At 43.3% G+C, this 71,410-nt stretch overlaps 3 protein-coding genes across 9 annotated transcripts; 2 read left to right on the top strand and 1 right to left on the bottom strand.

The window, feature by feature from the left end:
• The first annotated feature begins 5,085 nt into the window (after nt 1–5,085).
• Nucleotides 5,086–12,463, top strand: LOC111859938 (uncharacterized). Of its 3 annotated transcripts, XM_072711817.1 has the most exons (7): nt 5,086–6,817; nt 6,974–7,294; nt 7,398–7,517; nt 9,751–9,825; nt 9,978–10,085; nt 11,457–11,515; nt 12,199–12,463. In XM_072711817.1, exons 1-7 carry the CDS (start codon nt 6,781–6,783, stop codon nt 12,355–12,357), a joined length of 879 nt encoding a protein of 292 aa, XP_072567918.1. In that variant the 5' UTR covers nt 5,086–6,780; the 3' UTR covers nt 12,358–12,463. The 3 variants fall into 3 exon arrangements, 2 of the variants coding, with proteins under 2 accessions (XP_072567918.1, XP_072567917.1); XM_072711816.1 differs by having other exon boundaries at nt 5,086–7,294; XR_011991650.1 differs by lacking the exons at nt 5,086–6,817; nt 6,974–7,294 and having other exon boundaries at nt 7,303–7,517; nt 9,751–10,085; nt 11,457–11,576; nt 11,719–12,463.
• Nucleotides 12,464–27,248: 14,785 nt separating this feature from the next.
• LOC140590814 (uncharacterized) lies at nt 27,249–40,355 on the top strand. Of its 2 annotated transcripts, XM_072711814.1 has the most exons (7): nt 27,249–27,355; nt 27,529–27,834; nt 31,997–32,323; nt 37,377–37,541; nt 38,810–38,908; nt 39,398–39,450; nt 39,556–40,355. In XM_072711814.1, exons 1-7 carry the CDS (start codon nt 27,319–27,321, stop codon nt 39,802–39,804), a joined length of 1,236 nt encoding a protein of 411 aa, XP_072567915.1. In that variant the 5' UTR covers nt 27,249–27,318; the 3' UTR covers nt 39,805–40,355. The 2 variants fall into 2 exon arrangements, with proteins under 2 accessions (XP_072567915.1, XP_072567916.1); XM_072711815.1 differs by lacking the exons at nt 27,249–27,355; nt 27,529–27,834 and adding an exon at nt 31,096–31,873.
• Nucleotides 40,356–50,159: 9,804 nt separating this feature from the next.
• On the bottom strand, nt 50,160–56,848 carry LOC111847429 (uncharacterized). 4 transcript variants are annotated; one of them, XM_072711811.1, is made up of 7 exons: nt 56,621–56,848; nt 56,372–56,497; nt 56,171–56,293; nt 54,030–54,200; nt 52,659–52,757; nt 52,117–52,169; nt 50,160–52,011 (listed from the first exon to the last, which is right to left on the bottom strand). In XM_072711811.1, the coding sequence occupies exons 1-7, from the start codon at nt 56,655–56,657 to the stop codon at nt 51,763–51,765; spliced, it is 858 nt and encodes a 285-aa protein (XP_072567912.1). In that variant the 5' UTR covers nt 56,658–56,848; the 3' UTR covers nt 50,160–51,762. The 4 variants fall into 4 exon arrangements, with proteins under 4 accessions (XP_072567912.1, XP_072567913.1, XP_072567910.1 ...); XM_072711812.1 differs by having other exon boundaries at nt 56,387–56,497; XM_072711809.1 differs by having other exon boundaries at nt 56,171–56,497.
• Between the last annotated feature and the right edge of the window lie 14,562 nt (nt 56,849–71,410).

The raw sequence follows: 71,410 nt of genomic DNA, 5'->3' as shown, positions 1-71,410 counted from the left end.
CTGCAAAAACTCATTTCAGGGAGGTGCCCCCAACCCCCACATGAAGGGAGGTGTAACTTCAACAAACTTAATTTCACAGAACAGAATTTCTCTATTGCCTATATATATATAAATATTTGTTCATTAATTTTCTCTAGTCAGCACACTAAATTATGAAGTCCAATATTATGTATTATTTTGACAATAATATAAGTAGATTATTCTTTCACTATTTATGCAAATTCCTTAATTATATTCCATTGCTACTTTACAAAAGTCTTCAAGGAGTTTGGTCTTTTCATGACAGCCTTGGCAACTAACCAGGGGCTTGTACTACAAAGCTGGGTTACTGGCTTATCGGAGTAAATTATCAGATTTAAGGTAGTCTGGGCAAAATGAAAATGAACGAATATGAAGTCCATTTAAACTGTGGTACCTTGAATCCGACAAGTTACCCCGATAAGCCAGTAACCCCGCTTCGTAGTACAGGCCACAAGTGTCTAACTAGTGTAGACCAAGGTTATTATCGTCAACGAAAACGAACGAAATAACGAAAACTAGAATTGAAAAAACATTTTCGTTAACTGAAATAAATAAAAACGACAATTAAAAGAAAAAACGATAACTAACTATAACTGTATTGTGTGTTGACAAAACTAAAACGTACTGAAATTATAGATGAAATGTCCTTCGTTTTCGTCTTTGTCAATTTATTTATAAGTTGATTTATTTCGCTCTAGCAGTTTTACGTGAGCTGGCGGCACCGTACGGCACCTCTCTGTCCGTCACTTCTTGTTTACAGTCGGCTTTTGCTCACCGCGTTACCTGGAAAAATGGCGACGACAAAAGTTGGGAGAAGGCGGCAGAGTCCTATCTGGAATTTCTTTGACTATGACAGCGAGACAGATAAGAGCAGGTGCATTGTAGAAACAGGTGACAAAATATGTGGGATACTTCTCAAGGGAAAAACCCCCACAAATCTGAAAGTCCACTTGAGAAGCTTGCATAAGACGGCTAATCGCGAGTACCTTGACCAAGTAGCCTCTCTGATTAGCTTCCCCGAAAGAGAAGCAACATCCCGGCCAGGTAGCACCGGGAAGGAGGAGACAACCATAATGGACTGCTTTCACCGACGACCAAACAGCTGCTGGTTAGTAAATACGCAGGAACCCCACAAGACTTAATTTCCTTTTTGTTTACAATATTGGACGTATGGTTAACATACAAAAGCAAAGCACATCGGCATCAAGCCCCCGGGGAAGACCCAGGACACGCTGGAGAGACTATATGTCTCGGTTGGGCTGGGAACGCCTCGGGATTTCCCCAGTGGAGCTGGAGGAAGTGGCCGGAGAGAGGGAAGTCTGGGTTTCCATGCTGAGACAATTCTGTTGTACAATGGTTTTTGAGTTTGTTAATGTTTTTCTCAGATTGAGCTCCCTGAGACTCCTGGCTATCAAGAAATGTGACGTGTGCCTCCTGAATGGGTTTATATTCTTATGTTCATGTGTGTCTTTAGTCTATTGGCTATTTTGATTTGTACCAGGCACACTACCTGTATCCAACATCAGAAGCAGTATCACACACATTTTGCACATAAGCTGCTATCTTGTAGAGTGTTGGTTGTTGTGGATGGTTGGTTGTTCAAAAGTAACTGAATAAACTTTTTGAAATGGTTTCCTTTGTTGAGTTTTATTACACAATACTTACTGATCTTTTTGAATCCTGCACCTGACAAATAACCCAAAGTATGAAAAAATGAAAACTAATACTAAAACTAATAAAAACTAAACTAAAACTAAGCATTTAGAAAATTTTTTAACTAACTAAAACTAGCAAACCTGCTCTAAAAACTAATTAAAACTAACTAAATTAGAGGGGAAAAAGGTCAAAACTAAATAAAACTAAACTATAATGAAAAATCCAAAACTATTATAACCTTGGTGTAGACCTGAATAATACAGCACATGAAATGACACTTGTTAAAGTCACCTCAACATGCCTTTTACAGTCGTTTAAACCATAATGAGCGATGCTGAAATCACTGTTGTAAAGAGTATAGTGCACATCATGTCATTTTTTTCATCCTTACTAAACAAGGATACACTTTTGTGTAGTCTGAGGTGAAATGCGTTTTATATGTTCGTTTTTTGGGGCACTCTCCCTCTGTCATGATGCTCCACAGAACCAATAACTTTGGTCCTCGAGAAGTTAAATAAAAGCCCGCCTGCACTGAAATCTGGTTTATTTTGCCAAGTAAAAGCAATCAGGATGCTGTCTGTCTAGCACAGGCTACATGAACAGGCACACACGCAGTGATCCACACAAACGCATGTTTGTCTTTGTCTCGCTCATTCCGTCGTGCACGCGCTTCTCTCAAGTGCGCGATGCACATGCTACTGTCTCGCATGCATGCTCTTGTATGCTTGCTCTAGTTTCCTGGATATTTTATTCAATTTGCGGGCATCTGGGAGCCGATGTCAATATGCAGGAGACTCCCGGAACTTCCGGGAGACTTGGGATGTCTGTAAAACTAGGTGTTCAGTGAGAGCCGAAGCAGCACTGTACATATATTTTATGCACTTGTGTGCTAATCCTTTTTGTCACCTGCTGACCTTCATGGTTTTTCTGCGGCTTTTTCGCAAAACTAAATCTAGTTCATATTGACCCCACAATATATCGAAACCATCATGGGGAAAGTCACAATGAAGACGTATCAACTACATGGAACCTATACGATAATCATAAATAACCATAAATATCCTTTTTCTGTTTTGTACCATGCCATTTTATTGATGTCAGTTTCATGGTAGATGAAGGTGCTGGAGTAGCACTGTGGTCTGTCCTTCTTGTTAATCACCAATCATACCACACAGGAGCTCTGCCTGCAGACATTAATCACCAATCATACCACACGGGAGCATTAATGTCTGCAGGCAGAGTTCCCTTGTGGTATGATTGGTCATTAATGTCTGCAGGCAGAGTTCCCTTGTGGTATGATTGGTCATTAATGTCTGCAGGCAGAGTTCCCGTGTGGTATGATTGGTCATTAATGTCTGCAGGCAGAGTTCCCTTGTGGTATGATTGGTCATTAATGTCTGCAGGCAGAGTTCCCGTGTGGTATGACAGTAACAGGAGGACAATGATTAATTCTAGGCAACGTAGTCGTACGTAAGTGCATCCTAATACACCCTCGCTATCTTCTTGCTGACCATCACCTTCCTCTGCACACCCTCGCTATCTTCTTGCTGACCAGCACCTTCCTCTGCACACCCTCCCTATCTTCTTGCTGACCATCACCTTCCTCTGCACACCCTCGCTATCTTCTTGCTGACCAGCACCTTCCTCTGCACACCCGCCCTATCTTCTTGCTGACCATCACCTTCCTCTGCACACCCTCGCTATCTGCTTGCTGACCATCACCTTCCTCTGCACACCCTCCCTATCTTCTTGCTGACCATCACCTTCCTCTGCACACCCTCGCTATCTTCTTGCTGACCATCACCTTCCTCTGCACACCCTCCCTATCTTCTTGCTGACCATCACCTTCCTCTGCACACCCTCGCTATCTTCTTGCTGACCAGCACCTTCCTCTGCACACCCTCCCTATCTTCTTGCTGACCATCACCTTCCTCTGCACACCCTCGCTATCTTCTTGCTGACCAGCACCTTCCTCTGCACACCCTCCCTATCTTCTTGCTGACCATCACCTTCCTCTGCACACCCTCGCTATCTGCTTGCTGACCATCACCTTCCTCTGCACACCCTCGCTATCTTCTTGCTGACCATCACCTTCCTCTGCAAACCCTCACTATCTTCTTGCTGACCAGCACCTTCCTCTGCACACCCTCCCTATCTTCTTGCTGACCATCACCTTCCTCTGCACACCCTCCCTATCTTCTTGCTGACCATCACCTTCCTCTGCACACCCTCGCTATCTTCTTGCTGACCATCACCTTCCTTTGCACACCCTCCCTATCTTCTTGCTGACCATCACCTTCCTCTGCACACCCTCCCTATCTTCTTGCTGACCATCACCTTCCTCTGCACACCCTCGCTATCTTCTTGCTCACTCGGTAGTAAAACAAAATTATGTAGCCAAACAAAATTCAAAACATTAAAAAGTGTAAAGCCTTCTACTATTATGGCTAGTACAGAAACCACAGCAGCACCTTGTGGCAGGCATGCACTCTCCAGGGTGCAAAGACAAACAGACCACACTTGTGGTGTAGAACTATGAGAAAGGAAATTATATTTGATTCGATGATGATGTTAGCCATAGTACAGAGAGAGCAATGGAGAGATAGTGGAAGAAACTTGCAAAGTGGTAAAGCAAAATACAACAAAAAACAAGTATATTGTCATCAGTCATTATTCGCCATTACAATTACTGTGTTAGAGAACTGGATCTCTGGCCACTGCATCAAGCAAATACAAATTGCAGTCAAAAGGCTAAACCCAGTGACCAATCTCTCTAACCCCAAATCAATAATTAATATTGTAAACAGTGGATAATGGTAACGTAACGCTAAAATTAACTTTAACTTGAAATATCTTGACAAAAGCAACAACTTTGCATTGGGTAAGAGTCAAATAGCCTACAAATGTACCAATTATTTTAGTATGAAATAATGTTAGGGTTTATTTCACAGGAAAATTCAATATTTGCAATTTACTGTACAGTTTTTGAGAGGTTAGTGTGGGAAGAGATTGGCTAGCTGGCTAACTTTGCAGTCATCCTACACTAAAAAGGATTTTGCGGTTCACAAGAGCATCAAATCTAAAAACCTCCTGATGAATGTTTGCATGAAAAACATAAAATAAACTGAAGTTCGTCTGACAAGCTGGGCTTTCTGTGCGATGTGACAACAGGTGTAGTATTTTTGCTATTTTTACAAAAATCCTGTGTTATTGTCATGGCATATTACAGCCAGAGAACTGCTAGGTTCAGAATCAGAATCAGAATCAGAAAAACTTTATTTATCCCGGAGGAAATTCCTCAGCAATGAGGATCCGGTGATGGTCAGCACGGATCACCCTCAGGGAAACGCACCACATGGCCATAATGCCGTAACTGACGCTCCCTCACAATGCAGGTAATGTGCCTCGTTCGGGACTCCTCTAGCAACCGCTCGTCTAGCACCAGAACTCTAAAGACTTGAACCTTCATCCTCTTGCAAAGATATTGGGAGTGCCACATACCCCAGAAACCTCATGACCCCCCATGCTCTCCCAATCCGTCTGCTGACTTCATAGGAAGAGTCACCAGAGACCTGAATGTCACTGCTGAAGCCAGTGAACCACTCAGTGTGGTTGACATTCTCACTGCAGATAGACACACTGCTGATGGCCAAGAGGTCATTAAAGGCCTGGAACTTGGTTTTGATCCATGACACTTGCAAGCCCAGACACTCACACTCCTCACTCAGTCTCTCGAGAGCCCCAAACAGAGCCTCCGTTGACTCCGCGAAGATCACAGCATTGTCAGCAAAGTCAAAAGTAGTGAATCTTTCTTCACCAACAAATGCCCCACAGTCCCTAGACCCCACAACCCTGCCCAACACTCAGTCCATACAAGCATTGAACAGAGTAGGAGGAAGAACACACCCCTGACGAACCCCAGAATCAACTGAGAGGAGCGCAAAGGTACTGCCTCCACTCTGCACAGCACTCTGCCTCCACTCTGCACAGCACTCTGCCTCCACTCTGCACAGCACTCTGCCTCCACTCTGCACAGCACTCTGCCTCCACTCTGAACAGCACTCTGCCTCCACTCTGCACAGCACTCTGCCTCCACTCTGCACAGCACAGTAAAAGTAAACAGGCCAGATCCCGCAAAGTCTCAGCATGTCCCACAGGGCATCTTGATCAACTGAATTGAACACTTTACAGGAATCAACAAAGGCTGTAAAGAAACTCTGCTGATATTCACACTTGCGTTCAATGAGAACCCTCAGTGCCAAGATGCGGTCGATGGTAGACCTCTTAGACATAAACCAGACTGCTCCAGTTGCTGGGAGAAGAGCAAGTAGTCATGGATCCTATTGAGGATGACCCTAACCTGCTGGTTAACATTCTAAGGCATCATTTTACAATTTTAAAGTTCTAAAATTATTTTGTTTCCGATCAGCTCAATTTTAAACTTGTCAAATTATTTAGTACCACTTCACAATAAGGCTTCCTTCATCAATAAAAAGAAAACTGTGTTATAACTTGTTTAAAATTGTCTAGTAATAATTCTCAAATAATAAAATGAAAAAATAATAAAATTAAAATAATGAATTGTTACAACCTAATTAATAACCAGATTATAAACCATTCATAAACCCTTCATATGGGGAGCCTTATTATGAAGTGGCAGCAGTTATTTTGTTTCTCACCAGCACTGCAGCTAAGCGTCCCAGTGGGAATTCTCCCGACTCTCCCGATTTTCCACTGCAGGCCTGCTTGTGGTGAATATTCCACCATCACCTGTGGAGGATTATTTCGCCATCATGATGAAGCAGGTTTTCACTCATTGATTTCCTCCAGGGGGCAGTATGATCCTTGAGATCAGGCATAATAAGAGAGACAGGAAGAGATAGAGAGAGAGAGAGAGAGAGAGAGAGAGAGAGAGGTGGGGAATACAAGCCAGTGCATGCAGAGGAGGTGAAAGAGGAGGGAGGGAGAGCAATACTAAGGATGTGACTGGGAGGTCCAGCAGGAAGACAGAGAGATCTTGTGGGAGACATTGAGAGAAGTTTGGAAACAGCAGGGAAACATCAAGGAGGCTCCTCTGACTGATTAGGTGACCTTCAGGCAAGCATGAGAAACCTTATAGTCGCCGTCTGCCTCCTTTCAGGTGAGTTCAGTCTGACTCCAGTATACTGAGCAGAGTATACAGAGTATATATTCACTAGATAATACTTCCTGTGTCAGTGTGGTTATAAGGCTTATATGTACATAGCATGTGAGGCAACTGATTCTCTCTCTTGTTTTTTGCATTTATGTGTCACAGCTGTATGCTGGATGGTGTCAGGTGTGATCAGAATGTCTGGATATGAAGGACATCAGGTCAGAATCAGATGTTCTCACAGTAATGCAGGAAGCAACAGGAAGTATTTCTGTAGGGGGCATTGTTCTTCTAAAGACATTCTCGTTAAGACTAATGGAGGTCAGACATACCAGCAACGGGAGAGGTTCTCCCTGCATGATCATAGATCCGGAACCTTCACTGTAACCATCACTGGACTGAGGAAGACCGACACTGGGACATACTGGTGTGGAGTAGAGCGAGCAGGCGCTGACACCTACACAGAGGTGCACCTCACAGTGATAGGTCTGCTTTATCATCCTCAGTGATCTCATTTGCTCTGTTATGAACTTGTCCAGCGATCCAGCATTTCTCCCCTAAATCTCAGATTGTCTCTTTCTCAATACAGCCTCCTCTAGAGCCTCCAGGGCCCCCCAGCTGCCGTCGCGTGTCCCTGCCACCTCTGCCAACCCCCAGGAGGAAGCAGACCCCCCCAGGACTTCCGGGCCTCTTCCCCAGCACTCCTCAGGTATGGCTGATCTCTTTCCACACTGACTGGACACCCCCGGGTGTTTCTGCGTTCCCATTCTCACTTCCAGTTTATTTGTACAATAAATAAGTAAATATAATCGAGAGGATTCTGCTGCAAGACAGTTATTACTTTAAATGCTTAAACTGCAACATTTTGTTGTGCTTTTCAGAAACAACTTATAACCGTCATTTTCAGTTTATCTGCCTTTACATTACATTACCAATTTAGTGGACATGCCATCAAAACAAGAGGCAAAAATACAAATAAGAGCGATAACACTGCACATTGCTCAAAGTTTGACAAATTAGCAATGTGGTTGGCAGTCTGTTTGCATAGCTATCAGTAAAGGAATTTACAATGAAATACATTTTAAATTAATATAAACCATATAATTTCAAATATTCTATTTATATGAACCCTCTGGAGTCTAGGGGTAGGGAACACACTTTCACTGACTGGGCCATGATCACACATTTCATTCAATATCATAAACTTAATTCATGGCAAATATTCTTATATATTTGTTTTGGCATTAACCTCATCTTTATCTAAGTGTACTTTGTAAATATGTCAGATTTATGTTAAGTTTATAATTTGACATCAAAGTATAGACATTGCAAAATGCAGTTTGGAACACTTGCAGAAACATTATAAAAGTACATAGTAAGCAATGCTGGCAGTTTGTTTTGATCCCAGATATCTGATCACCAAAGTCTTGGCTACATGAAGATGACTAAATGGTGTAGTTGCAACATTCATTTGGATAAATAAATAAGAAAAAGCTAACTCATGTCACTATTTCTGGCTCCTTTCATTGAATATATAGCAACTTTCATGTGTATGAATGAGCCATTGACACCTGGCCACGTCCCCACCCCCTTTTATGGCGCTGAAGGGGATGTATCTGGATCGCGTTTCACCGTTGCGCTGTTCCTCAAATTACCATGCGAATGCGATTTGAATACGCGCTAATGCAGCTATTTAGAACGTGAATAGCGATCTTCGGGTGAGAGCGGTACTACACGCCCCCGATGCAGATAAAACAAAAGTGACAAAGGTGATGGTTTACTTTTTTGCCGATTTAACCTAATTTTAAAAACTTTAATACTTCCGACAATGGACGTTTTGAAAAGAAGACCGATTACGGATTTAGGCAGCGTTTTTTTCATGTTTCTACAATAAGATTTCAGCGAGTTATGAACTGAAACACATGAGAAAGATACTCGGCATCGCCGACGATGCCGTCGACTCCAGAGGGTTAACATACTGTATATGGTATTCTGGTACATATGCTGTCATTCAGCATATGTATGAAAACAGTTACTAAACCAACATATATCTAAAAGACATTTCCATACACTTCATCTATGAACATTTTACGTTAATTAATCGACATGTTTACTTTATGTAGGAATTTTAAAGTTAACCATTTTATGAAACAGACATAAACCACTGGAGTGTTTAATGTGACCAAAGAAAGAAATTATTTTTGATCATATTTTTTCTGTTTAGATTAGTGTTAGGGTTAGCCTAAAGCAGGGGTCTCCAACTCCGGTCCTGGAGAGCTACTTCCCAGTAGGTTTTCTGTCCCACTTGGCTTCTGATGAGCCACACCTGCTTCCGGTATTTATCTGAGAACAGGTGTGGCTCATCAGAAGCCGGGTAGGATAGAAAACATACTGAATGGTAGCTCTCCAGGACCGGAGTTGGAGACCCCTGGCCTAAAGGCTAGATCTATGATTAGGGTTAGGGTTAGGTTTAGGTTTGGCATTAATACTAGAACTAGGGGTAGGGTTAGCACAAAGGCTAGCTCTAGGGATTTCACTAATGCCCAAGCTACGGTTCAGGTGAGCATGTACTGTAGATTAGACCTAGAAATAGATTTAGCAAAAAGACTTGAGTTTGGGTTAGCTTTAGGATTAGCAGACATCCCACTTTAGGCATACTGTTAGGGTTAAGGTTATGTTTAGGGATAGTGTTAGGATTAAGGTTAATATTATTGCTAGGATTGAGTTTAGTGTTAGGGTTAGAGTTAATATTAATGCTATATCTAAGGATAGAGTTAGGATTAAGGTTAATATTAATGCTAGGATTAAGGTTAGTATTAGCATTAGGGCTCTCTTAGAGCTAGCATGTGAGCTAGAGCTACCTACTGTTAAAATTCCACATATTATTGTATAAAGCGGGATCCTCTTTAAAATAAATTAAGACCTGTCTTTAATTTTCCCAGGTGTTCCCAGGCAGTTCCAAGGTCATAGTACTGCAGAAACACTGATGCCCCTCCAGAATGGTGTTAAATTTACACGTACTGTACTCTACCTCCTGATTTAAATTGAAGCATATTGTACCTCCTAATTTAAATTTAAATGTACTGTACCTTCTCTAAATGTGGTAGATGATGATGATTATGATGATGATGATGAAGTGATTTTGTTCAAATCCTGACTTCCTTTCAAGATTATGTGACCTTCATCACTGCAGCAGTGAGTGGCACCGTACTGCTGTTCGCACTATCTGTGCTGATAATCTACAAACAGAGGAAGGCCGTCTCAAAAAATTCACCAGGTATTTTTATCGATAAATGTGAACCAGCAGACAGCCATAGACGTACATGTAATCAATGAGACTCACACAATCAATGGTGATTTTGCACGCAGGCGAATGCACACACAATACTGAATAACAGTTACACTTTCACAAGGCGACCGGCACATTTTGCCTCCTTCAGTGTAGTGCTCACTTTTATAAAACAAAAAAAAAGGTTCTGCAGTATTGAGGGACCCTGTAGCAGAATGCTTTACTGCCCACTGTCACTTTATTTTTATGTGGGACGACAAGGAAACCTGCGTTCTGTGACCTGAGTGGATGATGCGGCTTGTAAACTTGAAGTAGTTCTGCTAGGTAGGCAGGCGTTAGACCCACTATATCTAACTTGGAGAATTTCGAAGTTGGTCCTGAACCTAACAGGAAGTCAGTGCAAGGAACTAAGAGCAGGGGTTATGTGTTCAAACTTCCTGCTCCTGGTGACAATTCAAGCTGCTGCATTTTGAATTCACTGCAAAGTGTTTAATGTGCAGTGTGGGCTCTCAGATAACAGAGCGTTACAGAAGTCTAACCTACTGTATAAAAAAGCATGTATCAGTTTCTCAGTGTCTTGAATAGTAAGGGAACATCATACAGTAGTTTGGCAATGTTACGTATAGCTGTAGGAAGCACATCCCCGACACTGCATCTACATGTGATTCGAATGAGAGACTCATATCTAAGATGATGCCTGGGTTACGGCTGAGCTGCTAAGGGAGAAGCCCCGCAGGGCGGAGTGTGGAGATTATAGCAAGTCTAGTCACAGACTTGCCTCCAAACAACAGAACCTTGGTTTTCTCCACCTTCTCTCCAGTACATGCCTGGAATCTCCATTCTTTTTTGCCAAATCTACCACCATCTGCTTTTCCACATTCTTCTCCGTGACACTGTATGTACCCTGACTGTATGTATCTCTGGACAATCCCCCCATATCTTCTCCTCCATCACCCAACATCTAAAGCTCTGACTCTCACCTCCACACTCCCTTCCTCATCTCCTGCTGCCTCTGGATACGGCTTCCCTCTCCTTCTTCTTCTCCCAACAGTAGTAAAGTTTCCACTGGTACTCTGCTGGCCAACCGTACTGGTGGTGCTCATTGTTAACTCAAGGCCATGACCGATCCAGTATAGAAATCAGGTTTATAATCCGCACATTTGATTTAGCACAGGTTTTATGTCAGATGCCCTTCCTGATGCCACCCTGCCCAGTTTATCCGGGCTTGGGACTGGCACTAAGAGTACACTGACTTGTACAACGCCGGTAACTGGGTTCTCAGTACTAAATGAAATTATTATATGAAATTTGACATGAAATATTATGAAAGTTGCAACTAATTTCTGGCATTCTCCACAGAAGCTACCTTCACAAGCACTGTCAACACAGAATATGGAGACTCAAGAAACAACAGAAGGGTGAGTAGCCCCCCTATGGGCAGGAAGGTCAGCGCACTGTGCCGTAAGGGACTCTGGGAAGGTGACATGCTGCGAATGCGGCTTACAAACTGTGACACTGCGGGTGCTGTGCCGTAAGGGACGCCGGGAAAGCTGACATGCTGCGAATGCGGCTTACAAACTGTGACACTGCGGGTGCTGTGCCGTAAGGGACGCCGGGAAAGCTGACATGCTGCGAATGCGGCTTACAAACTGTGACACTGCGGGTGCAGGCTACAATCTGCCGGGTTACACAGATCTGCTTGGAGAACTGACTCACTGATGGACTCACTGATTTATGAAAGCTAATTTTCCTTGAACTCGAAATGTTTTAATGTCAAGCAGCTTGACCTCAAACCGCCAGAATTATTTTTGGCTATTCTCCTCCATTTTCTTCTTCCTTCCTTCATTCCCTTTTCCTCTTTCATGAACAGTTTTTAAAAATGAAGTGATTAGGGTCCAAAATCAAAGTGAGTTGCTGTTATCTAATTGTGTGTGAGGTCCTGTGACCCTGCATAGGACGTGCAGGTATACAATTTTCGCAGCTTGTCAAGTACCTTGGGGTGAATTGAGAGCTGTTTGCTTGTATGATGACTGCCCTTGTGTGCATGACAATGAAAAAAACTTAATCACTTATTGTGTCTTTTTGTTTTGACATTGTTTAGGCCGAGCGAAACAACGGGATGTCTGTGAACGAGCCTGATGCAGATACTTTTCTCACTTCTGACTTAAGTTCCCCAGAGAACAATCACATCTATTCAAACATTCAGTGCAATCATCTTCAAACTGATCCCATCTACCTAAACTTCAACCTGATCACCTGACCTCACTGACATTTTACACACTAAAATGTATGCAGCAGTTATCAACCTGTTACTGATTTTTGCAAATTAACCAAGAAATGTTGAGTAAATATTTTTTAAGACTCAAGAGACTCGAGAGTTCTTTATTGTCAACACATCCAAGTACACATTGTATTGAAATGCCGTTTCCCAAGGTGCTCTCTGTGGTGCAAATAAAATAAATAAATCTACAATATCCACATCCACATTACATTATATACAATATAAGTATAACTATTTCGCTTTCTTAGTATAAGGAATGTACCCTGACACTCTTTTCGTGGTTTGATACAGGTATCCCCCTATCTGTAAGTAGAATGGTGTAAGGAGAACTAGCAATTACTAGCATTTATTTGGGGATTTTTTTTTAACGTTCCCGAACCAAAACAATAACCTACCAAATCATACCAAATAACGTAAGACATAAAATTACACCAAAACCCGGAATGATATGATAAACACACAGCCTACATAAAGTCGAAATAATGTGTGTACAGTGTAGTTTAGCGCTAAAAGTAGTCCTTGAGTCTGGGAGAACTAAAACATAGTCCAGAGGACTCTAGGACACTAAGACCAATTCACAACCAGTAACAAAATGGCTGCTGTCAATCCACATCGCAATGTCTTGATAAAATTACATGAACGCTGAATTGTTTAAAGAGTACAGCCTCAGTCGAGAGGGAATAATCATTGTTGAGGAGCTTGTGAGGGATGCAATCCCATCTCCAAAAAACGGAAACAACCCAGTCATATAAACAGTGGAAACCGCTTATAGTGATCATTATAACTGATTTTATTTTTTTATTTTTCTTTATGTGTCAGGCAGATTATCATCTAACTGACATTTGTATATTTATTACATGAATATAAGGTAATAAGATGGACAGCGTCTCTACTGAATTTTACTGACTCATTCAAAATGCAGTTGTTTCAAATGCATGGGTGGCGCGGTGGTGCAGTGGTTAGCACTGTTGCCTCACAGCAAGAAGGTCCTGGGTTTGGTCCCAGGGTGCCTTTCTGTGTGGAGTTTGCATGTTCTCCCCGTGCATGTGTGGGTTTCCTCCCCCAGTCCAAAGACATGCCGATTAGGCTGACTGGCTACTCTAAATTGCCCATAGAAGTGAGTGTGTGTGGCTGTTTGTCTGTGTTGGTCCTGTGGTGGACTTGTGACCTGCCCAGGGTTGCCACTCACCCGATGATGCTGGAATTGGCTCCAGCTTCCCTGCGACCCAGATGGATTAAGCAGTATAGATGGTGGATGGATGTTTCAAATGCTTTTTTAATTACTGAACTTCATATAATTCAAATATGCGATAACACAGCGCTGTACATAAAATGTACCTTAATGCTGTGTCTCGTTGACTCGGTTTTGGCAGTTTATCATAAGCTATGAGTCTATATTTATTATTGACAGAAAATCCATCCATCCATCCATCAATCCATCCATCCATTTTCTGAAACCACTTGTCCATCTCGGGGTCGGGGGAGTTCCAGAGCATATCCCAGAGGCTAAGGGCACAAAGTGGGGAACAACCCAGGATGGGGCACACAAAATCATTCCATTTTGTAGTTTTTCAAGTAGGGACACCACATACAGGACTGTCACAGAAAATTAGAATATTGTGATAAAGTTCTTTATTGTCTGTAATGCAATTAAAAAAACAAAAATGTCATACATTCTGGATTCATTACACATCAACTGAAATATTGCAAGCCTTTTATTGTTTTAATAGTGCTGATTATGCCATACAGCTTAGGAAAACTCAAAAATCCCATCTCAGAAAATTAGAATATTTCCTCAGTCCAAGTAAAAAAATAAGATTTGTAACAGCAAAACAAAATCAAACATTTGAAAATGTCAATTAATGCACTCAGTACTTGGTTGGGAATCCTTTTGCACGGATTACTGCATCAATTCGGCGTGGCATGGAGGCAATCAACCTGTGGCATTGCTGATGTGTTATGGATGCCCAGGATGCTTCAATAGCGGCCTTTAGCTCAACTGCATTATTGGGTCTGGTGTGTTTCAGCTTCCTCTTCACAATACCCCACAAATTCTCTATAGGGTTCAGGTCAGGGGAGTTGGCAGGCCAATCGAGGACAGTGATGCCATGGTCAATACACCAGTTACTGGTGGTTTTGGCACTGTGGGCAGGTGCCAGATCATGCTGGAAAATGAAATCATTATCTCCATAGAGCTGTTCAACAGATGGAAGCATGTAGTGCTCCAAAATCTCTTGGTACACAGCTGCATTGACTCTGGACTTGATGAAACACAACGGACCAACACCAGCAGCTGACACAGCTCCCCAAACCATTGCTGACTGTGGGAACTTCACACTGGATTTCAAGCAACTTGGATTTTGCTCCTCTCCAGCCTTCCTCCAGACTCTAGCGCCTTGACTTCCAAATGAAATACAAAACTTGCTTTCATCTGAAAACAGGACTCTGGACCACTCTGCAACTGTCCAGTGCTTCTTTTCCATAGCCCAGGTCAGACGCTTCTTCCGTTGTCTTGAGTTCAGGAGTGGCTTGACCATGGGAATACGGCTATTGTAGCCCATTTCCCGGACACGTCTGTGAACAGTGGCTTTTGATACCTGAACTCCGGCTTCAGTCCACTGTCTTTGAAGCTCACCCAAATTCTGGAAGCGGCTCTTCTTCACAATGCTGTTAAGTCTGCGGTCCTCTCTCTTGGTTGTGCAGCGTTTCCTGCCACATTTCTTCCTTCCAACAGACTTTTTGTGAATGTGCTTTGAAACTGCACTCTGTGAACAGCCTGCTCTTTTGGAGATTTCTTTTTGTGTCTTACCCTCCTGATGGAGAGTGTCAATGATGGTCCTCTGGACAGCAGTCAGGTCAGCAGTCTTCCCCATACTTGTGATTTAGTTTACTGAACCAAGCTGACTGTTTTTAAAGGCTCAGGGAAACCCTTGCAGGTGTTTCGAGTTAATTAGACGATTCAAGTGATTAGTTAAATAGCCTGCTAGTATAGTTTTTCATGATATTCTAATTTTTTGACATAGGATTTTTGAGTTTTCCTAAGCTGTATGGCATAATCAGCACTATTAAAACAATAAAAGGCTTGCAATATTTCAGTTGATGTGTAATGAATCCAGAATGTATGACATTTTTGTTTTTTTAATTGCATTACAGACAATAAAGAACTTTATCACAATATTCTAATTTTCTGTGACAGTCCTGTAAATGGTGTAAGTTTTCCAGTTATGATACACATTTACATGAAATTATTTATCAGACATTTCTGTCCAAAGGAACTAGTGCATGACAAGCATACAGCTTTCAAGGAGTCAGCTAAACATTACTGTGGCCTGAACTTCCACAAAACGCCAAGGAGCACATGCAATTTCTCATTGGAGTGAGAGCTATACAATATGATACAAAATATTTCATGAAAAAGATTCATTTAAATCACAGAGGAAAGACAAGTGAAAAATCTAAAACAAGAAAAGCAGGTTGTTAAGGTCTCTGCAGAATCAGAGGCAGCGACTACAGCAGCTATACAGGAAGCTGTTCTGAATGCGTATGTTAGAATAGAGGTCAGAGTTTGTGTCAATCTGAATACATCCCACTAGCGTGAATGCCCCCCCCCCCTCCCACCCCCTGCCCCACTACCACAACAGCCCCCCATATGGGCACCACAGCAACGGTATTACTAGAGCAAAGTTAAACATGCACTTCGTTCAGGTTTCAGTTTCCTCTTTTGAATTTCTAACTTTCCGCAGATAGACAAAAAGATTTTTGTTTGAACAGAATTATAATAATGTCAGTACATTTAATTTATATAGCGCCTTTCTCAAACCGAAGGTCACTTTAAAAAATCAGTAAAAGCTCAGTAATACAATACTACAAGTCAGCAGACTACATAACATTTCTAGATAAAGCCATTTAAATCACAGAGGAAAGACAAGTGCAGAAATGTAAAGCAAGAATAAGATTGTTAAGGTGTCTGAGGGAAAGACGGTGGCTTTACTTTGGAAGGAAGTAAGAAAAGTGTCACATTGCCGCAGAGTGGCAGGTGATGTAAATACAGGAGCATTAACAAGCCTTTTTATAGTAGAAATGGGTTATAGGCCCACAGTTATAACTATTGATGACTGATGAATAATAGGAAGTAAGAGCATCATTTAGAGAAGACCTTCATTTTAGTATACAATACCAGTCAAAAGTCTGGACACACCTCCCTATTGAAAGGTTACTTGTAGTATTCTCTACATTTTAGAATATTTCTAAAGATATCAAAAGTATGAAATAGTATTTAATGACGTATGCAATTATGCATGGACTCAGATGGTTGTGAAATGTGCAAATATGAAGGGGTTACTTCACTCTACGCTGAAGGAAGAAAGTGCAATCTACATAAGGCTACCGCTGATTTAACAATGATAAGATTGATTGGCAACAGATTTTTAAGAAACATTTCAGTTCATTCTGTGAAAGTTGGTAGGGCTAGGGTTAGTGCTTGGTTCTGGCCACGGGGAGAACCCTGGTTAAAATAATTTAAAATAATTTTTAATCTCTAAAACCCAGTTGCAGCTATACACTACACCAGCAGATGGTGCTGTTCAGTTACAGCTGAGGTACAGCTCTGTCATTCAGTAGTCTACCAGATAATTGTTTATTTGGCAGACAAGATGAGGGGCATTGAAGCTAATATACTCAGGGGGGTGGGGTATTTAAAGCTGCATACAGGCTGCAGATATAGGTTAGGGACTCAGATACAGGCCAGGGACTCAGATACAGGCCAGGGACTCAGATACAAGATAGGGACTCAGATACAGACTAGAGACTCAGATATAGGTTAGGGACTCAGATACAGACTAGGGACTCAGATATAGGCCAGGGACTCAGATACAAGATAGGGACTCAGATACAGACTAGAGACTCAGATATAGGCCAGGGACTCAGATACAGGCTAGGGACTCAGATATGCCTCAGGATGCCACAGTACACAGAGGGATCATCTCAGACATTCCTTTGGAAATAAGGAGAAAGATGAAAAGGGGATGCCACAGAGGAGCAAAAGGTCGAGCAAAAAGATCAGCGAGGAATGGGAAACAGTCCGGTAAGCTGGAGAGGAGGAGGTGATACAAGCCATATCTCCCCTCCATTATCAACTCAGAATTCTGAGTTTAGAAAAAAAAGTCAGAATTTTGAGAAAAAAGTCAGAATTTTGACATTAAAGTCAGAATTCAAATAATATTTTCATGGTGGCCCTAATCCTCTTCCGTAAAAAATAGCCTATTATTTAAGTAAGCTAAATACCACCATCACAAGTCATGTGTGAAAAATAATATTTGTTATTGAATTATAGTCTAAGTTTTGGCAACCCTGTGCCTTAGCTAGCCATGCTTGTTAAAAGCAAAACCCTAACAGCTTATCACAAGACAAGGACTTTATTACCTGAGGCAGCTAAATCGGTTTAAGGTCTCTTCTGTGATCCGCAACACCTTCTACACAGCTGCTATTGGAACCATCCTGACCATGAACATCACAGTGCGGTTTGGTAGCTGCTCCATGCAAGACTGCAGAGCCCTGCAGAGTGATCAAAGCAGTTGAGTACAGCTACAGATCTAACCTACCGTCTGACCTACCGACTGACCTACCTCACAACAAGAACAGAGAGATCTGACCTACCGTCCGACCTACCTCACAACAAGAACAGAGAGATCTGACCTACCGTCTGACCTACCTCACAACAAGAACAGAGAGATCTGACCTACCGTCTGACCTACCTCACAACGAGAACAGAGAGATCTGACCTACTGTCTGACCTACCTCACAACGAGAACAGAGAGATCTGACCTACTGTCTGACCTACCTCACAACAAGAACAGAGAGATCTGACCTACTGTCTGACCTACCTCACAACGAGAACAGAGAGATCTGACCTACTGTCTGACCTACCTCACAACGAGAACAGAGAGATCTGACCTACTGTCTGACCTACCACTCAACAAGAACAGAGAGATCTGACCTACCGTCTGACCTACCGTCTGACCTACCTCACAACAAGAACACAGAGATCTGACCTACCGTCTGCCCTACCGTCCGACCTACCTCACAACAAGAACAGAGAGATCTGACCATTAATGTCAGAAAATGCACCACTTTTCCCAGAAAATTGTTGCAATTACAAACACTTTGGTATATTTGTGTTTATTTCTCTTGTTGGCACTGGAAGAACACAAAAAAGCAGAGGAAAAAAAAATGAATCTGAGGCATTCCACAAAAAACATCAAAAATGGCCAGGACAAAATTATTGGCACCCTTAACTTAATAATTGATAGCACCCCCTTTGGAAGAAATAACTAATTTCAATCGCTTTCTGTAACAATAAATGAGTGTTTACATCTCTCTACTAGAATTTTGGACCACTCTTCCTTTGCCAGCTGCTACCGGCCTCTCAGATTTGAAGGGTTCCTTCTCCCAAGTGCTGTTCTTATATCTCCCCACAAGTGCTCTTTGGGATTTAGATCTGGACTCCTTTGCTTGAGACTGAACAGATTCAGCTCACCTAACCTCTCCTCATAAGACATTCCTCTAAGACCAGGAATCATTCTTGTAGACCTGTGTTGAACCTTTTCTAAGGCAGCAATGTCCTTTTTAAGGTAAGGAGACCAAACCTGCACATAATATCTTAATTAACCTGCACAAAATCTTAGTTATTTGAGTACATATTGTTTATTTAAAGTACATATTGCTTATTTGTTATTCATCTATTTGTTAGATTCAAACTAATAATATAATATAATATTTTTAGTTTATTTCTGTTTTTATTTAAACCAACACAATCTCTGGACTGATTCAAGATTACATTTCAGTGCCTGCTGTATGTGTATAACTGTGCATGTGAGAAATAAACTTCTTGAATCTTGAATTATGAAATGTAGTCAGCTAACAAGTCCAAACGTAAACGAACCTTGGTTAAAATAATTAAAAATCATTTTTAATCTCTAAAACCCAGTTGCAGCTATACACTACACCAGCAGATGGTGGTGTTCAGTTACAGCCGAGGTACAGCTCTGTCATTCAGTAGTCTACCAGATAATTGTTTATTTGGCAGACAAGATGAGGGGCATTGAAGCTAATATACTCAGGGGGGTGGGGTATTTAAAGCTGCATACAGGCTGCAGACATAGGTTAGGGACTCAGATACAGGCCAGGGACTCAGATACAGGCCAGGGACTCAGATATAGGCCAGGGACTCAGATACAGACTAGGGACTCAGATATAGGCCAGGGACTCAGATACAGACTAGGGACTCAGATATAGGCCAGGGACTCAGATACTCAGATATGCCTCAGGATGCCACAGTGCACAGAGGGATCATCTCAGACATTCCTTCGGAATTAAGGAGAAAGACAAAAAGGGGATGCCACAGAGGAGCAAAAAGATCAGCGAGGAATGGGAAACAGTCCGGTAAGCTGGAGAGGAGGAGGCGATACAAGCCATATCTCCCCTCCATTATCATGGGCAATGTGAGGTCACTGGAAAATTAAATGGACGAGCTTACAGCACAAGTCAAATGCAACAAGGAATTTGGCGAGTGCAGTTTGATGTGCTTTTCTGAGACATGGCTGCATGAGCGCATTCCTGATTCTGCTGTGGACATCGCTGGCTTTTCGTGTGTTCGAGCGGACAGAACGCGGCGCGAGAGTGGAAAGTGCAAAGGGGGAGGACTCACATTGTACTTAAGGAACGTGTCTGCAGCCCGGACATCGAGCTAGTAGCTGTAGGGCTACGTCCGTACTACTTGCCTAGAGAATTCTCACACGTAGTGGCCATTGTTGTTTACATCCCTCCGTCGGCCAACGCGACAACGGCGTGTGACGTCATACACTCGGTTAACGCGAGACTCCAAACGAGACACCCAGATGCTTTCATCCTCATCTCTGGAGACTTCAACCACGTCTCTCTTAACAAAACTCTCAGCAGCTTCACACAGTTTGTGGATTGTCCCACCAGAGAAAACAGAACACTTGACTTGCTGTATGCTAATGTTAAAGAGGCATACAGCTGCACAGCTATCCCACCATTGGGTAGATCCGACCACAACCTGGTGCACCTCCTGCCCAACTATCTACCACTCGTGAAGAGGCAGCCAGCCACTGTCAGGACAGTGAGGGAGTGGTCAAAGGAGGCAAATGAAACTCTGCAGGACTGTCTGGATACTACAGACTTGGAGGCTCTGTGTGAGGTGCATGGCATGGATATTGATAGCCTCACGGACTGTGTCACAGAGTACATCAACTTCTGTGACGACAACACGGTACCTGTCAAATCCATACGCTACTTCCCCAACAACGAACCATGGGTCACCAAGGACATTAAAACACTCCTCAATAAGAAAAGGGAAGCATTCAGGTCACGGGACAGGGAAGCAGCCAAAGAGGTTCAATTGCAGTTGTCTGTGAAGTTAAAAGAGGGAAGGGACAGCTACAGAAGGAAGCTGGAACAAAAACTACAGCAGAAAAACACCAGGGACGTGTGGAGGGGGATGGAAAAGAACACAGGCTTCAAGTCCAGCAGATATGTGACTGATGGTGATGCTGAGAGGGCAAATGAGTTTAACCAGTTTTTTAACAGGTTCAACAATGGGCCTCAGCCCAATGGCCCCTCCACCTCCAGCATGACCCTCGCAGCACCCAATGCCCCCGTGTCCAGCTTCAGCAGTACATCACCAATATGCTGCCCCCCATCCTACCCGTCTTCCCCTCCCACTGTAGCACCTAGAAGAGTCTCCACCACTTCTTCTGAGGATGAAAACCCTGACACCCAGGGACCAAGTATCATCATCACTAAGGATCAAGTGATGAGACAATTAAGCAGACTTCATCCTAAAAAGGCGCCGGGCCCTGATGGCATAAACCCACAGGTTCTAAAGTCCTGCGCCTCCCAGCTATGTGGAGTTCTGCTCAAGATCTTCAACTTAAGCCTCAATATCAAGAAGGTTCCGGTGCTGTGGAAGACATCATGTCTGGTCCCTGTCCTGAAAAAGGCACGCCCCTGTAGGATCACGCAGGCCCCACAGACAGCATTTTATGGCCGCTGAGGGAGTGAGTCGGCCATGCTAAGATCTACCTCCGTACCCACACGCAGAGGGGCCCCTCTCCAGGGAAGCTGAAGCCCGCATTCCAATGTTTATGGCCTTCAAACAAAGGACCCAAATAGTGTGGAGAGGGGGGGGAAGATCCTGCATACCTCTGGAGTGGGACAAAGCTAAAATCATATGCCACCTATGTGTATTTGACTGTATATTGTCCTCACTATTATTTGGCATCATTACTGTAAACTTGGTGGATGTGGATGTGTATGTGTCAGTCACCATTGTCTTCTATTTCTCTTATGAATGTCCCATTGTATCTTTGCCACTTGGACAATTATATACATATATATATATATTATAGAATATGCACAGATAGGTAAACACTGGGGTTATCCAACCACACGCTCACACCTCTCTCAGAGAATAGGGGAATGAGTTTAAGTGGTGTAACCAAGTAGGTAGAAATGTTTGAGCGCATAGTTATTTATTTAATAGAACTAAGGAAAGCCCCCACCCCCCCATCCTAAATTATGTCCGAATATGAATCCGGGGACGGATTATTACACAATTGAACCTATCCAAAGCTAAATTACTTAATTAAAATCAGCACAAAATTTGGCCAAAGACCACCATAAATCTATGGGGCCATTCGGGGAGCCTGCAACCGGCCCCTCGGATCCAGGTACCAATTCTCATTGGGTATGAGTCGGACCCTGGGTCATGAATATTCATGGAGCCCATGGGGCATACAGTAAAAGCCTCACACCCAAAGGAGAAGAGGAGAAAAAAAAAAAAAGAAGAAGAAAACGCGAAGCCCCCAATCCAAGACTGCGGGAGAAACTACGCGCGGAGAAGATAAATCTACCATCGAAACTACGAAGCCTCTTCGCCGCGAGTTTCAACAAAAGACAAAGCTGATCCCCGCTGCAATCACGTAAACTCACCGTCAACTCTTTCATAGGCAACTAGTACCGGCTGATCTACACTGAAATCTGGGTTGCCTGTTTAGATCCTAGGCTTGCCGTTGCAGAACAGTATTTAATCAAAGCTGATCACTGTTTCCTACTGTAAATCCATTTTCCATAATTTCGTTATTGTGTTTGTATGTATTATGTTATGTGTAATGTTTGTCCTGTTTTAGTGTAGTATTAGAATAAACGCATGCTGTTCACATTTTAAATATCCCTCTCTGTGCTTACAATAAGTCACTTTATTGGTCTGAATCCCGTTACTGAGCTTTGAAGTCCCACTCGCGTCCTCAAGTATCGCGAGACTCTCTCTTTGGCCAAGAGCTGAGTCGCTAGGTTACAGAGAGAAGCTAACCCGGTGGACGGGCAGCTATCTTAGACTGAGTAGTGATACCAACGAATGAATTCCATTCACATTCTGGACTTAAATCATCCAGCTCTTTACCAAGTGGGACTAATATAAAGACTGTGATATCGGAACAACAACTCAAACCTAATATTCCATATTTAATGGTGTATGAATTCATCATTAATTAATTCATAATCAATTCCCCTGAACATTGGTGGAAAACCACCCCCATTTGAGCTGTTAAATTCCTACACCCCTGTGCCCCATCAGACTACAGGCCAGTTGCACTCACTTCTCACTGCATGAAAGTCTTTGAGAAACTGGTCCTCGTCTCACTCCACCCAGTAGTTCTACCAGCACTCGATCCACTTCAGTTTGCCTACCGGACAAAGGTTGAAGTGGATGATGTCATCATTTACCTGCTGCACCGTGTCTACAGCCACTTGGAGAAACCTGGAGGATCCCTGAGGATCACATTCTTTGATTTCTCCAGTGCCTTCAACACCATTCAGCCTGCCCGACTGGGGAGTAAGTTGTCTGCTATGCAGGTTCCCTCCCCCTTAGTCTCATGGATTACGGACTATCTGACAGGAAGGCCAGAATACGTGAGGATGCAGGGCTGTGTCTCTGACACGATACTATGTAGCACTGGAGCTCCTCAGGGAACAGTTCTGTCACCGTTTCTCTTCACCATGTATACATCCGACTTCAAACACAACACGGAGGGCTGCCATCTGCAGAAATTCTCAGATGACTCAGCTATAGTTGGATGCATCAGGAATGGAGACGACTCGGAATACAGGAAGGCGGTGGACAGTTTTGTTGAATGGTGTGAGCTGAACCAACTGCAGCTCAACATCAACAAGACCAAGGAACTGGTGGTTGACTTAAAAAGACTACGGTCTCCTGCTACTCCTCTGTCCATTAGGGGGGTGGATGTGAAGATCGTTCAGGACTACAAGTACCTCGGCATCCACTTGGACAATAAGCTGGACTGGTCAAAGCACTCTCTGGCCACCTACAAGAAGGGTCAATGTAGGATATACTTCCTACGGAAACTCAGGTCTTTTAGAGTCTGCAACACTATGCTGCGGATGTTTTATGAGTCTGTGGTGGCCAGCGCCATTTTCTTCTCTGTAGCAAGCTGGGGTGGCAGCATGAGAGTGGCAGAGGCCAAGAGGCTCAACAAACTTATCAGGAAAGCGCTTCTGTAGTGGGTGAGGAACTCGACAGCTTGGAAATGGTGGCTGAACGGAGAATATTGTTGCTATGCTGATCATCCACTCCACAGTGTGGTGGCTGATCAGAGGAACACTTTTAGCTACAGGCTGAGTAGCATTAAGTGCTCCACTGAACGCCACAGAAGATCTTTCCTACCTACAGCCATCAGACTCTATAACTCCTCACACTGATCTCACACTTAGCCTGACGCTAAACATAAACTCCATCCCACCGCACACCATACTTTAGCCTGTGAAATAAACAGAAATAAATCTGGGATGTGCAATATTCATCTGGGATGTGCAATATTATTGTGGGATGTGTAATATTAATCTGGGATGTGCAATTTTCATCTGGTAATTTACCTGTATTTCTACACTTAGCAGTATTTATTCTATTTATATATATCGTATTTCTGTTTCTCTTATTTATATATCATGGTGTGTATAGCGCAGAGTCTCTCTTCTATAATTTTATTTCAGTTCTTATACTTATATCTGATATTATTATTTTTTTTATGTTCTTGTCTTCTGTTTCTGTGTGACCGTCTAGTAGTAACATGAGCAATTTCCTCCGGGATCAATAAAGTTTTTCTGATTCTGATTGGCTAGGGACACTGACATAGGCTAGGGACTCAGACATAGACTAGAGACACTGACATAGGCTAGGGACTCAGACATAGGCCAGGGACTCAGATATAGGCTAGGGACTCAGACATAGACTAGAGACACTGACACAGGGGAGGGACTCAGATATAGGCTAGGGACACTGACATAGGCTAGGGACTCAGACATAGGCTAGGGACACTGACATAGGTGAGAGACTCAGATATAAGCTATGGACACTGACATAGGCGAGGGACTGGATGGATGGATGGATGGGAGATTTTTTCAGTCACAGTGCAAGTCACACAGTGCAAGTCAAGACAGAATAAAAATTCACCCGTGTGTGTGACAAGACAGAGTCCAATCATACATGGTCTCAAGACCAGACTCGAGTACCACTACTCTGTCTCTAGGGTTGAGAACCTAACGTGTGTGTGTGTGTGTGTGTAGTGGGGGTGTTTTGGTGTTCGGGGGGGCTTTGCAGGTTTCTTCCAAATACTCTGCTTTCCTCCTGTTGCCCAAATACAGATGAGTGTGTGTACCTTGTGACGGACTGTCATTTCATCCACGGCGCCCCTTGTTTCCTGGGCTAAGCTCCAGGCTGGGTGTGAACCCACACTGGACAGGAACGTTGGCTAATGACTGATTGATGGAAACCCCCATGTGATGAAGAATTAGGGTAAGTTTTATACAGCATGAAAAGGTAGAAAAGAAGTCAGTCATTGTCATTTGATTGGGCTACTTGAAATGCTTGTTCTATCGATTTTTGGGCCTTGCTGTGAATTCTAATGTACAGATAACACATATACAGTGGAAGGATTCTACGGTCTGTGATGAAGGATCATACACAGTATAATTATTTGTAGACACGGGGCAGTCAAACACAAGATAGGCCTACTAATAAAGCAGATTCTGGAGAGATGGAAAAGTATGTACCTGTAGTAGTTACCATGGGGACCATTGCGGGGTAAGGTGCCCTAAACATCCCATACTCAGCTGGCTGCTTGCTAATTTCAGGGCCGGCCCGTGGCATCGGCAATATAGGCAAATGCTAAGGGCGCCATCCATCCAGGGGGGGCCACAAACGGAGGAAGAAAAAAATTTAAACTATTCTTAAAACTAGTAGGTATTAATGTGTCTTAATATGAAAAGAACAAGCCCACATGAATTTTCCTGCTTAGCAAAGCCTATTAAGAAGTAGTAGTAACAGGGTCGGTCGATCTTATAGGTGACATAGGCGGCCGCCTAGGGCGCCAACTTCTTAGGGGATGCCGACTTGCCAGCCAACTTCCCTGTGCCTGGGACGGAGGGCGCCGGCGCTGACGCTCGCCTAGGGCACCTCATCGGCTAGGACCGTTACTGGCTAATTTGGTTAATGTAAATTGCTTTTATTTTTCCTTAGTAATTGGGATTGTTTTTCTGTGTCTTTGCTTTGTGTTCCTGTTTTGGTTTACCTTGCTCATGTCCTGTTTAATGAAGTTCTGCTTGTACTTTTACTCCTAGTCTCTCCTAGTATTGTAAACCCTCAGTGTTTGTTAAAGTTTCCTAGTTCCAGTGCATATTAGTTAAAATTTACTCCACCTGTTGCTTGTTGTCCCGTGCTTTTACTGACTGGTTGTTTTTGGTTATGGTCCACACCTGCCCTGATTGCCCCCAAAAGTATTTTGTTTTTTATTAAAGTCCATTTTTGAGCCACTTCCTGGATTATCTCTCTTTTCCCTTCTTCATCATGCCCCACTGTGACAGTGTCCATTATTATTCAGATATTGATTTAAGAATATGTTTTGTGCAGCACATTAAGTACCGGTGTTTGATTTTTGTTTTTCATCCTTCTTTTGTCCCGTCAGTGCAGTTACAGGGTGTACTAACTCTGGTGGTAATTTGTGAATTGAATTAGTATGCACCTGCACCTACACATGCCCACAGCAGAAGTTTTTGTTTAAACACACTAGCTCTGGGACAGAGTGCAACCCCAAGTATTTTCATGTAGGTTTGGACTAATGTTTGTCTGATGGTTTGTGTGGAGTAAGTTCACTAGTAAAACATTTTATTTTATTTTATTTAGAGCCTCCTTTACCCCCTTCCTTAGTGTGGAGAATTATCCATATTACACTGCTGAACTACCAAACATCATTGTTAATATCTTATATATAGTTCTTTGGGCATTATAAAAGCAGAACCTGATCTGGCTGTGTTGGGTTAATCCAATGGTCCTTCTATAGAAGGTCAATCTAGGATGCGAATTCTTGATTGGCCAAGGTGAGACTGGCCAATGCAGAGTGACGGAACCCAACCCCAATTAGGCACTTCAACCAGACAAATAATAAAAAAAGGCATGCAACATGATTGAAAATGATACATGCGAACATAAATTAGTAAAAAAAAATCACACATACCAGAAAAATCAAGCAAGAACTTGATCTTTGTTTTGGGGATTAATACTTGATCTGGGGTGGAGATCTGACAAAGACACGTAACAACACATAAATGCATCAGACAAGCATTGCATTGCGAAGTTATATTTCCAGTCTGATTTACAGTGTTTGTCATTTTCTTGTATGTTTACACATTAGCTATGTGACACACACCAACGCTCTGCTGCACTGCATCTCCGGAAGATGATCAAGTGGGTGGGGCCACTGTTCTTTATGTGCTGATTGTAAAATCACTGCGGGAGAATTATAAGCAACTAGAAGTGACTGGAATAAGTAAGAGCTTCAGGTTAAGGTGATGAACCTTCTAATTGCCATGTTTTGTCTGCTGCCAGGTAAGTTCTGCCTGACGTTCCATTCTGTATGGTCATCCTTACACTTCAACAAGCCTGATTGTGACTGACATTCAGCCAGTGGTCAGTGTCTCTGCGTATGCCAGTGGAGTTGCCGTAATATTCGTAGCAAAAGTGCTTTCAATAAATACTCCTTCCTCTCTTATAATTAATAGCTTGGTGTTTCATGGAGTCCATCAATGTGACAGGACATGTGGGAGGAGCAGTCAGCATCAGCTGTAAATACTCAAGCAAACACAAAGACGAAGATAAATACCTCTGCAAGATGGACCCTCTTGCTTGTGTGAATATGACCAGGGAAAAGAATGTCTGGGTGAGGCAAGAAAGATTTGCTTTCTATGACAACACCTTTGAACAGCTGTTCCATGTGTTTATTACTGAACTGAAACTGGAGGATGCTGGGAAATTCCAGTGTGGAGCACAAGAGTCTGAAACAGAATTTCTCCTGGAGGTTATTAATGGTAAGAGCTGAAATTTCTGCTTCTGCCTGATATGTAGCTCTCAGCCCATCCAGATCACTAACACTTAGCCTTTGACTGTATGGTGGACTGTGGCAATTAGGTAAAGGTAACTTAGCATTTATAATTATGTCTAATTTGGCCTACAGAGAAGTAGATCTGTGCACCAAACAGGTCATGAGAAATTTTAAATGCACAGAAGTGTTATCAGATATTCCGGGCGGGGGTTATGATGTGTATAAAATGCCACACTTGAATAAATGGGCAGGAAACAGATGTGTGGGTTAATTTTAGGCTTGGAATCTAATCTATATAACAGGTCCTTATGCTTCTATTACTGGTGGTTTACTGTGACATACACTCACAACAACAACAACAAATTTATTTTTGTATAGCGCATTATCACAACATTACATTGTCCCAAAGCGCTTTACAGCATCCCCACCCAAAGCCCCCAGTGAGTAAGCCATAGGCGACAGTGGCAAGGAAAAACTCCCCAGAAGGAAGAAACCTTGGGAGGGACCAGACTCAAAGGGGGAGCCCATCCTCCAGGGGCCGGCAGGGAGAGTCAAATACAGTTAAGTCTGAAACACAAACGGGGAGCAGGGGGGAGATGACATGCCGGTGCCACCACTCCCTCCAATCGCCAGGCAGCCAGAAGGCAGGGAGCGGGTCATACAAGGAAGATGACACAGGCAGAACGGCGAGCTGGATCCACGGACGTCATTGGTAGTGGCGACGTCACATGTTGCAGGGTGTGCTGGACATTTTGATAGATTGAGGGCTCCAGGCAGCACCCCCCAGGAGAAGGTGGTGGAAATAAATGCAATTAGTCAAAGTAAGGGAGACTATAGGCAGTGCTCAAAGTTAGATGAGTGCAATATGAAGTGCAATGCTCCGGCAGATATGGCTATGGCAGCATAAGTAGGAGGGAGAGGCAGGTGGGAATGCAGGCATGGGGAGTCCCTGAAATGTCAGCACTCACCTAAAGGATTATTAGGAACACCTGTTCAATTTCTCATTAATGCAATTATCTAATCAACCAATCACATGGCAGTTGCTTCAATGCATTTAGGGGTGTGGTCCTGGTCAAGACAATCTCCTGAACTCCAAACTGAATGTCAGAATGGGAAAGAAAGGTTATTTTAGCAATTTTGAGCGTGGCATGGTTGTTGGTGCCAGACGGGTCGGTCTGAGTATTTCACAATCTGCTCAGTTACTGGGATTTTCACGCACAACCATTTCTAGGGTTTACAAAGAATGGTGTGCAAAGGGAAAAACATCCAGTATGCGGCAGTCCTGTGGGCGAAAATGCCTCGTTGATGCTAGAGGTCAGAGGAGAATGGGCCGACTGATTCAAGCTGATAGAAGAGCAACTTTGACTGAAATAACCACTCGTTACAACCGAGGTATGCAGCAAAGCATTTGTGAAGCCACAACACGCACAACCTTGAGGCGGATGGGCTACAACAGCAGTAGACCTCACCGGGTACCACTCATCTCCACTACAAATAGGAAAAAGAGGCTACAATTTGCACGAGCTCACCAAAATTGGACAGTTGAAGACTGGAAAAAAGTTGCCTGGTGTGATGAGTCTCCATTTCTGTTGAGACATTCAAATGGTAGAGTCAGAATTTGGCGTAAACAGAATGAGAACATGGATCCATCATGCCTTGTTACCACTCTGCAGGCTGGTGGTGGTGGTGTAATGGTGTGGGGGATGTTTTCTTGGCACACTTTAGGCCCTTTAGTGCCAATTGGGCATCGTTTAAATGCCACGGCCTACCTGAGCATTGTTTCTGACCATGTCCATCCCATTATGACCACCATGTACCCATCCTCTGATGGCTACTTCCAGCAGGATAATGCACCATGTCACAAAGCTCGAATCATTTCAAATTGGTTTCTTGAACATGACAATGAGTTCACTGTACTGCAATGGCCCCCACAGTCACCAGATCTCAACCCAATAGAGCATCTTTGGGATGTGGTGGAACGGGAGCTTCGTGCCCTGGATGTGCATCCCACAAATCTCCATCAACTGCAAGATGCTATCCTATCAATATGGGCCAACATTTCTAAAGAATGCTTTCAGCACCTTGTTGAATCAATGCCACGTAGAATTAAGGCAGTTCTGAAGGCGAAAGGGGGTCAAACACCGTATTAGTATGGTGTTCCTAATAATCCTTTAGGTGAGTGTACTTTGAGACTAAGGGTGTACTCACACATGGCCGCCATTCCCACGCTGGTCTGCACTCACATTGCACTTTACCATCCTGGCTCTGCACGCTTTCATCATCACCATGCAACCTTTTCTTGTTGAAGAAAACAAAGGTAGGAAAGTGCTGTCACACAGCAGAATGGAATTCATGATTCATTTCCTTATTTTGTAGCGAAATCATTTTGGGCACGATGACACACATGGATTTCTCAAATTTACACCGCAATGATTTTTCTTTATTCGTGCTGCACATTTTACCAAATATGTCAGAATCTGTGCAGACTAGTCTTGCACTGTCAGGTTCAGCATCTGTCTGTCCAAGTCTTTTGTGTCTTCTCCCCGTTTGGCCAGCAGGTGTCGCTGGCCATCCTGTCCTCCCCATTGTCTGCTCCCCTTATGGCTGCATAGCTCAATGAGCTAAGCATGCGGCTACCTATAATCTCTTTAGTCATGCCGCTTTTGTATTTGTTCCCTAGTGTTTCAGTTGTCGGTTTGTAGTTCCTGTGAGTTTGTGGTTTGTTTTCTGTTTTGGTTTCTGCTTTGTGCCTTGACGTGTTCTACCTGTCTTTGTTATTCCCCAGTGTTAGATTCTGTTTCCTTGTTTCTCTGTCAGTTTCTTAGGTTCCCTGTTTGATCTCCCAGTTCCTTGAGTTAATTATTAGTTTCACCTGTTGCCTGTTCTTGTGCCAGTCCTTGTTCAACCTGATTGCTCATTGTCCTGCACTCTCCCTGATTGGTTAATTGTTTCATGTCTCCCTCCTCCCATGTTGTTACCCAGTTTAGTTGTGTATTTAGGTTACTACCTTGGTTCAGTTCCTTGTGGGTCACTGTATATGTGCATTTTGGTAGGTGTGTCTCAGAATGTTAGAAGTTCCCCTGTATTGTTTAATTTTTGTGTTTTGTTCCCCGCCTGCCTGCTCCTTGTTGCCCTGACCTTTTTGTAGTTTCTGTTTTTCCTATTTTGCTTTTTGACCCCTCGTGGTCTGTTTTTTTTTTTTATTAGTTTTTTTTTTCTTTTTTAAATGTTTCCTACTGTTTTTTTGTTTCTGTTAATAAACCCCTGTTGTGTTCCTGGACCTGCCAGAGGATCGTCCACCTTCTTTCCTGCCTGCACCATGCCCCGCCCCCATGATAGGAATTCTGGAGTTTGTGACATGCACAGGACACTGCTGTGATATCGCATTTTAACAAGCTGTTCATTATTGCATTTCTTTAGTATCGGAGTCCTGACATTTTAGCATACTTTATCAGAATGTCAAAATAAACAATTTTTAACAGTGGTAACGTGTCCGAATCGCAACAGTAATATCTCAGTACTTGCCAGCTTAGTGTCAACACAGCTGACTCTAACACCGAGATGCTACAGAAGGGCCTGATTATCTGTATCAGGTGTGTTAAATTAGGGCAGCAGCTAAGCTCTGCACACTAGTCAAATGAACTGGACTTTGGAGTCAAACGTGCTCGGGCATGGTTAGTGTGAGTACACCCTTTAGATGCTGGAGAGAGTCCACTCAGCTGCTTTGCCATTCGCAGTGCAGCCACATGGTGTCACTGTATCAATAAGTCCAGCATGCGGCAGTGAATCACAGTGCGGAGGGCAGGGAAAGAGAGAGAGAAAGGAAGAGGATAAACCTGCAGTTTGTCAGACGTCATCTGCAGGCCATCAATAGGAGAGGTGCTGTGAGAAGCGGCTGAGAGTAATTAATCAGAAGGAAGTAAGACAGAGGCAGAGAGTGAGACACATTTACCGCGGGACGGGGGGTAACTGGGGGCCGCAGATCAGCATGAGGTACCTGCTTGCCGTCGTCTGCCTCCTGCGAGGTGAGTGCTGAGTGTGTGACCCTCAGTGTGAACAAAGCGACGCTCTGCACCGCTGTGCTGCCTCTGAAAGCCGCTTTATTCCAGTTTGTATTAAATACTAAACTCCTCTCCTTTGATTGACAGCTTGGCGTGATGCAAACTCCACTGAGGTGACAGGATATGAGGGAGGTGGAGTCAGCATCAGGTGTAACTACTCACAAAAATATAAGGACAACAGTAAATACCTGTGTAAAGGTGGCCGCATGTCATGTGAGGATCTCATTAAAACTGAGAAAAATAATGAGTGGGTGACAGAGGGGAGATTTTCACTGTATGACGACCCTGCAGTGGGATTCTTCACCGTGAACATCACTGGGTTACAGCTAACGGATACTGGGACATACCAGTGTGCAATAGATAAAAGCTTGTGGCGTGATACATACACTGAAGTTTCTCTGAATGTTCTGAAAGGTAAGAGTCTGAAACAGGAATTCCTGTGAGTTTTTCTGCATAACCTCCCTCTCTGCTGGTCTAATCATATATTACAGATAATGTTATAGATAATTTTTTTGTACATATTTTGAACCATTACCTTAGTCTAACCCTATTTGTGATACAGAGCAAGAAACACATTTAAAACACACACACACACACATTTAAAATGTACAAAAAAATATTATTTGGCTGTCTTTTGTTGCATGAAGACTAAACATTCGACATTACATTCATATTATTGTTTGTTTTTACCCTTAAAAACTTTTTATTACTGAAAAATGTGTCTACAAACATTACTGTGCAAAAGTCTCAGGGAGTGAAGGAAGAGTATGTTAAAATGATATTCATGATGGTGTAAATTATATTATGTCTGTCAGTGTGTGTCAGCTTAGCCATTGCAAAACTAAAGTCACCCCTGTATATGCAGCAACCATCACCAATATCTATTTGTTGATTTGACCACTAGCATGCCATGTTTGTCTAAGCGATACTTCATCTAATTATTTAACTAATTAAGGTAATTAAGTGAGTTGATGAAATTTAACAAATTTGTGTAAGTTTTGGAACTGAAGCGGTGTTCTTTCATTTGTACATATTCTTATGTTACGTTTTGAGCGAAAAATCCAGGTAAATAGCTTTAAACATGTTCCTCAGCTGCCTGAGACTTTCGCACAGCCCTGTGTGTTCTGACATGTAGAAAAACAAATAGTACTAACGCTTCATTTGTGCTGGACGCAGAAAGAGCTTCTGCCCTACAGTTGCAGCAGCCATCAGTCCATGATCTCCTCAGCTTACCTCATAGCTGTTCTCTCTGCTCCTTTTGCACGTCTGATTCTCTCATTGGCACCTTCAAGCTACATTACATCAGTCTCATTCACTTTCAGCTTTTGCCCTCTTGTCAGTTCATATATTTACGTTTATTTACATTGTGTTTTATGAATATAATTCTATTTACTGTATTTTTGTCTGTATGAAAACTCCATGTGCATGTTTGTGTTGTCAAATGAACTTTGATTCTGAGTCTATTAGATGAATATTTTTGCAGTTGCCAATTATTGCAGAATATTAGAAATGTATTACAGGACCTTCAGATGATCATGATCATGATCATGAGTCACCATTTTCCATGACTAGTTTCATGTCACAGCTCTACATCAGGCACGTGATACTGACATGCAGTGTTCAGACTCCAAACTGTTTCCTGAACACTATTGCACAGAGAGCAGCTGCTTAACTGAACAAATCAGAATGAAAGGGCATGTTTTGGTTGTTTTAGTCGCATCTTCCGTTAGCTTGTGAGAGCATCAGGAAACTTTGACAGGCCTCTAGTTATGTGACAATGGTGGGGTCACTTCTATACGTTTCTGCTGAATTTCTGTAGTCTCTGTGAGGTTCCAAAGCTGACATAGCAGGCAAGGCTGTGATGTTCACAAAAATCTTGAAGACAAACAGGTGCATTAGAATTTTGGACTGAATGATCTCAGCATGCTTTCGTTTCTGCAGAAGCACATGGTTTATGCAGGGGGTGGCTGCTCAGCTTCTAGCTGTGGCTTCACCCCTCCTCAGCTTGTAGCTGTGGCCTCGCCCTCCTCCGCTTGTAGCTGTGGCCTCACACTTCCTCAGCTTCTAGCTGTGGCTTCACCCCTCCTCAGCTTGTAGCTGTGGCCTCGCCCTCCTCCGCTTGTAGCTGTGGCCTCACACTTCCTCAGCTTGTAGCTGTGGCCTCGCCCCTCCTCCGCTTGTAGCTGTGGCCTCACACCTCCTCAGCATGTAGCTGTGGCTTCACACCTCCTCAGCTTGTAGCTGTGGCCTCACACCTCCTCAGCTTGTAGCTGTGGCCTCACACCTCCTCAGATTGTAGCTGTGGCTTCACCCCTCCTCAGCTTGTAGCTGTGGCCTCGCCCCTCCTCCGCTTGTAGCTGTGGCTTCGCCCCTCCTCAGCTTGTAGCTGTGGCCTCGCCCCTCCTCAGCTTGTAGCTGTGGCCTCGCCCCTCCTCAGCTTGTAGCTGTGGCTTCACACCTCCTCAGCTTGTAGCTGTGGCCTCACACCTCCTCAGCTTGTAGCTGTGGCTTCACCCCTCCTCAGCTTGTAGCTGTGGCCTCTCCCCTCCTCCGCTTGTAGCTGTGGCTTCACCCCTCCTCCGCTTGTAGCTGTGGCCTCGCCCCTCCTCAGCTTGTAGCTGTGGCCTCACCCCTCCTGGCCTCAGGTTCTGCTCTGGTGCTGCTCCATGTCCCCGGAGTTTCCACGCTCTCTTCTGGGTACTCTGGCTTCCTCCTGTGGTCCAAAAGTACTCAGTTTAGGCCGGATGGTGTCCCTAAAACAATAAGCTGATAACGACAAAGCAAAGGAGGTCAATCATTCAGGGCTGGTTAAAGCACAGGCCGTCCCCGGGTTAAGAACGACTTACTTACGTACACCTCATACTTATGAACAAACTGCCATAGAGTCTATTATATTAAAAATTTGGGTTAAATATATGGTTTGTGATAATAAACCCACACGCTACTTTGTGACGCTCATGGAAACATTGTGCTTCAGCAGTCTGTTGGCTCAAGGTACAGTACCGTACCAGATGTAGATGCTCTAATTATTACTATGTACTATATTTTACGGAAATTAGAAACTGTAAACTGGACAGAGTTAAATAGCAAAACAGTAGAAGAGGCATGGGAATTTTTCAAAAGCACATTGTTGCAAGTGCAAGAGGACTTCATACCTGTTTCCAGCAAAACTAAATCTAGGAAACGACAACCAAGGTGGTTTACTAAGGAAATTAAGAATAAAGTCAGGAGGAAAAGGGCTCTGTTCCAAAAATGGAAAATAACTAATGATTTCAAAATTAAGCAGGAGTATCTAAGTCTACAGGCAGAGTTAAAAAATTACATTAGGCTATCCAAGAGGGATGTAGAAAGAAAAATTGCATTGGAGGCTAAGCATGACAGTAAAGGTTTCTTCCAATATTTTAACTCCAAGAGAGCACTAAAAGCTGAAATCACTAATTTGCAGGATAGTAAGGGACTTATAATTGATAATGAAATTGATATGGTAAATGAGTTTAATGATTATTTTTCAAGGGTGTTCACAATAGAGAACACAAGTAGCTTACCACCAATTAATACGAATACAGCATCGTCTATGACCAATATATGTATAACTGAGGTTGATGTGATACTAAGCCTAGCTAAACTCAAAATAAATAAATCGCAGGGGCCTGATGGCATCTTACCTATAGTTTTAAAAGAGATGAGGGATATTATTAGCCAACCTTTAACTTTAATATTCCAGAAATCGTTATCTGCGGGTGTGGTACCATCAGATTGGAAGCATGCTAATATAACACCCATATTCAAAAAAGGGGATAGAAGTAATCCAGCAAACTATAGGCCAATCAGTTTAACTAGCATTACTGGAAAAATAATGGAAGCTATAATTCAAGTGAAAATGGTAGATTACATAGATGCAAATAACATTATAAAGGATAGCCAACATGGATTTAGGAGAGGTAGATCCTGCTTAACGAATCTACTTGAGTTCTTTGAGGAAGCTACAAGTGAAATTCATCACAAAAAGGTCTATGATGTGATTTACTTAGATTTCCAGAAGGCCTTTGATGTTGTCCCCCACAAACGGCTCTTGTTAAAGCTTAAAGCTGCAGGGATTTTAGGAACTGTGGCAGCTTGGATCAAAAACTGGCTTACTGACAGGAAGCAGCGAGTAGTTATTAGAGGCACAATGTCACAGCGGGCCTCCGTTCATAGTGGGATACCGCAGGGTTCAATTTTAGGACCTCTATTGTTCCTAATTTACATTAATGATATTGACACAAATACATACAGTAAACTGGTTAAATTTGCAGACGACACCAAGGTGGGCGGGGTAGCAGATACTAATCTAGCAGCAGAGAGGCTTCAACGGGATCTGGATTTAATTAGCGAATGGGCTGATACTTGGCAGATGAAATTTAACACAGATAAATGCAAGGTAATCCATGCAGGGAGCAGAAATATAAAGTACAGATATTTTATGGGTTCCACTGAAATAAAGGTAGCTGATTACGAGAAAGATCTCGGTATGTATGTTGATGCTTCCATGTCCCCCTCTCGCCAGTGTGGGGAAGCAATAAAAAAGGCGAACAGAATGTTGGGTTATATCTCTAGATGTGTGGAGTTTAAGTCAAGGGAGGTGATGTTACACTTATATAATTCCTTGGTAAGACCCCACCTAGAATACTGTGTGCAGGTTTGGTCACCATACCTCAAGAAGGACATTGCTGCCTTAGAAAAGGTGCAACGAAGAGCTACGAGAATGATTCCTGGTCTTAGAGGAATGTCTTATGAGGAGAGGTTAGCGGAACTGAATCTGTTTAGCCTTGAGCAAAGGAGACTAAGGGGGGATATGATTCAGGTCTATAAGATTCTAACGGGTCTGGATGCTGTTCAGCCAAATGACTATTTCAATATTAGTCTAAATACTAGAACTCGTGGCCATAAGTGGAAATTAGCGGGAGAACATTTTAAAACAAATTTGAGGAAGCACTTCTTTACACAGCGTGTAGTCAGAGTATGGAATAGTCTTCCTGCTAGTGTAGTGGAAGCTAAAACCCTGGGTTCCTTTAAATCAGAGCTAGATAAGATTTTAACAACTCTGAGCTATTAGTTAAGTTCTCCCCAAACGAGCTTGATGGGCCGAATGGCCTCCTCTCGTTTGTAAATTTCTTATGTTCTTATGTTCTTACTGTTATTCTTACTATGTACTGTACTATTATTGTTCTGACTTACATACAAATTTAACTTAAGGATCGGATCTTGTTCGTAACCTGGGGCTGCCTACACTAATTCTCCAGGCTCACATTTACCCCATCAGCTAATTTCATGGCTCGGCACTGGTTACACTGGGGAACCAGCTTTGATGTGCTGTCAGCTGTTTTCATTCAGAAAACTAGAGCACTGCAGGCAAACCCCTTTAGTTGTGCTGCTGCACATTTTGTCTTGATATCTGACTTTTTCTGTCTTCCATTTGAATGACCAGACTCCACAAACACCACAAAGCCAACAGGAACAGCAACAACAGCAATAAAAGGAACAGCAACAGACACAACAATTCAACCAACGGTAATATCAACTACACCGGTGATTTCGGTGGCTGCATCAGTAAAGCCTTCTGGAACCACACCCCGAAGGACCACATCACCAGGTAAGCAGATTAACCGTCATTATTACAGACTGTTTCCGACTTATGACTGGGTTCCGCTCTAACATGACAGGCCGTATGTCAAAATGGACATATGCCAGTATGGGATAATAATCACACAGACATTTAGGTGCCAGTATGAGACTGGGAGATGCGTGTGACGCTGGGATGGTCACGCTGCCATTCGCTGCTGTACTTCCCCACAGCTACTGTCGTACAGTGCACAGTGCATACTGGGTTGCGTAGCGTCACCAGGTGTATGGCTGCGTGAAATTCATTTTTATATACATTTGTTTAATTTTAAAAAAGCATTGTAAGTCATGTAGGTTGGGGACAGTCTGTATTTGGTGCTATCAAGTTGGTGTCGACTCCTGGTGACCATACAGACGGTCGGTCTCCAGAATGTCCGGTCTTCTTTGGGGGTCTGCAGGCTCCCTATTGGCATGTTCATTGGTGTGATAACTGATAACCCATAAACATACCTGATTACATTTATAGGTACCGTTTAAAAAGCACTGTAGCACTCAAATGACATCATGCTAAAATTTTTACATGGCTTAATTAAAAATGATTAAGGTAGCAGAACATGGTTTTAACAAACTTCTACTGCACAAATTAGGCTGAGAATCAGGTGGTGTCGCCCATATATATGTATGTAAGGTTCTCATGTGCTGAATCCATGCCTTGAAGAATTTAACACTTGCCCTTCCTGTTTGCGATTCCGCCTAAAGCCTTCTGCCTGATTACCGTGCCTGCTGGGTTTTCACCATTTCCTGTGTTCAGACCACATGTACGGCTTGTGCTTTTGCACCTTTGCCAATCTTTCTTTCGTTTAAGACCCTCGCCGGCTTTTGAGCTGTTCTGTAGACATCAGGGGGTCATACGAGGTACTAGGTAGGTGGACCTGATAGAGTCCACTGAGAATATGATCCACACCATGACTCAGGTGCAGCACTATAAAGAGTTGGACCCTGTGTCTAGCTTGTATACACTTTGGGATGGAGTTTGACTTCATATCTGACCTTTCACCTTTCCAGGGGAGCCCCTACATGAAGAATCTGAATGTCGTTTTCCTAAATTTCTAAATTATAAAATATTATTCTGTCACATTTGACTTCATCTCTAAATGTAGCCAATAATAAACTAGTTCTGTATCTTACCATCACTCATAGAGAAAAGGGCAATGTCATACATGACCTGCTAAAACTCTACACTGTTACAGTGTATCGAGTTCTGTGAGAGTTAGAAGGTCCATATTTCCTGTCTTTCAGAAACGCTGCTGCCCATAACTGTGGGGCTGACTGTGGTTCTGCTGCTGCTTGGACTCACTCTGCTGATCTTCTACAGACAGAGGAGAAAGAAACCAGCAGGTGGCTGTTAGACACTCTCACCGAACACAGGCTGGAAACACAAACCTTTAGTGCGTCTGTGACACACACACCCATGCACATGCACACGTCTGCATAATCAGCCATCAACATGCTTCAAACAGCACGCTGCATGTTTTAAACCATCAGTGATACACGCTAGGCTCTCTGTATTCTTATACAGGAAGTATGTTACCGAACTTTATTTCGATTCCCCATTTACTTACTCTCCCATGTATAGGTAATATATGAAAAATATTATATTCTATTGTAGGTTCTGTCTGGTAATAAACTGCAGTGTTATTATCCAAAAATGCAAAGCCCAGAGATATTCATATCCTGGCTAAACTGAAAACACTACAGAACTGGTGTTTTTTCTCTCTAAAGTAAAAAATGACATAAGACTCTTCTCTCTAAACAACCTTGTAATCTGAGCTGAAATGTAAAAGCTTGTGGTGTTTCTGAGCTCTGGTCTTGGTGTTTGTTCCACAGCATCTAAACCCCTCCCTGACCGGACAGATACTGACACCAGACACCCAGACACAGTCAGTATTCCTCATGTATACAATCCTCACTCTGAATGATACTGTTACCGATGGCCCATGTCTTGTAAGTCGAGTAAAGTGTGTTTTTTATACTCTGTCTTACAGATCCAGTGTAGCTCTGAATATGAGGAAATAAAAGACCAAATTGCTGTGGTTCCTTCCCTCTACTGCACAGTGGACTTCCCTGAAAGTGCTTCTCCCATGACTGTCTACTCCACTGTAAGCCCCCCCAAAGCCTCATGTTCAGATTCTATCAGCTATTCCACTGTCATCTTCACTGAGAATCCAGCCTGTACAAACGATTCAGCCATAAACTTCACGAAAGACTCTGAGTATGCCACCGTCAACCTCTAGGTCACACTGGACACTGGAAATAAATAATACTCAAAGAATATATCTGCAAGTTGTGTTTTCCCTAAAAATGGGAAACTGTAAGGGATTTCCAAGGAACCATCCTGTATGATGTATCTGTTCTGGGAAGACCTCAGCTCACCCTCCAACCTCTGACCCTAACTCTACCCTCATCTGAGACCTCCAACCTCTGACCCTAACCCTACCCTCATCTGTGACCTCCAACCTCTGATCCTAACTCTACCCTCATCTGTAATCCCTCAGCTGGTCACTTGCATATCCTGAAGCTTTTTTTGCACGTGTCTTTCTTTGAATAGCTTTTCTCTCTTAAATTCCCCCTGTGTTTGCAGTGAATGATATTACATTGTATTGTATTTGTTATATAGCTCCTTATATTGCTACATTGCTAACTTGCACTTGTCATGAAAGGGTCTGTGGTGGTGACCTCTGCCCCTTGCTGGGGACGTTCATTTTCACGTCGACCCAGTCTAGGGAAAAGTCAGCCTGGAGTCTCTCCCAGTAAGCATGGGGAATAAAGCAGAGGATGTTCTGGATGTCATGCCTGCATTTACTATATGTGCATCTGTAAAACTCTGCAAACACCAAAGCTGGTACCACGACCAGAATGAAACGTCTGGCTTTACAGTGGAATGACTGACACAAATGAGAATAATACCTCAAAGAGCACATGTTATATTAGCAATATGAAAGGTCATTTTTTTGGGAGAAGGTCTTAGAAAAAAGCAGATAACTTCTGCTTTTTGCAACGGGTATAAATAGTTTTGCTAAACGCATGCGCAGGTTCTGTCACACGTAAGTGCTGAGTGTCCTCACCCAGAGAGAAAATGCAAATAGAATATTCAAATAAAAGATTTGCTACAGGTGTGAAATAAGGGCGACATTCTTCCCTTCTGGGTGGCATGTTGTTCTGCAAACCTTCTACAACAGGGTTCCCCACTTCAAGCTCTGGCGGGCCAGAACTCAAACCAGTTTGCAGATTTTTCTGCTGAAGTACAAAACTCGCTGATTAGCTGGTTAACATGTGTTTGGACCCCCATGGCTATGAACCTACAGCAGCCATGGACCTGGGGGTTAGGGGCACTGCACATGGGCCTCTGGAAATGTGAGAGTTCTGCTGAGGCCAGGCTGGAAGCGGCGACCCTCTGATCACAGAGCCTTAGCCTGTGGATTGATAGGTGCCCCCCACCCACTTTCACACATATTGAGTTAAATTACCGAATCCAGGTACAGCCGCTAAAGCAATTCACTATGTACATTAGATATAATATAATTTCAAGATGGAATACAAGCCTCTAAAGGTAGGGAAGAATTTTCAACTAAGAGACAGTAGCTCGCTGTGACCAAAATATTCCTGTGGTTCCCTTTGTGAGTTTGTCCTTCCCCTAAGACACCAGAGAGCAGAAGAGACAGATTCTCTTTAAAATGTATTTCCCAAAGTGCTTGCTAATGAACTGAATTGGCTTGTTTTAAGCTAATTGCTGTGAGATCAGGTGGGAAAAGGTCAATAATGAAATCAGCTCAGAGAATGGAGTGTTGATTTCTTTGTGGAAAGCATGAATGAACTTTTACAAAGTATAATATCAGAGGGATGGAAACACAATGGAACAGCAGCAGGAACGGCATCACTGACACAGGTGTGAAACACAACCGATAACATCCATGCGGCGTGGTGTAACAGAACAGAACAGAACAGCAGGAACAGCATCACTGACACAGGTGTGAAACACAACCGATAACATCCATGCGGCGTGGTGTAACAGAACAGAACAGAACAGAACAGCAGCAGGAACGGCATCACTGACACAGGTGTGAAACACAACCGATAACATCCATGCGGCGTGGTGTAACAGAACAGAACAGAACAGCAGCAGGAACGGCATCACCAGTCAAGGGGTGACACAGGATCGATAACATCCATGCGGCGTGGTGTAACAAAACAGCAAACAAAAACCATAGAACACGGGGACTGGAGGGAGGAATCGGGGGGAGAGAGATAATTTGGTAACCTGGGAATCTAACAGACAAAGGACATAAATATATACTTTCAGTATATTACAGTGCTGCGAGACATCCAGAGAGCTGGGCGGCTCCATTGCATGGAGGTAACTGCTAATGTGCCAAAGGATCCGGGTTCAAGTCTGGGGTTGGCAGAACCAGTTCTTGGGGTCTCCATGTCTGTGACTGACAAGTTTTGTCCGATTTGAATCCTGTGCTCAGCACAATAGTCACACACTGTTGGGCCCTTAACCTCAAAAGTGCTGCAGGCATGTTGGATGGACGACCAACCCTGCGGTCAGGACCCCAGCTACACTCTCACCTGTGTGTGTGTCTTAAAGAAGGAGAGAAAGACGGTTTGTAAATCCTGAAGCATCCCGACACAAACACAGGCTCAGGCATATGGCTATAAATTAACAGCAGAGTAGATTACAGAGTTTTTGCTTATGGTGACACTCTCTTCATTTTTTGCTGCATCTGCATGCATTCCTGGGTAGTTGACCATGGAGTAGATTATCCTGTCTTCACCTTTTGGACATTTTTCAACAGTGGAGGAGATTCCAGGGTCCTGAGTTCTGTCCTTAATTTCTTCATATTCACACTGGAGAGCCTGGTATAAAGACCGATAGCTTATTTACACCAATTTCATTAAAATGTTTATGTGACTGGGGCGGGGTTAGGGTCAGGGTCACCGGCAAGGTAAGGGGGTGTGCAGCAGTGGGGACAATGAAGGGCCCCCATGTGGGATTCAAAGACTCATTTGCTCTATGTCAGCACAAAAGCCGTGAGCTGTTTCTCATCATCTGTGTGTCTGTGTGTGTGTGCAGTGCTGTAGTCTGCTGTGATATGCAGGACTATGCAGTATGCTAGTGATGGCCTGTATTTCTTAACCTCTCTAGATGATGCTATGGGCCCATACAAACCAAGAGCACCATCTAGTGGAATCAGAAACATTGCAGATGGTTCCTGAGGGGTCGTTTTGGCTACTCCTGTGCAAGGGTCTGCAGAGAAGAACTGCCCTCCACCAGACACAAGAAACAGCAGCCATGGAGAAAGTGACAGAGTTGGGGACTGTTCTCTGTACATCTATGGACAGAAAGTTCCATAGAACGCAATACAACTCTCAGAAACCTCTGTACTGGACCAAAGGTTCTAGAAGCTGGACTTTAATGACAACAGCACTGTTGAGGAGCCACTTCAGAGAGTAACAGTGGCAAGATGCAGCCCCAGCAGTCAGCCAGCTCCTCCCCCAGGAGGCCAAGAGGGAGAAGAGGGAGCAGGGGCACCGGAAGTGGAGCCACAAACGTCAACTGCTTGGAGGCTCTTTGATGAATGAGCAACAGGAGACACTGCAAGAAGGAATCCCTCAGCAGATGTTATACTGGAAGTAAGATCCTATATTGAAGAGCCCCTTTTCCAAAGATCCACAGGCCCCCTGAGTCCAAGGCTTCAGTCTGCCCATGGCAGGGAGACATCAGTCCCCTCTGAAACGATGTCTCCCAAACAGGGTAGATAATGACAGAGAGAAGCCTGATCAGCCCCTCTAAGCTGAGGCACTTAGTCTTTCTCAATGGCAAGAAAAGGTTACAATGTTACACTGTTAGAAAGTTGACATAGTTGTCAATTGATAAATGCAACTAAAACTGTTGGATGCTGCTGTTTTGCGAGTTGTAATTTATTTATTATTCTTTGTTATTTATGTTATTTGACTGTTATTGATAGATAAAAAAAAAAACACATTTTACACTTATAAAATAAAATATTCATTGCACGTTTGATGTTTTTACATTTAATCTTTTTATAACAAACATAATGTGAAATTATGGTATTAAGGAAATTATAACATTACACGTACATGTAGTCTCTTGAGATCCAGGGGAGAAAAAAATCATGTTGATTTAAAAATTTTGATTTGACAGGAAAAAGCCAGTTTTGTCAGCCGGGGATCGGACCGCCAGGGCCTCCCTTGGCCGCCACCCGATCCACAAAGCACCGAACCCCTGACATTCCCCCTGCGGGTGGTGGGCCCACCTGGGGACAGTCCTGTGTGCCTCTTTCGGGCTGTGCCCAGCCGGGCCCCACGGGCCAAGGCCCGGCCACCAGGTGCTCGCCAACGGGCCCCTCCCCCAGGCCTGGCTCCAGGGTGGGGCCCCGTGACCCTAGTCCGGGCGAGGGAAACGGGACTTTGTTATTATACTTTTTCATGGGTTCTTTTGGATTGCTCTTTGTCTGGCCCCTCCCCTGGGACCTTTTTACCTTGGGAGACCCTACCAGGGGCTATTGCCCCCGACAACATAGCCCCCAGGTTCACGGAGGCACGCAAACCCCTCCACCACGATAAGGTGGCAACCCAAGGAGGAGCAGGAAAGCGGCATCTACAGTTTTGCAGGCGCTTAACGTCGTGGCTAAGAAAGAACTGAGCCAAAAAGCAAAGCTCTCGATCAACTGGTCCATCTTCGTTCCAACCCTCACCTATGGTCATGAGCTATGGGTAATGACCGAAAGAATGAGATCGCGAATACAGGCGGCCGAAATGAGGTTTCTCCGCAGGGTGTCTGGGCTCTCCCTTAGGGATAGGGTGAGAAGTTCGGATATCCGGGAGGGCCTCAGAGTAGAACCGCTACTTCTTCACGTCGAAAGGAGCCAGTTGAGGTGGTTTGGACATCTGGTGTGGATGTCTCCTGGGCGGCTACCCAGAGAGGTTTTCCGTGCATGTCCTACAGGGAGGAGGCCCCGGGGCAGACCCAGGACTCACTGGAGGGATTATATCTCTCGGCTGGCCTGGGAACACCTCGGTGTCCCCCCCGAGGAGCTGGTGGAGGTAGCTGGGGAGAGGGCAGTCTGGGTGTCTCTCCTGAAGCTGCTACCCCCGCGACCCGAACCCCGGACAAGCGGCAGATGATGGATGGATGGATTTGACAGGAAGATGAGGTTGGCAAGGTCACATCTGCAAACATGTAACTTCTAACTGTCCTCTTTAAGAAACAGCAGGAATTTACAGAGTGGCATGTGCAGATTGAGAGATTTGAGCAAAAAATAATGTCCTCTACAGGGGACAGAGACGAATTAAATCATGGGTCGAAACGGTGCTGAATTTGGCTGAGGCAGAACTGGGAAAATGAAGAGCCATTTGGGAGCCAAAAGAGACGGCTCTTCTTGGTGAGCTGAGCCTAAAGATCTGACTCACTAAAAAGAGCCAGAATTCCCATCACTAGTACCACTACGAAGATCAAAAGGACAGAGGACGGTAAATATTCCCAAATGTTGGTCTTATTCAGCCCCAAATATCAAGGACACATCGGTCTTTGATGGTGCGGTCAGTCAGTCGATACATTCTGTACTACTTCTTATATGCCACCTCTGTTTTTACCTTTCTACCTGTCTCCTTGTTTTGAACCATAGCTAACTTAACTGTAGCATCTTGGAGCATTAGAGCCCTAAAAAAAGATCCAGTGTGACTGATTTTTTAACTAGGCACTGTGTTGCTCTAGCATCTTTGATGGAGACCCCTTTATTAAAGCAGGATGCAATGTGGCCTCTAAGGCTGCTTCTTCATCCTCAGCTTGCTTCTGCAGTCGTGGGGTGACCATACTTCTTAGGTCATCCTGTCAGATTATGATCCTTGACTCGGGGGGTGACGTTGATGGCGGGTTCTGTTATATTCTGTCTGTCTCAGTCTGGTTGATTCTTTTTGCCTAATTAACCATCAGAAAATGTTCCTTTTTCTCCTCGCATTTCAAGTCTCAGTCTCATATTAAATTGGGCTCAATAACACTTCAAAAACTACTGTCTGTGAACACAGTCCGTCGCTGCATCCACAAGTGCATCAAGTGGATCGAAGAATTAATTCTATTAATACTCCCCAAAATGTATGTTCTTTGTTAGAATAGTACAAATTGACCCCGCAAAAACACATCAGAAATGTCATTGATGTGATCCACAGAAACCATCTCCTGCAGCATTCAGAATCCCAGCATGGCACCCATAGGCACTGGAAACCGAGAAAAGGTAATCAGAACATTATAATTATCATCATTGACCTGTAGTTTCTATGTGTAACTTGTACAGGCAGAGCTGTTCCTGTAGCACAGGTTCTGATGAGAGTCCTCCATCCTTCTAAGAGGTGATGATCAGCCTTTCTGTTCCTCTAACTTATGTAGAGGGTGGATGACTATGACGTGACGTTCCAGCAGCCAGCTGCAGATACTGTTGTAAACCTACGCAAAGAATGATTGTATCTATGAAAACTTCACCACAAGCCCCCTAGATAATGATCAGATCTATGGAAACATGTTTTTTATGTAAGAGTTGAGGCCTGCTTCTTGTGGTGGTATTCCTGGCTCTGACTCTAATTGAATGAGTCATGGGTGGACGCAGGAGGGGTGACAGCCATGACGATAATGTACATGTACATACTTACACGGATGTGAACATGTGGCAGGGGATGCGTGTCCTGTGTTCAACAGCTCGCTATGTATTTAGTATCTCCTTCTCTGCCCTGAGCAGCTTCCTGTCACAGCAGCTCCTGTGACTTCTGCTGTCTTTTTGCTACTTTATGTGGGCTAACTTCACGTTTTTCTCAGTAACTTTTTACATACTTTTCTCCTGTTACCATAACATGGAATAGGAATGTTTTCTTATTGCTTTTTATTGCTCTTGCTAAACCTTTTTAATGAAGTATTCCTGAACATGTGAGGAGGGACTATCGCCTAGCGATGCCTTAGTCATCGAAACATTGTGGCGCAATGCATTACTCACGTGCTTGTTGTGATGTTGGTGTAAACAAACCTACTGCGCTGGCAGTTGTGTAAAACTACAGTACATACAGTTATGTACAGTAGGTGACACTAAAATGATACTAAGCAACTATGTTACTGGTGTGGTAGAAAAATTATAAATCAAGGACTTAGAATAAAAATCTGGACCTCTTAGGTTGGTGAGTAAAGAAAATCTCTTTTATTCCAGCAAGTTCAGCAAAGCGCTCCCATCACACTCTGGCGCTTGGTACCAAGTCACCCCCCCGCACACAGAGCAACCAGTAGATAAACCATAACTCCCAGGACTTCTAAGTCCTGATTGGTCATGAAACATCAACAAACTAAGCTGAAACGTATAACAAACACAATTCTCCCGCTCCATTGGTTCACCTTGATAGCAAGGTAAAGTCCACCCATTGTACGGAACTAACTGGAGACAGCCTCGGCTTCTAGACTCTACATGAGATATGTATATAGATATTAATTATATGACATTGAATCAGTGTTAATGTTTGGGTGTTCCATTGATTAATGATTAACACATTGACGTATTGTCTCTGAATCACTGAAAATACATGGTTAACATATGATTAGTATGATTAACATAAGTATGATTAACATGATGCGATCAATTGCATATAACATATTATATATTGACTACTACTATTCTATTAAGCTATAACTCTTTGTGCACCAGTTGGGGCGGCTTCGAGTCTCTTCCTGCAAGTGGTTTCTCCCCCCCTTTGCTCCACTGTCTGCCTCTCCAAGGTCCGAGCTTCTGCGGAGCCAACTGCAGGCAGCTATCACAAAGCGAGGTCACACAATATTCAAAACAATCTCTTCTGGCCTAAGGCCTAAGACATAACAGACCCAATATGCCTCCCCTCCCGGGCCTACTAATGTCCAATTTTACTTCCACACTCGTTTATGTATTTACTGTAGTGTACTGTTTATCGCTATTTAGGCTATAGCATGCAGCCCCGGTGTGTAGTGGGCTATAGCATGTAGCCCCGGTGTGTAGTGGGCTATAGCATGTAGCCCCGGTTTGTAGTGGGCTACACCATCTAGGTTTGTGTAAGTACACTCCATGATGTTCTCACAACGGCGAAATCGCCTAACGATTCATTTATCAGAACGTATCACTGTTGGTTAAGCGCCGCTTGACTGTACCATCTCTGCGGCCTCATGTGCATCACAGAAACCTGGCTGAGAGCCTAAACTCCGTGGCTGCAGTGGACAGTTTTAATATCGATCATCTGGACAGGAGCAGGAGAGAAAGCGCTCCTTCTTAAGGAGACGGGGGGTGGATTTGTGGCTTTTGTGAATGAGAAATGCTGCAGCCCAGGACACATAATGATAAAAGCCGTGGTTTGCGAGCCCATGTGCTTCTTCTAGTCGAGGGACTGCGGCTGTATTACGCTGTTGTTTCTGGTTTGGTTTGAAGTGAAGCCACTTTTTCTGAAGCCCTCAGAAAGACATACACACATTTAGAGCCATTGGCTGCCCGCCTGAATTCCATTATCGGGCCACTGGGTGGTTCCTTACACGTTAATGACTGAAAATAGCTGTTTCCTTCCTGTCTCCTTCCTTCCTCTTTTTGAAACGAGGTGCACCTTGAGTACAGTGAGGACCCCTTCTTTGGTCTCCTGTTGCCTGTCTCAGGGAGACAGCTCCTCTGTGCTTGAACCCGCTGCCCTCACCTCTCGATAAACTGCATAAATTATGTGGGAATGAAAGAGCCCTGTGTCCTTTGGTCATTTTAAAGGGCTGGGAATTACACTGTCCAATCACAAGAAAGAAAACAACTTGCGGACCTAGTTTCACAGTTCAGGATCATAGTGAGCAGGATGGCTTGTGGTGACTAAGTGCACAGAATCCTTTATAGTCAAACATAGAATTATAAACGGAGTTTTGTATTTAAGGTGATCGGTCCCTAGTGATCATGGCTGGATCATGGTGTGAGGGTCACGTACCTTGATTACCACAGATTCCAAGCTGTGTTCACCTCACTTCAAATGTATTACTTTCAGATCAGATACAAACAGACTCTCTTCTCTTTTTTATATCTTAAAAATAATTAAAAATAGAAGTTAAAAATATAGTTAAATAAAAATGTAATTAAATATTTAGATATAATTTACAATTCAGAGAAAATTTACAATTCATGTAAATATGATGAGGATTCTCGATGTAAAGATTTTCATCTTGGAATGCACTTGATACATTTTGTGGTGTTGGATACGTATCTGTCCTTAAGGAAATTCTGGTAGGTGGCATGTGGCTCAGTGTGATCGGAAGGTCGGGAGTGTGTGACCCCATGGTAACTGTGGGGCCCCTGAGCAGGGCCCTTGACCCCTAGCTGCTTCCAGGACTGACTGACTCTGCTTTCCCGAAAATGTATGTTGTTTAGGATAAGAGGGCCTAGTACATAAGCATATGTATGCATATATGATGTAAGACCTGCTGTCTTACTGCCATAAACACAATGAACTGACTGCCAGCAGGGGGCAGTATACACCAAGGGGCAATATACACCCTAACACATGCACACTATCTCTCTCTATGTATATATACACACACACACTGTTCAGTAAGCTGTTAGATAAGCTGCCATTAGAAAGTCGCTTGGCTAATTTTTACTTGTTCCCAGTGTTTCCTGCTTCACATTGTTCTTGTTTACTACAGTCTTAGAAATTTTGAGCCTGGAAGTTGCCTGCCGCTGAGTGTAATATACGTGTGTGTGTGTGTGTGTGTGTGTGTATATATATATATATATATATATATATATAAAGTGTTAGGGTTAAAAACAGCAGAGTACTTGTCAAACCCGAGAGCTCTCTGCCTTTGTGTTCTGAGTCTTTCTTCTAGACATACAATCCTGTGCTCTTGTCCCTCTGTTACTGGGACCAGAACCCACAAACATCTGTATAAGCAAATGTCTCCTCAGTTCCTAAATGATCTAATTCCCTTTTGGGTTCTAAAGCTGCCTTTTGCTGACCTCCCCTCTTCCCCTTTCTCACTCTGGCTGTCATCACACTCACAAACCTACCCACACGTTTTGCAGAAGTACTTGTGCTCAATATGTGGTGCAAAATAACAGGGCACAGTCACAGGAGAGAGAAGAAATTGTACTAAAGTCACGGCCTTGCATGTGGTAGAGATAGAAGCTGTCAACGTTGTGTGAAGAAACGTACTGAGTCTAACATAATCAGGGTCAGCAACTGGGATCGGTCACCTTGACTGAAATGACCTTGCTTACTACATGCATTTGTGAATATGTTATGCAAGTAGCTGAAATCAGTAATTGGTGCTGCCTTAGAATCTTTGAATCTGTCTGAGTAGCTGATTCTGGAAGCGATTTGTAGCACTGCACTAAAGGAATGCTGTTATCAGACCAGATGAACATGAATTGAATTTTCACAGAAGTTGCATAAATGAGAAGCGATGAGCTGATGTTGAGAATCTGTGTTTGTGTCAGTCATTCCACTGTAAAGCCAGATGTTTCATTCTAGTTATGGTACCAGCTTTGGTGTCTGTGGAGTTTTACAGATGCACATATAGTAAATGCAGGCATGACATCCAGGACATCCTCTGCTTTATTCCCCATGTTTATTGGGAGAGACTCCAGGCTGACTTTTCCCTAGACTGGGTCGACGTGAAAATGAACGTCCCCCAGCAAGGGGCAGAGGTCACCACCACAGGCCACCATATGCAGTGTATAAAGCCCTATCATCACACATATGCAGTGTATAAAGCCCTATCATCACGCATATGCAGGAAGTGAAGCAGACTTCCTTATTACAAATTTACACATTTTAAAAAGGAGCCATTCTGCATAGAGATACGCATTACTGAAAGTACTCAGTGAATCAGCTCCACCTAGAAACAATAGATTCAAACCCACATTTCTGCATAAATGTGTGATGCAGACAAAGCTTACAATTATAATGCAGATTTTAATGCAGTTTCTAAGAAAGTGTAACATGGGTTCGATCCCTGGGTTGAGTGTAGGACCTTTCTGTGTGGAGTTTGCATGCTCTCCCTGTGCTTGTGTGGGTTTCCTCCCACAGTCCAAAAGTGTGTGTGATTGGTGAATTGAGTGAGTGTGTGCACCCTATGGTGTGTTGGTTCCTGTCTGTGCCCGTTGCTCCTAGGATAGGCTCTGGTGACCCCAGTTGGAATTAAGTTGTGATGGATGGACTGTAGGGTGTTTCATTTTCTAAGGCAAAAAATAAAATGTGAAATTTGCTACTTTTACAAAACTGATCAAAGTGTGCAACCCCTAAATATTATCCAATCTTCTTGAAATTTGGCATATATATCTTTTACATCACTGAGACTCTGCTTATGGTGGCTGCAAGGTACATCGATAACTCTGGGCAGATGGCATCACCAGCCAGCTGATAAACATCTATCCAGCAAGCCTAAGGTGTGCTGAGGTCCATTCCCTCCATTCCCCCAAGAACATCACACCTGAAATGACACTTCACCCTCATGTTAAATAACCAGTCTGTCCTGTGTTACAGCACAGTGGACCTGCTTTGATTTTCCCACCACCTCAGGATAGCCTAGTTCTGGCCAAAGACAACAATACAGGTTTTACGATATTTTGGATGTAAAAGAAATCGGCTTTTATCAGCCTTTTCCCACCTCTGCGTAACGATGAGATATTTTTTACAGAAATGTCTTGGTTCAGCTCCTGTTATGGTGAACTTCCAATGAATGACCAGCAACACGTGAAAGTCAGCATTGGAGCAGGAGCTGGGAGTGACCAGCTGAGGGATCACAGATGAGGGTAGAGTTAGGGTCAGAGGTTGGAGGTCACAGATGAGGGTAGAGTTAGGGTCAGAGGTTGGAGGTCACAGATGAGGGTAGAGTTAGGGTCAGAGGTTGGAGGTCACAGATGAGGGTAGAGTTAGGGTCAGAGGTTGGAGGTCACAGATGAGGGTAGAGTTAGAGTCAGAGGTTGGAGGTCACAGATGAGGGTAGAGTTAGAGTCAGAGGTTGGAGGTCACAGATGAGGGTAGAGTTAGGGTCAGAGGTTGGAGGGTGAGCTGAGGTCTTCCCAGAACAGATACATCATACAGGATGGTTCCTTGGAAATACCTTATAGTTTCCCATTTTTAGGGAAAACACAACTTGCAGATATATTCTTTGAGTATTATTTATTTCCAGTGTCCAGTGTGACCTAGAGGTTGACGGTGGCATACTCAGAGTCTTTCGTGAAGTTTATGGCTGAATCGTTTGTACAGGCTGGATTCTCAGTGAAGATGACAGTGGAATAGCTGATAGAATCTGAACATGAGGCTTTGGGGGGGCTTACAGTGGAGTAGACAATCATGGGAGAAGCACTTTCAGGGAAGTCCACTGTGCAGTAGAGGGAAGGAACCACATCACTTTGGTCTTTAATTTCCTCATATTCGGAGCTACACTGTATCTGTAAGACAGAGTATAAAAAACACACTTTACTCCACTTACAGGACATGGGCCATCAGTAACAGTATCATTCAGAGTGAGGATTGTATACATGAGGAATACTGACTGTGTCTGGGTGTCTGGTGTCAGTATCTGTCCGGTCAGGGAGGGGTTTAGATGCTGTGGAACAAACACCAAGACCAGAGCTCAGAAACACCACAAGCTTTTACATTTCAGCTCAGATTACAAGGTTGTTTAGAGAGAAGAGTCTTATGTCATTTTTTACTTTAGAGAGAAAAAACACCAGTTCTGTAGTGTTTTCAGTTTAGCCAGGATATGAATGTCTCTGGGCTTTGCATTTTTGGATAATAACACTGCAGTTTATTACCAGACAGAACCTACAATAGAATATAATATTTTTCATATATTACCTATTCATGGGACAGTAAGTAAATGGGGAATCTAAATAAAGTTCGGTAACATACTTCCTGTATAAGAATACAGAGAGCCTAGCGTGTATCACTGATGGTTTAAAACATGCAGCGTGCTGTTTGAAGCATGTTGATGGCTGATTATGCAGACGTGTGCATGTGCATGGGTGTGTGTGTCACAGACGCACTAAAGGTTTGTGTTTCCAGCCTGTGTTCGGTGAGAGTGTCTAACAGCCACCTGCTGGTTTCTTTCTCTTCTGTCTGTAGAAGATCGGCAGAGTGAGTCCAAGCAGCAGCAGAACCACAGTCAGCCCCACAGTTATGGGCAGCAGCGTTTCTGAAAGGCAGGAAATATGGACCTTCTAACTCTCACAGAACTCGATACACTGTAACAGTGTAGAGTTTTAGCAGGTCATGTATGACATTGCCCTTTTCTCTATGAGTGATGGTAAGATACAGAACTAGTTTATTATTGGCTACATTTGGAGATGAAGTCAAATGTGACAGAATAATATTTTATAATTTAGAAATTTAGGAAAACAACATTCAGATTCTTCTTGTAGGGGCTCCCCTGGAAAGGTGAAAGGTCAGATATGAAGTCAAACTCCATCCCAAAGTGTATACAAGCTAGATACAGGGTCCAACTCTATATAGTGCTGCACCTGAGTCATGGTGACGGTGTGGATCATATTCTCAGTGGACTCTATCAGGTCCACCTACCTAGTACCTCGTATGACCCCCTGATGTCTACAGAACAGCTCAAAAGCCGGCGAGGGTCTTAACCGAAAGAAAGATTGGCAAAGGTGCAAAAGCACAAGCCATACATGTGGTCTGAACACAGGAAATGGTGAAAACCCAGCAGTCAGCAATCAGGCAGAAGGCTTTAGGCGGAATCGCAAACAGGAAGGGCAAGTGTTAAATTCTTCAAGGCATGGATTCAGCACATGAGAACCGTACATACATATATATGGGCGACACCACCTGATTCTCAGCCTAATTTGTGCAGTAGAAGTTTGTTAAAACTATGTTCTGCTACCTTAATCATTTTTAATTAAGCAATGTAAAAATTTTAGCATGATGTCATTTGAGTGCTACAGTGCTTTTTAAACGGTACCTATAAATGTAATCAGGTATGTTTATGGGTTATCAGTTATCACACCAATGAACATGCCACTAGGGAGCCTGCAGACCCCCAAAGAAGACCGGACATTCTGGAGGCCGACCGTCTGTATGGTCACCAGGAGTCGACACCAACTTGATAGCACCAAATACAGACTGTCCCCAACCTACGTGACTTGCAACGCTTTTTTAAAATTAAACAAATGTATATAAAAATGAATTTCACGCAGCCATACACCTGGTGACACTACGCAGTCTAGTGTGCACTGTGCACTGTACGATAGTCACTGTGGGGAAGTACAGCAGCGAATGGCAGCGTGACCATCCCAGCGTCACACGCATCTCCCAGTCTCATACTGGCACCTAAATGTCTGTGTGATTATTATCCCATACTGGCAAATGTCCATTTTGACATACGGCCTGTCATGTTAGAGCGGAACCCAGTCATAAGCCGGAAACAGTCTGTAATAATGACGGTTAATCTGCTTACCTGGTGATGTTGTCCTTCGGGGTGTGGTTCCAGAAGGCTTTACTGATGCAGCCACCGAAATCGCCGGTGTAGTTGATATTACCGTTGGTTGAATTGTTCTGTCTGTTGCTGTTCCTTTTATTGCTGTTGTTGCTGTTCCTGTTGGCTTTGTGGTGTTTGTGGAGTCTGGCCCTTCAAAGGGAAGACAGAAAAAGTCAGATATCAAGACAAAATGTGCAGCAGCACAACTAAAGGGGTTTGCCTGCAGTGCTCTAGTTTTCTGAATGAAAACAGCTGACAGCACATCAAAGCTGGTTCCCCAGTGTAACCAGTGCAGAGCCATGAAATTAGCTGATGCGGTAAATGTGAGCCTGGAGAATTATTGCAGGCAGCCCCAGGTTACGAACAAGATCCGATCCTTAAGTTAAATTTGTACGTAAGTCAGAACAATAATAGTACAGTACATAGTAAGAATAACAGTAAAATATAGTACATAGTAATAATAAGAGTATCTACATCTGTTACTATACTGTACCATGAGCCAACAGACTGCTGAAGCACAATGTTTCAATGAGCGTCACAAAGTAGCGTGTGGGTTTATTATCACAAACCATTATATTTAACCCAAATTTTTAATATAATAGACTCTATGGCAGTTTGTTCATAAGTATGAGGTGTACGTAAGTAAGTCGTTCTTAACCCGGGGACGGCCTGTGCTTTAACCAGCCCTGAATGATTGACCTCCTTTGCTTTGTCGTTATCAGCTTATTGTTTTAGGGACACCATCCGGCCTAAACTGAGTACTTTTGCACAACAAGTTTCCTGATGCTCTCACAAGCTAACGGAAGATGCGACTAAAACAACCAAAACATGCCCTTTCATTCTGATTTGTTCAGTTAAGCAGCTGCTCTCTGTGCAATAGTGTTCAGGAAACAGTTTGGAGTCTGAACACTGCATGTCAGTATCACGTGCCTGATGTAGAGCTGTGACATGAAACTAGTCATGGAAAATGGTGACTCATGATCATGATCATGATCATCTGAAGGTCCTGTAATACATTTCTAATATTCTGCAATAATTGGCAACTGCAAAAATATTCATCTAATAGACTCAGAATCAAAGTTCATTTGACAACACAAACATGCACATGGAGTTTTCATACAGACAAAAATACAGTAAATAGAATTATATTCATAAAACACAATGTAAATAAACGTAAATATATGAACTGACAAGAGGGCAAAAGCTGAAAGTGAATGAGACTGATGTAATGTAGCTTGAAGGTGCCAATGAGAGAATCAGACGTGCAAAAGGAGCAGAGAGAACAGCTATGAGGTAAGCTGAGGAGATCATGGACTGATGGCTGCTGCAACTGTAGGGCAGAAGCTCTGTCTGCGTCCAGCACAAATGAAGCGTTAGTACTATTTGTTTTCTACATGTCAGAACACACAGGGCTGTGCGAAAGTCTCAGGCAGCTGAGGAACATGTTTAAAGCTATTTACCTGGATTTTTCGCTCAAAATGTAACATTAGAATATGTACAAATGAAAGAACACCACTTCAGTTCCAAAACTTACACAAATTTGTTAAATTTCATCAACTCACTTAATTACCTTAATTAGTTACATAATTAGATGAAGTATCGCTTAGACAAACATGGCATGCTAGTGGTCAAATCAACAAATAGATATTGGTGATGGTTGCTGCATATACAGGGGTGACTTTAGTTTTGCAATGGCTAAGCTGACACACACTGACAGACATAATATAAGTTACACCATCATGAATATCATTTTAACATACTCTTCCTTCACTCCCTGAGACTTTTGCACAGTAATGTTTGTAGACACATTTTTCAGTAATAAAAATTTGACGTTTTTTAGGGTAAAAACATACAATAATATGAATGTAATGTCGAATGTTTAGTCTTCATGCAACAAAAGACAGCCAAATAATATTTTTTTGTACATTTTAAATGTGTGTGTGTGTGTGTTTTAAATGTGTTTCTTGCTCTGTATCACAAATAGGGTTAGACTAAGGTAATGGTTCTAACTAATATGTACAAAAAAATAATCTATAACATTATCTGTAATATATGATTAGACAAGCAGAGAGGGAGGTTATGCAGAAAAACTCACAGGAATTTCTGTTTCAGACTCTTACCTTTCAGAACATTCAGAGAAACTTCAGTGTATGTATTAGGCCACCAGTTGACATCTACCACACACCAGTATGTCCCAGTATCCATTAGCTGTAACCCAGTGATGTTCACGGTGAAGAATCCCACTGCAGGGTCGTCATACAGTGAAAATCTCCCCTCTGTCACCCACTCATTATTTTTCTCAGTTTTAATGAGATCCTCACATGACATGCGGCCACCTTTACACAGGTATTTACTGTTGCCCTTATATTCTTCTGAGTAGTTACACCTGATGCTGACTCCACCTCCCTCATATCCTGTCACCTCAGTGGAGTTTGCATCACGCCAAGCTGTCAATCAAAGGAGAGGAGTTTAGTATTTAATACAAACTGGAATAAAGCGGCTTTCAGAGGCAGCACAGCGGTGCAGAGCGTCGCTTTGTTCACACAGAGGGTCACACACTCAGCACTCACCTCGCAGGAGGCAGACGACGGCAAGCAGGTACCTCATGCTGATCTGCGGCCCCCAGTTACCCCCCGTCCCGCGGTAAATGTGTCTCACTCTCTGCCTCTGTCTTACTTCCTTCTGATTAATTACTCTCAGCCGCTTCTCACAGCACCTCTCCTATTGATGGTCTGCAGATGACGTCTGACAAACTGCAGCCTTATCCTCTTCCTTCTTCTCTCTCTGTTCCCTGCCCTCCTCGCTCTGATTCACACGTCCCCATGCTGGGCTTATTGATACAGTGACACCTAGTGGCTGCACTGAGAATTGCCGTACAAGAGAGAAGCTGATCTCTGCGCGTGCAGATAGATCAGAAAGGGACCCTATGAGGATCAAATTCCCACACTGCTTAATTCTTTCTTTATTCTCATCCATGCTTTTCTTACCTGTGAAGGCTCTCCATTCCGACCGTTTTGTAAGTTTTTCAGAAGCTACGTCAGCCCACAAGCTGATCTGAGCAATTTTGAAACATCTCTAGGTAATCACATTAAATCACATTGTGATCGCATCTAAGCACCCTGAAGGCAAACTAAATTGAAATAATATTGGGACAGATTTATTTCAGTTTAATTTGAAGTTAAAGTAGCATTTGTCAGAAACACACTCAGCAGACTGTCACTTTCAGATATGCGACAGTTGTCATTTTTTTCGTCAGGCACAGAAAGGTCGCAGAAATGCACTGGGATGTGGAGAGCAAACTATGGAGAACTAAACCTGAAATATATAAATGCACAAAAATATCATGAACCATAAAAAAAGCGTAGCGCCGGTGCGATATATCCCGGCATGCCTCGCGAGCGCTCGTGTATGTTGCCCTATGTCTGTGTGTTGTACATAGCACCTGTATTATTGTTGTTGTTGTTATGGTTATAGTTGCTTTCCTGATCGTGGCATGTACGTTTGTCTGTGTCTTGGGTGTTCCCTGTCCGATCCTCCTGTGTTATTAACTCTTCCACCGTGTGTTCACTTTAGGGCTTTGATATACTTCATGCGAGGCGACGCGTCTGTAACCCAAGTAGTGAACTGACTATACTTTCAGGCGAGGTTTTTGTCTTATTGTAAGATTAAAGGTCATGTCCACCAGGGGGCAGTGCGAGAACACCATCTTGGTCAGCTCCTTCGTTTTGGGGTCTTACTTGTTTTGTATAAGGCTGAGACGTGAAATAATGTCTATTTGCTGTCTCTACAGCAACCAGGTTGCTAATTTTTATACTGCTATAGCATTCTCTGTATTCTAACCACTGCTCCACATGGTACTTCGGTCTGGTCCATGTCACTTTACTGCCCCATGTGTAATGTTGCACTGTATGTTGTTAGATGTCTCATAGTAGTTAGTATTTTGTAATTAGGCTGCAAAATACTGTAATACTGTAAAATATAAATTTCTGCAATTAGTATTGTAGTATTTATAAAGAAAGAAACAGTTTTAATAAATCAATATCCCACAAACGCGTCTATTTTTGAGTGATCGAAACAGCAAGGATGAAATGATTAGGAATGGCTTGAAGAGTGCTTGCAGAACTCGTACGGTAAACTTTAATGCTAAACACATACTACATAATCCAGAAAAGAAGCGGGCATTAAAACTGCACAGCTTGCTTATTTTTGTTTCCTATAACAATATAAATGTTCAAGCGAAACATGAATCCCACGCTCTTGATGAATATTTTAACTAAGACTTATAAATTCCCAGTGTCCTGCGTATGACGTTAAACTGCGTCCCGCAGTGCGAGCGGTCCGCCAACTTGCAGTGAGAAAATTTTGGGGGTTAGTGGTGCGGTTGGCACTCTAGCCACCATGAAACAACTTACAACAGCTTGAAATAAACAGACATGACACCCTCCTGCTCTGCAGAGGAGTAGCTCTACTGCAGCTGCCCACAGGAAGGCTGCACGCATCATGAAGGGGATGGGGGGAAGCCTTCGGGAGCCCCATCCCCGGACGAGTCGAAACCATTGGAGAGCTAATAGGGTCAGGCCTGTTGGGGATCAGGGCTGGTGTGGTGCTGAGGCATCACCCGCTGCATGGTGGCATTTGGGTCCAAGTTTGAGGCGACCCAAAGGGGTCTCTCCTGTGTAGGAATGGTGCATGGTGGCATTCGGGTCCAAGTTTGAGGCGACCCAAAGGGGTAGTCTCATGGAACATCTTGTCTCTCCTGTGTAGGAATTATTAGCTCAGGACTGTTGTATCCATATTTTCAAGGAAACATGGCTACACTCGAACATCACGGACTCGGCCATCTAGCTAGACAGGCTAGCATGCTACTAAGCCAACAGATGGGCCTCTTTGTCGGGTAAAAGACGTGGAGGTGGGTTGTGCGTTTACGTAAACAGAGCCTAGTGTGTGAACTCTGCTGTAGTAATTTGCCACTGTTCACCACAGTTACAGTTTCTTGATGACAATAAAGTTTACTTCGACATTGACATTGAATAATACAAGCATAATAAATGTGAATAATTTGAAATAATAGTAAAGATGTTTGTGTTACATTGGCAGATTTGTTTCAGTTACACTTGATTCCCTGTAGTTACGACACACAGTTACCTCTATGCTACTGAAAAAAGAAGAATATCTACAGTGTCCTGATAAGAGTCAGAAACACCTGAAACTACAGCAGGACGCTGAGTAAAGTCCAGCCTTTCAGTGTTTTCATATAAGGACTGGATTTCGTATGAGTCACAGCATCCGTGTTTGTCTGTTTATTCAATACTAATGACATGTATTCCTTATGGACACCTTTCCTGTGTGTCTCTGACGGCTGTCAGCATGTAGCCCCTCATGTTCTCAGTGATGGTTTCTGTAGGTGACCTGTGATCACTGTTCCCAGATCAGCTGGTTTACATCTCTGTGGGTCTGGGTGTCGCAGCCCTGGTGTTTGGCTTGATTGTGGCTGCAATTATCAAGGTACGACTCAAAGCTGGGAAATCAGAGGGTAAGTACATCTGAATGTTACACATACTGCACACACACACATACAAAGAGGGCAGATCTGATCCTGTTCTGATGAGAGTCCTCCATCCTTCTAAGAAGTGATGTTCAGCCTTTCTGTTCCTCTAACTCTTGTTACGTTCTTCAGAGGGTGGATGACTATGACGTGACGTTCCAGCAGCCAGCTGCAGATACTGTTGTAAACCTACACAAAGGCCCTAACCGCGTCACCTCTGAATCCTGCAAGAATGATTGTATCTATGAAAACTTCACCACAAGCCCCCTAGATAATGATCTCATCTATGCAAACACCATCCAATAAGAGGCTTCAGCATGAAGGAGATTCAAGGATCAGAAAACTACAGGCTGCATCTTTACCAAGCGTCTAACAACACAGAGTTTCTCCAGCACGGGCATCAGCCCAGAAGCTGAACTTCACGCTTGTCTTATTCCTGTGGCCCATATCTTTGTAAGAAATTAATTTAATCCAATCAGAGGAATCTCAGCAGGCAAAATGAAGACCACATTCTCTCTGATAATAACAGATACAAACATACACCCAGTATGGTGTGTGACTGCGAGTGTGTGTGTGTGTTCTGCAAGGCCAGGCATTCCATGATGTGTGGGTCTGAAATAATTGTGGTGAGCCAACAAAACATTTGGTTTGATGTGACATTTATCCCAGACACAGGGCAGGGGAGCACCCTGGATGGGACGCCAGACAATCACAGAACAAACACATACCACATTTATCACTTAGAGGTGCCATTTTAACAATACAGCAAGCCTTTGCACTGCAGGGGGAAACCCTGCACAGAACAAGCAGACTATGCACAGAGAGGTTGGAAGATAAGATGTGAATTCGCAGTGCTGTAGGGGTGGAGCTGCAGTGAGCCGCAATGCCACCCTAACAGCAAGCCCACCCTTTGTCACGCCCCTGCAGCAGTCTGCTTTCTGATGAGTTGTAATTTATTGACCTCCTGGTCCAGCAGGACAGTTTTTATCTGAGTTCACAGACTCTGACTTCTGTTAAGCTGGACAAAGTGATAAAAGTTTAGGATTTTAACTTAAATATCGATGATACAACAAATTATGACCAATTTGGTGCCACTTTACAATAAGGCTCCCCATATAAAGGGTTTATGAATGGTTTATAATCTGGTTATTAATTAGGTTGTGACACTTTGTAAATTATTAATAGACAATTTTAAACAAATTATAACACTATTTTCATTTTATGAATGAGTTACTACCATCTACAAGTGGCAAAATGGAGCCTTATTGCGAAGTGGGACCTGAATTTCTTATATTATTGAATTATTTTGACTTAAGCAGCATGTCTCAGATGCCACATACATGGGTGGTCGTACTTTGGACCACGTCTTTAGGACTAGATATTGATCATACCCATTTACTTCATGATGATAAATGTATTTTCTTTGCGTGTTCTGTAAACGCAGACCTATTGTGTATCAAAAGAACGTTGTGATCTCGTGTCATTACTCCAAGTACGGCTGAGCAGTTCTCAGCTTATTTTTGTGAAGTTAATGCAAATCTCAGTGATGCTGAGTTTTCAATGCAGCCTTTTATTGAACATTGCTCCACTCTACTGGATGAAGTGGCACAAACACTTCACTGGATGAAGTGGCACGCTATAAGACCAGGGCCATCTGCAGCACTTCTCCGTGGATGACAGATGCCGCTCACTGTTTGAGACTGAAGTGTCTCAGGACAGAGTGACAGTGGAAAGCCACTGGGCTAGAAGTAATAAAGATCTACGAATTTCTTCAGCAAAGGAAGCCTGGACTGCTTTTTTCGCTAAACTTAATTTCATCTTTAGTGGAACCATCAAAAACATTGTTTCTCAGCCCCATCAGCTTTACCCCATTTCTCTGTGAACGATTGCAACAAGTTTCCTTCTTTCTTTGTTGATAAGGTAACGCCTATTAACTCCAGTATCCACTTGCCCATTGAGCTCTAGCTCCAACTCTGACTGTTCTTGACTCTTATCAGCTTACAGGATATGATGGCTTTCGTTATGAATATAAGGCCATTATACCCCTTGGATATATTACCATCTGCATTACTTTTTTAAGTTTTGTCAGCCATTGGCTCTGTTGTTTTAGCTGTTATTAGTTCTTCATTGTCTGCAGGATGTGTTCCTTTATATTTTAACCAAGCTACTATCCAGCCCATATTAACGAATCCTAACTTGAACCCTACTGTGCTCAAGAACTTCCTATATCTAAACTCCCACAGATGCAAAAAATTTTAGAGAAGGAAGTAGCCAAACGACTTGAGTGTGTTGGATAGGCACAATGTTTATGATTAGTTTAAGACTGGCTTTTGGAAATGTCACTCTACTGGAACTGTTCTTCTGAGGGTGTCAAATGACATTTTAATGTCCTCTGATGTCAGTGATTGTTCTGCTTAAATTCTATTTGACCTTAGTTCTGTTTGACACAGTAGACCATCAAATTGTGATTAGGAGGTTACATGACTGAGTGGGACTGAACCTATTTGTGACTTTGTGTCTGATTCCTCTCCACTGCCTTGTGGTGTCCCACAGGGCTTGGTTCTGGGGCCTCTGTTTTATTTTGCTGCCCTTGGGACAGATTAAAAACATTTATACAACAGTTATTTCCAACCAAGAAATATGATTGGACAATAGGCGTTCTGTGAGTGCAGTGTAAAACCACACTCAGACATTTCACATCAGCTGTATCACTCCGCTTTACAGGTGTATGTAAAAACCGTCACATATGCCTCATTTCCACCAAGACAGAGCCGGTTTTGGGCTGATTTTCGCTTGGTGCCTTTTGAGAACCTGCCCGTGTTTCCACCTGTTTCAAAAATGAATGCATGTGGAAGTGAAAGTAAAGTAAAGGTTCACATGTATTCCACTTTGTTGGATTTATTTGGATCTGTTTCAGATTTTAAGTTTTCATAAGCTGCAGAGCCGAAAAAAAAAGATTTCAGAGTATGACTCTGCAGCAGCTGTCGCTGGTCATCCCACCTTTTCACTCCCTGTCTAACCTGTGTGTGAGAAGTGCTGTACAAATAATTTTTACTTACTATTTCTGTTTAATGATCCATATTTGTATTAGAATAAAGTGTGATTGGGCACTCAGACTCACACTTTTAATCATTTGGGCAAAAGGGGCAGCTGCTCACACAAATGCACACACACACCACGCACACACACACACAAACACACACATGCCTGCAGCTCATAAAATTTGCAGAAGTATTTATGCTCACTTCATGGCCCGAAATAGCTAACCGCAGTCACTAGAGACAGAAGATATTGTACTAATGTCACAGCCTTGCATGTGCTAGAAGTAGAAGCCGTTAGCTTTGTGTGAAGAAACGTACTGAGTCTAACATAATCAGGGTCAGCAACTGGGATCGGTTACCTTGACTGAAATGACCTTGAATCTTTGAATCTGTCTGAGTAGCTGATTCTGGAAGCGATTTGTAGCACTGCACTAAAGGAATGCTGTTATCAGACCAGATGAACATGAATTGAATTTCCACAGAAGTTGCATAAATGAGAAGCGATGAGCTGATGTTGAGAATCTGTGTTTGTGTCAGTCATTCCACTGTAAAGCCAGATGTTTCATTCTAGTCGTGGTACCAGCGTTGGTGTCTGTGGAGTTTTACAGATGCACATATAGTAAATGCAGGCATGACATCCAGAACATCCTCTGCTTTATTCCCCATGTTTACTGGGAGAGACTCCAGGCTGACTTTTCCCTAGACTGGGTCGACGTGAAAATGAACGTCCCCAGCAAGGGGCAGAGGTCACCACCACAGGCCACCATATGCAGTGTATAAAGCCCTATCATCACGCATATGCAGTGTATAAAGCCCTATCATCACACATATGCAGTGTTTAAAGCCCTATCATCACACATATGCAGTGTATAAAGCCCTATCATCACACATATGCAGTGTATAAAGCCCTATCATCACACATATGCAGTGTATAAAGCCCTATCATCACACATATGCAGTGTATAAAGCCCTATCATCACACATATGCAGTGTATAAAGCCCTATCATCACGCATATGCAGGAAGTGAAGCAGACTTCCTTATTACAAATTTACACATTTTAAAAAAGAGCCATTCTGCATAGAGATACGCATTACTGAAAGTACTCAGTGAATCAGCTCCACCTAGAAACAATAGATTCAAACCCACATTTCTGCATAAATGTGTGATGCAGACTAAGCTTACAATTATAATGCAGATTTTAATGCAGTTTCTAAGAAAGTGTAACATGTTATTTCAGCTTCTGATATGAACATAGAAAACGTAGAAGGTGCTGCCACTTTGGCCTAATGACGGAAGAAAAGGGAACCAAAAGCTAATAAATGCTTTAAGGGAACCACAGTAAAATGTCAGACACTGTGTAGATTTACAGTACAGGATACTGGAAGTCATGAATTAACATTAACCAGGTTCTACCTTCTGACACTTATGTAGTGAACTACAGTGTATTTAACCTGCTCATTCCTCTTCTAAAACAGCACATTCAATTCCTGCCATCCTGTAATACCTAGAATACCTGTTTTATTGTTTTATTTTGTTTCTGTTGTCATAAAAATACTTATTCTTGTTAACTATGTGTTTGACACAGCCAGGATTGACTATGTACAGTGCTGATGGTCAGTGTGCACAGTGCTGATGGTCAGTGTGCACAGTGCTGATGGTCAGTATGCACAGTGCTGATGGTCAGTGTGCACAGTGCTGATGGTCAGTGTGTACAGTGCTGATGGTCAGTGTGCACAGTGCTAGGCTGCATTTCAAACCTGGATTTAACCAACATGACAGTTTCCTAGGCCAGCATGGTGGTGCAGTGGTTAGTGCTACTTCGTCACAGCAAAAAGGTCCTGGGTTCGATCCCTGGGTTGAGTGTAGGACCTTTCTGTGTGGAGTTTGCATGCTCTCCCTGTGCTTGTGTGGGTTTCCTCCCACAATCCAAAAGTGTGTGTGATTGGTGAATTGAGTGAGTGTGTGCACCCTATGGTGTGTTGGTTCCTGCCTGTGCCTGTTGCTCCTAGGATAGGCTCTGGTGACCCCAGTTGGAATTAAGTTGTGATGGATGGACTGTAGGGTGTTTCATTTTCTAAGGCAAAAAATAAAATGTAAAATTTGCTTATGTAGCCGAAGTAAAAAACAAAAAGAAAAGAAAACAGTATTTGTATTTCATTTCCCCAAAATTTGGAGTTTATGTATTTTTGTTGTGTATTTTTATTATGTTTTTGTTTTGGGTAAACTCATCGGGGACTTTTATTTTGAAGAAAGACGTCACTTCCTGCGGCATTTGCGCTCCCCTCAGTCGGCGGGAAGCCTTGGTGGAGAGAGTCGGCGGGAAGTCCTGGTGATTAGAAGAATAAACAACTTCCGTCAGTCAACCGGCCGCACGAGTCTTCGTTCTTTATGTAAAAATAAAAACAATTACACAACACAGAGAAGTAAAAGTGGATAACTGGCCGCAAGGCACTCCGGTTACATTGGTGCCATGACTCGGATTCTGTGCTCCAGATCAGACTCACCCGGATCTCCGCACAGAGGATCAACGGCAGTTTGGTCGCCGACAGTTGCTGCGCAGCATTCCCGGTCTCCACCAAAATTGTTACAGCTAAGTGTCTAGTTCATATGAAGAGAGGACACTGTATAACTCCGGTCTTTTTTTTATTTTTCACAGAAACGTTTTTCTGTGTGATCATTAGTTAGTAGACGTTTGTTAAGATTTGTATTTTCCAATTTTGTTCTTTGGGTAGGTTTGGTAAAGTCGGAAATATGGCATATGAAAAGGGGAGGGAACAAGGTAACATGGTGAATGAGTATATGTTTGCTCCAGGGACGGGGAGGGGCAGGTATTCTAGTGAAGCACCTTTCACCCCAGTATCCACGGAGAGAAATGTTATAGTAAATTCTCCCATGTTCTGTTCTACCCGTGCACTTGACCAAGTAGTGGAGCAAGTCCCATTGAACCCTAATCTAACCTTATCCGATTCAAATGACCCAGCATTGCGTAGCCTCATAACGCAAATTGTCCACCAGGTTAGGCAGACATTAATTTCACCTGGGTTAAGCGACACTAGGTGTTGTAGGGATGGAGGTTTGAGTGTCCCACAGTCTCCCAAGGAGACAAGTCAGTCAGCTATGGGTATACCCCCATCCAATTTGTCAGGGACCAGGCTAGTTCTCCAGTGTGATGTGAAAGAGCCTCCCATTTTCCGCGGAGAGGATTCTGACAAATTTGCCATACATGATTGGGAGGAATTGATGGATACATTCCTACAAAAGCGGTGTGTTCCTCTGGCTGATCAGGCACATGAGATTCTCTCAAGGCTGATGGGAAAGGCTAAAGATAATTGCTGATTGACTCCCACTTGTGAGTGAACGCTGGCGCGTTTGGCTGTCGCTGCTCACCGGCTGCTATTTTTTGCTTAAACTGTTTTATCCGACGACTATATGCACTGAGTATCTGTGGGTAAACCCTTTTTACCGGATTTTTTCCACCTACCCACATTTTATGCCTGATCAAGATGCGGCTCCAGAGAATATATGTGTGGTCTGTGCTCACCTGGGTCGCTTTATTCACCATCCACCGTCCTACGACAGCGTTACTTCAGTATTCCATTACTGAGCTTCTGCAACTCCGCGTCCACCTGTCCATCGCTCCACCTGCTGTTCTACACCTTCACCCAGACATCGCCTTCAAGCCCCGCCGCAGATACGTTCACTGAGGGTCCCGGCGGAATTTCAACCACGACGACACCAACCCGATAACATCCATCTGGTCTTCTACTCGGTGTCCTCCACGTAACGTCGCCCGGGATGTCAACCACAATGTGCTGGCCCGCCTAGCTAGGTCGGCTAAGCCGTCTGTCAAGCAGGGCTACTCCACCATCAACTTCGGTCTGTTAAACATCCGCTCTCTCAATGGCAAGGGTCATCTCGTCCAGGATCTCCTCTCTGACCGTAAGTTGGACTTTTTGTGTTTGACTGAAACGTGGCAACAGCCTAATGACTTTATCTCACTTAATGACTCCACTCCACCGGAGTTTGTTTATGTTTGTAAAGCGCGCGACTCGGGGAGGGGTGGAGGTCTCGCGATGATTCACCGAGGGCAGTGGAAAGTTACCCCTATCCCCTCTCCGCTCTTCCATTCATTTGAATACACTACATCTCAGCTTCCTGGATCTACTCCTACTATCATTTGTACAGTTTACCGACCACCTAGGCCAAATAAGGATTTTCTAACTGACTTTAGTGCTCTTCTTGCTCATTTCTCAGTACTCTCTCCAAATATATTAATCCTCTGTGATTTCAATATTCATATGGACAATGATAATAACCCCCTTTCCAGAGATTTTGCATCCTGTCTGGATAGTTTCGGACTCCACCAACATATTGCATTTCCCACGCATTGCAAAGGCCATACCCTGGATCTGGTGTGCTGCTCTGGTGTTGTCCCCTCTGACTGCAAGGCTGATTTGTTTCCCCTCTCTGATCATTTGCTAATTTCGTTCAATATACTGTAAACCTAACACTTTCCAAAATTTGTACTCCTCGCGAGATTACATTTAGGAAAATTGGTGATATTAACTCAGATCTGTTTTCATCTGCGATTAATGGACTCCCAGGCACCCATAGTCTCTCCACCCCTGATGAACTGGCTTCTTACTACGATACCAACCTCCATAACCTTCTTGACACATTCGCTCCAGTTAAATACCGATCCGTTACATTTTCCCGCTCCGCACCATGGTTCATCCCCACCTTGCGGGATCTCAAAACTCAAGGTCGCCGACTGGAACGTCTAGTTAAGAAAACTGGACTTACAATTCACAAGGAAATGTACCGTAATCATATCCTGTTTTATAAGGACTGCATTGACTCAGCCAAATCCATATATTACTCCAGTATAATTTGTTCTAATGAATCCAATTCCAAGTCTCTTTTCTCTCTGTTTAATAATATAACACGATCCCGGAATTCTTTTCCCTTGCATACGTACTCTGTTGATTTTTGTAACTCCCTCATGTCCTTTTTTACATCTAAAGTTGCTGATATCCACCAGCAACTTAACTCTGGTGGGGCTATGCTCGCTGAATTCGATTCTCTATTACCCTCTTTGCTCTCCTCTCATGTATTCTCTAATTTCACTATGCCCTCAGTAACTGATGTATCAATAATCATCCAAAAATCTAAACCTACCACCTGTCTACTCGACCCTATTCCTACTTCGTTAGTTATAGCCTATCTCCCCTTACTGGCCCCTCTTATTACCTCTATTATTCATTCTTCCCTTTATACTGGGATTGTCCCCTCATCATTTAAAATTGCTGCTGTTACCCCTATTCTGAAAAAACCTGGTACTGATCCTTTTAATTTTAATAACTATCGCCCTATATCAAATGTCCCTTTTATCTCCAAAATCCTTGAGAAAGTTGTTGCCTCCCAGCTGCACACTTATCTCACTAATCATAATCTTTACGAACACTTCCAGTCTGGCTTCCGCCAACACCATAGTACTGAAACAGCCTTAATTAAAATTACCAACGACCTCCTGATGGCAGCTGATTCTGGCCTGCTAACTATTCTTATCCTCCTGGATCTGAATGCAGCCTTTGACACCATTTCTCACCACATTCTTTTGAATCGATTAGCATCAATTAGTCAAATTCCCCTCGCTTGGTTCACCTCTTATCTGTCAGGTCGCTCCCAATTTATCCACCTCAAATCCTATTCCTCACGTTCATTTTCCGTCTCAGCTGGTGTGCCCCAGGGTTCAGTATTGGGGCCCCTACTGTTCATTATTTACATGCTTCCTCTCGGCTATATATTTCGTAAATACAATGTTAACTTCCATTGTTATGCTGATGACACCCAGCTCTACATTTCTTCTAAACCAAGCTCCTTTCTTCCACCCACATCCCTCTCAGATTGTCTTATGGAAATCAGATCATGGCACTCATCCAACTTTCTCAAACTCAATATTAGTAAAACTGAAGTTCTACTAGTCGGTACACCTTCAACATTAATCAAGTCCCCTAATTTCACTATCAATATTGATAACTCTGCCATCCACCCCTCCACCCAGGTTAGGAGTCTGGGCGTCATCCTCGACAACACTCTCTCATTTCACTCACATATTAACCATATCACCCGGTCTGCATATTTTCATTTACGTAACATCAATCGACTCCGTCCTGTCCTCACCCCCCATGCTGCTGCCATTCTCGTTCATAGTCTCGTCACCTCCAGAATCGACTATTGCAATTCTCTTCTATTTGGTCTTCCTAAAAAGTCCCTCCGTAAACTTCAGCTCCTCCAGAACTGTGCCGCCCGACTCATAACCCGCACTCCTTCCAGAGAACACATTACCCCAGTCCTTCAGCAGCTTCATTGGCTGCCCATAGATGCCAGAATAAAATACAAAATTTTGCTTCTTACATTTAAATGCATCCATAACCTGGCCCCTCCATACCTGTGTGATCTGATTCACATCGCCATTCCGTCCCGCTCTCTCAGATCCTCATCTGTTCCTTATCTCAGTATTCCCTCTGCCCGCCTTGTCACTATGGGAAACCAAGCTTTTAGTTGCTCTGCACCCCTTCTCTGGAATTCACTACCACCTACTATTAGGAATTTAGACTCACTTCCCTTATTTAAGAGTAAACTCAAAACCCATCTTTTCAGACAGGCTTACTCACTTTAGTACACATCTCTCATCTTAGTCGCTGCTTTATTTTATTCATGTGATTTAATTATTTTATGTATTTTTATTTGTTTTTATTGTTTATGCTCTGTAAGGTGTCCTTAGGTTTTTGAAAGGCGCCCAAAAATAAAATGTATTATTATTATTAAGATGTAGTAAGAATAGCACTTCGCAGTAATCCAGCTCTTAAACCACCTGAAAATCCGAAAGTGATTTTTGATGTGTTGAGGCAGCATTTCAGCGAAATCAAATTCTCATGTATGCCTCTAGCTGACTTTTATAGCACTCTGCCAATAACGGGGGAAAATCCTATTGAATATTGGATTCGTTTAAACAAAGCCGTTGACGTAGCACAGGAGAGTCTAAGGAGGATGGGTCGGCAGATTGAAGATCCCTGCCAGGTAGTTGTTATGATGTTTGTGAAGTATTGTCCGGATGCCTCACTCTCTGCAGTTTTCAGGTTCAAGGCCCCTGATAAGTGGACTGCAGGTGAGATACAGGAACATCTTGATAGGTATCAGTCAGAATTAAAAGAACGTCGGTCGGCTAGCGCTAGAGGTCTTCGTCCAGTGAAGCATGCCACAGCCCATATTCAGGCACCAGAATTGAGTAAGACAACACCTATCTCACCTGAAGCTGCAATAGCGTGCGCCCCTCAAATTAATGACAATTGTATGAAAACCCTTGTGAATTTACTAGATCTGGCAGTCAACCAGAACATCCAGATGCCGTCCAAACAGTGCCCATCAGTTCAGTTACATGCAAGGCATTGTAAGGTCTGTAAGTCGAGTGAGCATTCAACCCTTGCTCACTGTAGACGGGAGCGCTTGTGTTTAGCATGTTTCCAGCCAGGGCATATTAAAGTGAACTGTACAAATAGGTTGATTAGTAGAGCCACTCAGATAAAACGGATTGGTGAGTCCCAGCCTTTAAATTAGATCGCTCATGTTCAAGGAGGGGTAGCGTGAGCAAAAGTGAACAGCCCCTCGACGCCGACGACCCTGTACAGTATTATGAGAGTGCGTGTTCGACAGCACCAGTAGGCACAAAAGTGATTGCACAGAATGTACAGAGGGTCGGGTTATTTGATGATTTGTTTTACGCGCCAGTTTCTGTGAATAATAGATTCCAGATGAGGGGAATGTGAGATTCGGGGTCTATGGCATGCACACTCAGTGAAGAGGCGGAATTACAAATGAAAAGTGAGGATGTGTTACCTGAGCCAAAGCCACTCACTGAGGATATAGTGTTGGTTGGATGTGGAGGGAAACATACTAGACCAAAGTGCATGTATGAAGTTGAATTGAAGGTATATGGGGAGAGTTGCATCGTGCCAGTTCTGGTCGTACCTGGTCAGAAAGATGAGTTAATCATCGGCACGAATGTGATTAAATTTCTTATACACCAGATGAAATTTAGTCTCGACTACTGGAGGCTTTTGTCCAGTAGCGATCAGCAGTCATCTAATGGGCGCAGTCAATTCCTGGACCTTATAGCAAATGCACAAAGGTGGCGAGGTAGTGATTTGCCAGGGAGGATAGGGACTGTTAAGTTGCAGCAATCAGTCACCTTGTTAGCTAAATGAGAATACCTAGTTTGGGGGAAATTACCGAGTAATGCTCCTATGTCATTAGGGAGCACAGTTGTCATCGAACCCACATCTGCCAGAACTTTGCCACGTAATATAATGGTTGGACGTGTTGTCACACCTTTGTGGGGTGATGGTTGGGTTCCCATGAAAGTGACTAATTTCTCTGAGAAACCTGTTACCCTCAGAAGAAACTGTAAGTTGGCAGACGTATCCCCTTGTCTAGCAGTCGAAGATTTTGAGTTTTTTCAAGGGGTGACTCATGTTGAGGTAGCCTCCCTTAAGGAAGGGCCCATGCCAATCAGTCTAGCAGGCCTCAAACAACGGTTGCAAAATGTTGGTCTTGGTGACCTGGGCATTGAGTCTTGCTGTATCGATCTTGCAGCCAAGGAAAGACTAGTCCAGCTCCTTGAGTCTTATCATGATATCTTTTCCAAGCATGCCCTAGACTGTGGGGAGGCCAAAGGTTTTGTACACCACATCAGGCTTACTGATGAGCGAC

Source organism: Paramormyrops kingsleyae, chromosome 5, assembly GCF_048594095.1.
Source record: "Paramormyrops kingsleyae isolate MSU_618 chromosome 5, PKINGS_0.4, whole genome shotgun sequence".
NCBI lineage: Eukaryota > Metazoa > Chordata > Actinopteri > Osteoglossiformes > Mormyridae > Paramormyrops > Paramormyrops kingsleyae.
Note: the sequence above shows the minus strand (reverse complement) of the source record. Positions and strands in the feature narration are given on the sequence as shown.

Bases quoted from the DNA above. Each gene is read 5' to 3' on its own strand.
- LOC111859938 (XM_072711816.1), top strand. From the start codon at position 6,913: ATGTACATAGCATGTGAGGCAACTGATTCTCTCTCTTGTTTTTTGCAT. The intron at 7,518-9,750 runs GTATGGCTGATC...TAATTTTCCCAG, and splicing joins TCTTCCCCAGCACTCCTCAG to GTGTTCCCAGGCAGTTCCAA. The intron at 10,086-11,456 runs GTATTTTTATCG...CATTCTCCACAG, and splicing joins CGTCTCAAAAAATTCACCAG to AAGCTACCTTCACAAGCACT.
- LOC140590814 (XM_072711814.1), top strand. From the start codon at position 27,319: ATGAACCTTCTAATTGCCATGTTTTGTCTGCTGCCAG. The intron at 32,324-37,376 runs GTAAGAGTCTGA...TTGAATGACCAG, and splicing joins TTCTCTGAATGTTCTGAAAG to ACTCCACAAACACCACAAAG. The intron at 37,542-38,809 runs GTAAGCAGATTA...CCTGTCTTTCAG, and splicing joins CCGAAGGACCACATCACCAG to AAACGCTGCTGCCCATAACT.
- LOC111847429 (XM_072711809.1), bottom strand. From the start codon at position 56,657: ATGAGGTACCTGCTTGCCGTCGTCTGCCTCCTGCGAG. The intron at 56,498-56,620 runs GTGAGTGCTGAG...TTTGATTGACAG, and splicing joins CGTCGTCTGCCTCCTGCGAG to CTTGGCGTGATGCAAACTCC. The intron at 52,170-52,658 runs GTGGCTGTTAGA...TTTGTTCCACAG, and splicing joins GAAGAGAAAGAAACCAGCAG to CATCTAAACCCCTCCCTGAC.